Here is a 72,089-nt window from a genome sequence, read left to right as displayed (position 1 = left end):
AGTCTTTCTACTTAATATATGAGTAGTTTACATACCACACTTACAGTGTCATAATATTCCATGTTTTTCTTTGTGCTTATTATTATCAGTGAGTTTTGCACCTTTAGATGATTTTTTATTGCTTGTTAACATCCTATTCTTTCAGGCTGAAGCACATTCTTTAGCATTTTTTTTGTAGGACAAGTGTGGTGGTGTTGAAATCCATCAGTGTTTGTTTCTCCTTCAGGATTGAAGGATATTTTCTCTGGATAAACTATTCTGTGATAAAAGCTTTCCACACTGCACACCCCCTACCCCACCCCGCTTCAGCCCTTTAAATATACCATCCTACTCTCTACTAGCCTGTAAGGTTTCCACTGAGAAGTCTCCTGCCCCACATTTTGGAGCTCCAATGTGTCTTATTTGTTTTTTGGTTTGTAGTTTTTGCTGTTTTTAGAAGTCTTTATGCTTGACCTTTGGAAGTTTGATTATTAAATGTCTTAATCTTACTTGGTTTAAATCTGCTTAGTGTTCAATAACATTCTTGTACTTGAACATTGATATCTTTCTGCAGGTTTTGGGAATTCTCTGTCTTTATCCTTTTGAAGAAGCTTTCTACCCCTGTCCCTCTCTCTACCTCCTCTTTAAAGTCAATAACTTTAGATATGCCATTTGTAGGCGATTTTCTAGATCTTGTAGGCATGCTTCAATCTTTTTCTTTCTTTTTTTCTTTTGTCTATTCTGCCTGTGTATACAAATGGTCTGTCTTCAAGCTCGCTTATTCTTTATTCTGCTTTGTCAATTCTGCTGTTAAGAAACTCTTGCATGCATTTTTCAGTATGTCAATTGCAATTTTCAACTCTAGAATGGCTACTTTATTTCTTTTAATTATTTCAATCCGTTTGTTAAATTTATCCAGTAGTATTCTGAATTTTCTCTGGGGTATCATGAGTGTCTTTGAGTTTCCTTAAAACAGGTATTTTGAATTCTTTTCTGAAAGGCCACATATATCTACTTCCCCAGGGTTGGTCTCTTGTGCCTTATTTAGTTTGGTGAAGTCATGTTTCCCTGGATGCTCTTGATGCTTGCAGATGTTCTTTGGTGCCTGGGCATTGAAGAGTTATTTACTGTAGTCTTTGCATTCTGGACTTGTTTGTACCTGTCATTTTTTGAAAGGTAATCACTGCAGCATTGTGTGCATTTGGGGAACCTCAATCCTAGTAACACTGTGGCTTTTGCAGAATCATAGAAGTAGTACCTTGGTGGTCTTGTATAAGATCTGGAAAAATTCTCTGGATTGCCAGACAGCAGCTTTAGTTCTCTTCCCTTACTTTCCTCCAAACAATTGAAATGTCTCTCTGTGCTGAGCTAACTGGAGCTAGGGGAGGGGTCACACACACACTCCTATAGTCACCACCACTGGGACTACGCTGAATCAGACCTGAAACCAGCACAGCAATGGGTGTCATTCAAGTTCCATGTTCACCATTGCCTGGCTACTATGTATGTTCACTCAAGGCCCTAGAGCTCTACAATTAGTATGTGGTAAAGGAAGTCAGGCTTATATCTTTCCCTACAGGATAATGAGTTCCCTTTAGCCCTGGGCAGGTCCAGATACCATCTGGGAGCTAGGACCCAGAGTCAGAAATCTTAGGAATCTATCTGGTGCTCTTGTGCTCTATTGTACTGTGGCTGAACTGGCACCTGAGACACAAGAAAAAGTCCTTCTTACCCTACCTTCCCCTTTCGAGAAGCAGAGGAATCTCTCCTCCTGACCTCCACTGCTCCAGGCTTAGGGCAGTGGCCCAGGGCCACACTGGCATTCTTTACCATCATCAACTAAACTTCCCTTGGAAGTGATTAACTTACTTAATGTCTGCTGATTAAAAGACTCGTTGACAGAACATTTGGTGGACACATAAACACAGATACACATAAACAGCATCCTGGCCTTTAAGGAATTCTCTAAGGCACGAAGATGACAAACGAATCACCTGTGAAAGGGAAGGTAGCACATGATAATGGAAAAGACAAGAGAATGGGCTTAAGAAGTGGGAAAAGTGGAGAGCAGTGTATGGATGCCCTGATCACAGCCAATGACCGAATGGCCAGTGCCGTGTCTTGTGTCACAGGTCAGGGCTCTGTGACAAGCCCCTAAACTCTCAAAGACATGTATTTTAATTTTCTCCAGATTCAGCCCTCCCCTTTATGTGCTTTAAAGCAAAATGTGATTTAAAACACTAGTGAAAAGCAAACATTATCTTGCTACATCACAGACCTTTTTCTGTGCTAGAGAAGACAAGTGGCACATTTCCTTATATGTCTTTCTGCATGTTTCTAAATTGAGGCCTTTGAAGGCAACCAGAATATCCATTCCTCTTCAAAGAGGATTTAGTTGTTACCCTGTGGATTTGATTATTAGATGATTTTGCAAATATTGATGTTTGTTAATTAATTTTTAAAAAGTATTTCTACTTAGCTTTAGAGCTGAGAAAAAATTCATTTTGCTAAGTGTCACCTGAGAATGGGAAGAGAGATGCCAAATTTTTAAATCTCAGTGTTTTAATTATTTTTTCCCAAAGGTAAATTTCGTAGCAAAAAACCCCCAAATTTTACTCTGTATGTTTCTTTTCAGAACCATGAAACTTAAAGAATTGAAAGGAAATGTAAATTTAGACAGTGTTCATTCATCAAATACAAAATATCCAAATGAATATTTGAATTTAATTAGTGATTTTACAATAATAATATTGTTATGTATCTCTGTTAAAAGGCACTTAAAATGTGCCAGATACTTTATCAACCTCCCGTGTATTATTATCCCTTCTTTTGCAGATGAGGAAAGTTGTGGCCCAGAGAGGTAATTAACTGGTTCGATTTTATATGGCAGAACCACTACTCAAAAGAAATCATCTCACTACGTCATTAACAATGTAACATCAGTCACTCTGTGTTTATTATGAAGGGACTCAAGATATTCATATATATGAAAAATCTATTGTAAAATCTCATATCAATTTGCTCCTTCTTCTCGCTAAGAATATAGATTAAAAAGCAAAACAGAAACATGGCAAGTCTCCCCATGTCTGTTGAAGATTTTTCTTGAATCATTTATTTTGTTTAGACTCTCAATATGACCTCTAAAACTGCTAACCATAAGATCTCCTTATCCCCCACCCCCACTACCATCAACATTGAATTATTTACTAAGATTATGTTTTTCTTGGATTAAGGGGCTTATAAATGAATTTTCCATTATTCTCTCTTTTATATATATGAAGAATTTACTCAAAAGTCTTTACCCACAGATTTCTATAAACAACTTTTCTTTCAATAAGCACTTTTAATACTAATGTATTGAATTGATTTCTGCTTTGCTCTTAACACATGGTGCTGTCTCCATTCTTTTTAACTGAGCTCTCTTTATTTGATCCTTTGAATTCTCCCTCATCCAGCCCTCGATCTATTCACAGTGATAAGAATGTGCCTGATTTCAAACGTAGGAAAATTAGGATTAAAATGGAGAAGCCCAACTTATTTTCAAAAATAAAACTTTATAACCAGAACAAATTTTGCTCCACAAAATATTATGTCTTAAAGAGACATAATACCATATCCTTGAAATTTCAAATTCTGTATCATGATTTGTACATTTTCTTAAATGTAACAAAATTTTGCCATTATGTGTTTATTCTATTTTCATGATCAATAACCTCCAGCATTTTCCTCATGAACTATATTTTCCACTGGGGAGTCAGCATTGTGTTCATCCATTCATTGGTTCATGCATTTGACAATTATGAATAAATGGAATCATTCAGTAATAGCACATTGTATCCCTCCTGTGTGTCAAATATTATCCAAAACATTGGGAATAAGATGGTAAATGATATGCCACCCTTACCCTAAAGAAACTGGTCAGTTTCTTGATGACAGTGAAGTCAACTGATGATTCCATTTGTGCGTGTGTCTTCTGCTCTGTGCAATCCAAGGCTTTTGGGGAAGTGTTCCCTCACTATCGGAAGTCACAGATGACTTCACAGAGGAAGGGAATTGTAAATGAAGACAATGGCCTTGGACCTTGGAGCCACAGAGACATAAGTTTGAGTTTCAGCTAACCAAATCTCTACTCTTAGAACTCTGTGAACTTCCTCATCTGTGAAGAGTTGTTGATATCACCTATTTTAAAAGACTGTGGCTTACGTCTTGGGTCCACACTCTTGTTCTCTCCTGGCTCTATCTTTATACCTTTGGTGTCTTCTCTGTGAGATCACTCGGCCATGGGGAAAGTAAGAGGTCCCATGGAGAGCCCCAAATGACAAGGCAAGGATATGAGATCTTCCATCCAACAGTCTGTGAGGAGTGGAATCCTTCTGAAAATGACACAGGTGAGCCTGGATGCAGATTCTTTCATCCCACTTGAGTATGGAGACAACTGCAGCCCTGGATGACAGCTTAACTGCAACCTCATGACAGACCTTGAGCAAGAATCCCACAACTCAGGTGCAGTTTGATGTGTCACCTGCAGACATTGTGAGACACTAAATAAATATTTGTTGTTTTAAGCCATTCAATTCAGGATAGTTTATCATGCAGCAATAAGCAAATGAATAAGCAAGTGATGCACAAAGTTTGTAAAAGAAAAATGTTAAGAAGTGCCTACTCATTGGGGTGAATATTGCTTTCATTTAGTGAGTCAGGGAACACTGAGGGCAAACCAGGTTTGAAATGGACATGAAAAGGTTGGTAAGGACCATGGCAAACATAAAACATCGATTAAATATCCCAGGAAAATGTCAGGTGTAGTTGCTTAAATGAAGTTGAAAATCGTGGAAGACACTATGGATAAAGGTACAAATCCAGGGGCTATCAGCTGACCTTTAACTTCAAAAACTTCATAGATATCACCTAGAAAGTGAAAGCCAATCGAGAAGAGAGAACATCACACAAAAAGCCTAAGAGGGGAGAGGTAAAAAGAGGAAGGTGGAACGACATGCCAGACAAATGAAGGAACTGTTTGAAAAAAGAGTATGGTCAGTGGCATAAAATACTGACTCTGAAGTGATGGGAGGTAAGTACAGAGAGTTCACCATTACATTTGCCATTGTTGAGGCAGTTAGTGCCTCTTATCAGAGCTTGCTCAGAATAGTGGTAGAAGCCACTGTCCCAGAGGAAATGTGGGTGAGCCACTGGAGGTAGTCTATATTGACTGAGTTTTTAGATAATGTTGGCATGAGGACGTGAGCAGAGAAATGGAGCAGTAGTGATGGGGCAGTGCATCCATTTCAACAGGAAAAATAAAGAACATACAGACATGAAAGTCGGGAAAGATTCACTGAAGGGGGTGAAGAAGTTATTTTCTAATTGCTTTCATTTTTTTCAGTGAAAAAGGAACAAAGTCAGTAGCTGAAAAAGAGAAAGGGCCATAGGTGGTGGTAGTTTGAAGAGTTGTATAGAGTATAAATAGTCTTTCAGTAACCTGACAGTGCTTGGAGAAGAGATACATATATCAGGCTTGTTGGGCAATCTGAGAGCCCACTTATCACATCAAATACTTTACATGACAGCAGTTGGCATTTTTTTTTTTTTTAAGACGGAGCTTCGCTCATGTTGCCCAGACTGGCTAGGCTGGCATGCAGTGGCATGATCTCGACTCACTGCAACCTCCGCCTCCCAGGTTCAAGTGATTCTCCTGCCTCAGCCTCCTGATTTTTTTGGTTTTATGTTAGTGTTGACAGACATGATCAGCTGCCCTGATAAAGGCACATAGGAAGCACAGAGGAAGTTTAACCAAAGAGTTTTTTGTTTTGTTTTGTTTTCTAGGAAAATACATTAAAAGGAAAGGCTGTTAGGGTTTAAGGATAGATAATTATTTGGAAAGACTGTTAAAGAACCTCATAGTTCCAAGGCTAGTAAAAAAGGAGAGGCTCCAGAAAGAATGAACAGCCTCTTTTTAGTGAGTGTGGAATCTTGAGAGTCAGCTAGACTTATGTTAGAGCAAGAAGATGAAGAGGCTGAAGAAACAGGAGCTATTGCTCAAGACGGACCCTAAGCTCTGGAAAACAAAATAGAAATTTTAGGGGAATTGGGAGAGAGGCATAACGGACCCAATTAGGAGGTGTACATCCCTGTGCAGAGGTCAAAGAAGCATGGATTTGATGTGTTCTCTGAGATAACGCAGATGAAGGATATGAGTGGATTCATCCTAAGAATATGTGTGTGAGCACATGTTTGTTGGGGTGGCAAGGGGCATTGTGAGTTGAGAATCAGCCACAGTAGCTGAAAATAAGAAAATGTTTTCAGCTGTTTCACCTCCTGCTTGCAACTGTTTCTGTCGCTAGGGAGATGAGACCCTGCGGAGGAATGGCGAGTTCTCTGGAACCATTCCGTCTTGCTGGTGTTGGCTTTGGGTACCATATTTTGTAGTGCCTATCACAGTAAAATATGTACCTCAAAAATAAGGTCAAGGCTGGGTGTGGTGGCTCATGCCTGTAATCCCAGTTCTTTGGGAGGCTGAAGTGGATGGATCACCTGAGGTCAGGAGTTCCATCCAGCCTGGCCAAGATGGTGAAACCCCATCTCTACTATAACTACAAAAATTAGCAGGGCGTGGTGACAGGTGCCTATAATCCTAGCTGCTAGGGAGGGAGAAGGAGGAGAACTGCTTCAACCCGGGAGGCAGAGGTTGCAGTGAGCCGAGATCGCACCACTGCACTCTAGCCTGGGTGACAAGAGTGAGACTCTGTCTCAAAACAATAAAAATTAAAATTAAAAAGATAAGGTCAACATGAGACATTTGTACAGGGGCATACAGTAATCTTTGAAAGGTTCCTATTTAATTCTTGATGTGAGCAGAAGACAAAAACAACTCAGCCTTTTATTTTGACTTGGCTGATGAAGATCCTCAGGCACTCTTCTTCAGCAAACAGTGCTTGCGAGACATTAAGAAGGCAGACGGCACATTCAAAATGCCCTTTTCCCATATTTGGTCATCACTGAATTCAAACAAACAAACAAACCGTTTTGGAAATTTTATCAAGTTTCTATCAGCTCATTAATACTCTTTTAATCTTCCATTTTCAGCAGTTTAATTTAGTTGATGCTTCTAATTTACATAGAGACAACATTCTTAATTGATTTAATCCCAGCTCCTGTCTTTCTAGCAAGCCTACTGCTATTTATTGATGTTCATTAATACATGCAGACCCCGGATTACAGCTTTGCCTGATCTTTCGTTTTATACCAGGTTTTAATGATTTTTCCCTCTGTGCCTGATGCTGGCAGCCTAATCTGAATTCATTAATTTATTAATTCATTTATTCAAAGTGTTGATTGAGTATTTAATAAGTCCCAAGAAACATATCAGGTTTGTTTGTTGGGGAAAAATGATGATACACAAATAATAGGAAGGGAGAAGATACCCTTCCTATCATGTGGTGCAGGAAGATACCTCTGATGAATAGACTTTAGGCTGAGACCTGAAGAAGGAAAACAACGCTTCATAGAAAGTGTAGAATGTAGGGATTTCCAAGAGTTAGAAGTAATTGTGAAAATGTCTTTGTCTGGGAAGAGCTGTGCTTGTCTGGAGCCTGGTGGAGCACGGAAAGTGTGGAATGCAGTACTGGAAAGTTTGCCAGGGACTTGCACACGTGGAATTTAGAGGCAAGGATGAGGGGTGTGAATATTTTCCAGTGTGCAATGAAAATGAGTAGAAAGGCTTTCGACAGGAGAATAACGGGGCCTTATTTATATGTGACAATGAATACTTGGAATGACACTTTGCCTGTCAAACAGCCATGACCACATGTGTTTAGCACAGAAGACTCAGAGTCAGGTGGATCTGATTAGGAGCTCCAGTACCAATGCTTGCCTTTTGTGAGGCATTTAAGTGGTTTGATCTTTGGATCTCCTCTCTGTAGAACAGGAATTATAACTCATGGTGTTTAAAGGATCAGGAGTATGGTAAAGAATACAGCAAGATGCTGGCACATTTCAACATGTGCTTTTTCTTCAATTGCTGAAAATTTTATGATATGTATTTGGTAATTCAAACTTTGTAACTTGCATATAAGTAACAAATGCGTACAAAATTGCACTTTATTTAGGGAGGCAAGAAGAACATCACGTATTGAAACTTTTTTCATATTTTTTGATAAATAAATTCCATATAGTAATATTCACTGTGTTAGGGTAAACAGTTCAGTCTGGCAAATTTATAGTCATTTATCCAGTATCATAATCAAAATAAAAAACAGCCCCATATACCAAAACAATTACTTAATGTCCCTTTTTAATCAGTCCCTTGCCTCCACCAGAGGAAAGGCCCCTGGCAAAATGATTTTTTTTTGCCGTTTCTAAAATATTACATAAATGAAATCATGTAATATGCAGTGTTTTCTAATTTCTTTCACTTAATGTTTTGAAATTCTCTCTATTGATGCACGTATTAATAGTTCATCCATTTTTTATTCTTGAGAATATTGCATTATATGGGTTCCATTCACCAGTAGATGGACCTCAAAATTGTTTCCAGCTAACTGTTGTTTAGGTTGTTTTTGGCTATTTTCAATAAGATCGCTATAAACACCTATGTACAGGTCTTTTGGGAAATGTGTTTTATTTTCTATTTGATAAATTCCTAGGGATAGGTTCACTCAGTCTTGAGATGATTCTACATTTAACTTTGTAAGAAACTGTGAAACTGCACGCCAAGGTGGCTGTACCCTTTGGCCCTCACCATCACCAATGTGTGAGAGTTCCAGCTACTCTGCTTATTCACCAGCATTTAATATTGTCTTTTAAAAAATTTTTGGTAAATTTACTTGGTTTGTAATGATATCTCATTAATTCTTTTAAGATGTAAGTCAACCCAGTTTGTGACTTTACCAAATTGAATTACTATTGGAGTCAAAGCAGCTAAAATATTCTTCTTTCTTTGTATTCCTCTAACTTTCATTCATTCAGTAAATATTCACTCAGTGCCTACTAAGAGTTCTGAAGGAGTTCTGAAACCAGAACGTAACAACTCCTTAAAAAAGCCAGTCGCTTTGTGAAAATACAGTTGTTACACAAAAGAGTTTGCCTAATTTAGCCCAAAGTAAGCCTTAATAGATGAGAAGGAGTTTGCCAATGATGTAGAATGATGAAGACATTCAGTCAGAGGGGTAACATATAAATGCCCAAAGGCATTAGCTTTTTTAATCTACATACAATTAAGGTAAAAGTTGAGGATGCAGATATTGCTAACCGGTGACTTGATCCTCTTTATCTGAAATGTGGGTGTCAGAGGCAGTTGCGCATTCACTAAGAGTGGAAATAATCCTTCCAGAAACACCTTGTATTCTCTGTGTGTGTGTGTGTGTGTGTGTGTATGCGTGTGTATATACATATACATGTATTGTGTGTCTGTAATGTGTGTACATGTATAAGAAAAAGAGCATTTATGACTTTCTCTATTACAAAGTAGTTACATAGCCTTCCCAATGACGGTAGTCACCAATTCAAAAAATCTGGCATTATTCGGTCTCTCCTTACTTGTCAAGATTTGATACCTGGTGCACTTTACAGTAAAAACAGAGTCCCAGATCCCCAAAGACAGATGAGTATGTTTTCTGCTACCAGCTGACTGATTTCCTCACCATCTCACTTCAGGTTGGCTTGTACTTCATCTCACTTCAGGTTGGCTTGACAGTTCTGGTCAATGCTGATCAATTCTCTTTTTGATGATATACAACACTTATGTAGTATGATGTATTTTAGATTTACAATTTAACATAATGCATACATTATGTATATTCTTTAAATATGTGTGCAAGCCTTATTTTTGAAACAGGAATATAGAGGAAACTCATCATTGTTGCAGAACAAGCACTTGATTTGGAGTCAGAAGAAAATTGGGTTAGAATCTTAATTGTCCAGCTTACTGGTAATTTAAACTAGTGAAAGTTACTAAACCAGTTGCTTTACTATCTGTAAAGAGCCATATAGATACCAAACTGAAAGACTCTGTTATGTGTGCTGATTGGTGATTGGTAAACTTTGTGACTGGCACATAGTTAGAGGTAATTATCGGTCACATCTGAGCATAGGCATATGAGTTTCAGATTTTTCATCTCTAACAGTGCTCAAAAATGTAATAGCGAAAATACCAAGTGAAATTAGACATAAGCAGAAATCAAAAATAATCTATTTATCTCACAGTGCATGGAGTATATGTATTGACAGGCATGTGCTAAATTTAATAATGTCTTTCAATTCAATTCAATTCAATTCAATTATTAAATTAAATGTAATCATAGGGGAAAATGGTAGCATAGAGAATCTTCCTAAACTCCTGAAACAACTGAGTAACCAAAATAAACAAATGTGGAAAATTCCTATCAGTACTGATTTTGTATCAGTCAGATTAGACTGACTTAACAAGTAACACCGAAATCTCAATGGCTTACAACAAATAAGTAAGCTTTCATTCATACTAAATACTGCCTGGAGACCAGGCATGGTGGCTCACACGTATAATCCCAAAACTTTGAAAGGACAAGGTAGGAGGATCACTTGAAGCCAGTAGTTTGAGACTAGCCTGGGAAACATAGCAGGACCCCAATCTGTACAAAAAAAGAAAAAAGAAAAAAAAAAAGCCAGGAATGGTAGTGCTCACCTGTACCCTCAGTTATGCGGGCTGAGGCAGGATCTCTGGAGCCCAGGAGTTCAAAGTTACAGTGAGCTATGGTTGCATCACCATACTCCATCCTGGCTGACAGATTGAGACCCTGTCTCTAAACATAAAACACAAAACAAAACAAACAAAAACCAAATATTGTCTGCAGTTTAGGGTGGCTCTGCTTCATTTCATTTTTACTTGTAGATGCGGATTCACATCTGAGGATACAAGAGGAAAAAAGTGAGAGAAAAAAAGATCTCATCATAGCTCCTAAAACATATGCTCAGAAATGTTACTGAGAAACTTACCAAACTAATATTAATTTTATTTTTGTTTCATTAGCTAAATCAACTCAGATAGTCAACTAGAAAACAGGATTCTATTATATTGGAAAACTACAGGCCTGAAGAATATGAGACCATTTGGGGGAATAGAGAATATACCAAATGAATACTCTGATGCATGCACACATCCTCAAAATTCAAAAATTGTATTTGCCCAAATGTGGTGGAGGTGCATGAAAATTGAAAGATGATCCTAAAATTCTTTCCATTGAAATTCTCTTATTTTAAAGAAAATCCCAAGATTGTAAGACACAACTATTATCACTGAAAGGGCAATATACTGTAATGGAATGTGGAAAACTTAAGAACTCATTATCTCTAATTGGGAAGAGCAAGTACAGAACAAGACATGGAAATTACCATATATTAACATCATTTCACTTGGAACAAAAGACTAGATATTTAACGAAGCTATATATATATATATTTTTTTTCCCTAGGATTCTTTAATACATGGACAGAATGTACTAACCATAATGAGAAACATTTTCTAATCTAGTGGACCAAGAACAGACAGAACATTGGAGAGACAAGAATCCTCCTGTGCTTGGAGTCATGTTCACCTCTGTCAACTGATGATGATGCAGACAATGATCCCATATTTACCCAACAGAAAACTGGTTGGCTAATGGGCTTCTAAGGAAACCAAAGAAAAATACAGAAACAAAGTTACTTTGTATAACAACTCATGATCCAATGCCATTACCCATTTTCTTTTTTTTTTTTTTTTTTTTTTTTGAGACAGAGTCTCGCTCTGTGGCCCAGGCTGGAGTGCAGTGGCCGGATCTCAGCTCACTGCAAGCTCCGCCTCCCGGGTTTATGCCATTCTCCTGCCTCAGCCTCCTGAGTAGCTGGGACTACAGGCGCCCGCCACCTCGCCCGGCTAGTTTTTTGTATTTTTTAGTAGAGACGGGGTCTCACCGTGTTAGCCACGATGGTCTCGATCTCCTGACCTCGTGATCCGCCCGTCTCGGCCTCCCAAAGTGCTGGGATTACAGGCTTGAGCCACCGCGCCCGGCACCCATTTTCTTAATCAATAATATAGATCTAACTTATCTAGGACTCCACATTAAATTCGTAATGAAGGAGCCTCAGTGCTCAGGAAAACAGAAAGGGGATTCAAGAAGAACTCAAACATTGTTTTGAAGCAAGCAGTAGATTTTGTTATATCTGGGCAATGGGAGTTTGAGTAAATAAAACAAAAGCATGATTCCTGTAAAAAATGTTTACAGCATAAAAGAAGAAAAAATAAATATAGCATGTAAGAGACAGGTGAAAAGGACTCATGGAAATTAGCTCCATAAATCATAGTAACAGTTTACACAAACACTGCTTTGCATTTGTATCAAAGAAACATCATCTTGATGATTAATGAGATAGTACAACAAATTGAGATAAATTTGAAGCCAGCTGAGTTTTTTTTTAAGTTAGGAAAATAATACTGGTAGGAAATTGACAACTATTCGAAAAAGAAGTGCAGAATTGACATGACAAAAAATTGAGTTAGAGATGCAGAGAAGGATTGTTGTGCAAGAGGACAATTCTAGAATCCATGTCAAAGTGAAAACCAATAGATGGAGAAGATTGTGTGATGATGTCTTTGCTTGATGATATGCAAATTTGGTCAAATGTCTAGGGCGCTAGCATAGACTATGTGACTCCAGGAATAGTTGTAACTGACTGATAAACTGAAAAGAACCTATTACCTCGCGCCAGATATGTATCTGACAAATGCTTTTCACGTGACTTTCAAAGTAAATTGATACCTTGCAATATACAATTTAATTAAAAAGGAAAATGAAACAACAAATTTTATCAAATAAGATATCGAAAGTCAAAAGTTCTACAACAGTCCTCTAATATAAGCTTGTCCATGCCAACGGTATTAAAGGAGATCAAGATCCTTTGTCTATATTTAGAAGAGTAAAGTGTTATCTTCTCCCTGAGAATGACTTCCAGTAACCTGTATCTGTTATGATTTCACAAAACACTGAATCTGAAGGTTTAGAAATACTTCTAAAACTCTGAATATGCTTTAAATCTGAGGAAGGTTTAGAAACCCACAATCCCATAATATAAATGTAATTTGAGAAAGTGGTTTGTAACTAAGATTTTTTAAGAGGAATATACAATTGTTATTAAATGTTATTTAGTAACTCTTTTTTTCCAGATGTGCACTAAATGTTGTAGAGCTTTTGTTTTTGTTTTTTAATCTGTTACTAACTTTATGGGGCATTAATTGCAGGACTACAAGTGAGAAGAAAATGTCAATATCTATAGATTCTGGAGAAAAAAAGACTGTAAACCATGAATTATAGTCTGGCCAGTAAGAAAATTGACCCTGAGCTCCAGCCTTATGTATCTTGCTGTATATTTGACTGTATTCTACTTGGATATCCAATAGGCATTTCAAACAAAATATATCAATGCTGAACAAATGGTCTTTCCTAAAAACCTGCCAACTCACAGTTAATAACAACTTAATTCCTCAGTTAGTCACAAGACCCAATTTTTGGAGTTATCTTTGACTTCTCACTTTCTCACACAATTTATATCCAATGAGCCAGGAACTTCTGTCTTCTCTATCTTCAAAATGGATTTAGAATCTAACCATTTTTACGACCTCCACAGCTACCACCATGATCAAGCGAACGTTTCTCTTCCAGATTGATTGCAGGGCCTCTTACCTGGTCTCTTGCTAGCTGCTTTGTATTCTTTCTCTCTGTTCTCCATTTGATAGCCAGAGACATCCCATAAAATATAAGCCAGAGCATGCCCTTCCTCTGCTCATACCTACGCCATTGCTTCTCGTTTCATTCAAAGTGGAAGCTAAGGAACTTACCATGACCTGCATGACTCCCCATGCTCCCGCCCCAGTGCCTACCGCCCCTCATCATCACTGCCCATCACTCTTCCTCATGCTCCTGGCCTTCTAGGCCAGCAGCTTCCTTGGTATCATTCCACATACCAGGTGGTCCTCACTTGGAGCGGGGCCTTCGCACCTGCTCTTCTCCTTCAGGACATTGCATTCACAGATGTTAGTGACCCCCTCTCCTATCGCCTGAAGACACTTGCCCAACGCTCACTTCTCAGCAGCACGCCATCATGTTTGAGGCCCACCTCAACACTCCCTGAGCCCTGTAGCTGTCTGGGCTCCCTGGATTTGTCTATGTCTTCCCTGTTAAATATTACATTTGTTTAATTGTTTTCATTGACAATTCAAATGTAAATGCCAGAAGAGCAAATAATTTCATCATTTTTCTTCTTTGCTGTATCCTCAATTCCTAAAACAGTGTCTTGCACACAGTTATACCCAATAAAGTTTCATTCATTAAATAAACAAATACTGCAGGGCAAAAAAAAAAAAAAATGTTTAGACTTGCAGTGCTTCAAAAGTATACACCTTATGCTCTTATTAAAATAAAAGCAAAATTTAATTTATAGTCAGCTTTCAACCTCAATTTAATCCAAAGAGAAATCTCAAGATAAAGGAAGATGAATAAGATAGTGGGCAAAAAATTATGCCAAAACTAAAAAGATAAAAATGTCTTTAGGAATTTGCAACATAAATACCAAGTATAGATTAAATATCATGAGACATGGTATAAAGAAATATTAATGAGCTAAAAATATTTTTAAATTACTCAAGCAAATGCAAAAAGTTAGAAGATGGTAAAGTTAACAGATAAATGCTTCATAAATATTTTATCTTAAAGGGGGTGAGAGTTAGATATATAAAATGTCCTTATTTTTTAATAATAAAGTCTAAACATAGATGTGGAATTACAGTAATCATCTGGGTCAAAAACAATCAATCATTACAAAATTTCATGAGCATTGTAGAATTTCCAATTAAGGGGCGAGAATGTTCATGCATGTGTGGAGGGAGTGGGGAGAGGTTGGTACGTGAAGAGAGGTTGAAGAAGCAGAAGTTGACCAGTCAACCAAAGTCAGATAAATAAGGCAGATATTGTTAAAACATATCATAAGAATTTGCCATAAAATACGACAGGAACAAAAGAAAATAGTTCAATTGTTACATTAAATGCAAAATGATTGTATTATTCCACTAAAGAGGATTTCTGGGTTAAAAGTAATGTAAGTGTATGTAGTTAGAAAAAAATGACAAATCAAGAGAAGGGATGAACAATGACATAGAAAGCCAGAATAAACTCAATATTAACATCAGTGGGGTAGCCCTGAGTATTCAACTAGGAGAAGTAGCATAATACAAACATAAAAAACAGAATTTATGAGAAGATATAACAACTCTAAATGTAAAGAACAGCAGGACAACTTCATAAATGCAAAGAGACTTTAATAAAAACGACATTGGTAAATTTTAAAATAAATCCTTTGGAATTTGATAGTTTGGAGAGCCTCACAACAAATTTTGAAATAAATAAATATGTATTAAACTTTGAAACTTTGTATAGGATACATTCTTTTTTCTTCTTTAAGAGACACAGTCTTGCCCTGTTGTGCAGGCTGGAGTGCAATAGTGTGATCTTACCACACTGCAGTCTCAACCTTCTGGGCTCAAGAGATTCTCCCACCTCAGCCTCCTGAGTTGCTGGGACTGCAGGCACGTGCCACTATGCCAGGTTAATTTTTTTGTATTTTTAGTAGAGACAAGCTTTCACCATGTTGCTCAGGCTAGTCTCAAACTCCTCAGCTCAAGCGATCTACGCACTTTGGCCTCCCAAACTGCTAGGATTATGGGCATGAGCCACCACACCTGGCCTGGGATACACGTTTTTATCATAACAAAATCAAATGGAAATAAACAAAATAAAAACTGAATAAGTCAAAGCAAAACTGAAAAGCAAACAAAACAAGTGATTGTTTGGAAACTAAGAAACATTTTCCTTTAAAAAAAAAATGAAGGACGTGTATTATTTGGAAAGTTAGGGCATTTTACAGAAAAACCTTTAGGAATTTTCTCAGAAAATTCCTCAGCCTCAATGTATTTACTGATAATATCAAAACTAATCATGAATTAGCATAAAAGTACAATTAATCAAAATGAATTGTGAAGAGAATTTACGAAAGATACAAAAATAAATTTAAATTGGGAGGTAAATATTTCAAAGGATAAACTGAGAGATATTTCTTTGAAATGGCCAATTAATAGCTACATCCCTAAAGAATATACTTAAGGAATAAATAACAAAATAAAAACATCCCATAGGATGAATGAAAAAAGAATTAACAATGTACTTTGAAAAAAAAATTAGAATAGTTACATGAGACTTCGGAGTCCTGACAGAATGCAGAATAAGCTCTGAGTACTGCTTCTTCCTCACTCAAACCTGAGGGAAGTGCAGGAAGGGGAAGGATCAACACTGGGAGAAACCAGTGGTCTGAAAAGAAAACACAGTCTGGGGTGAGAAGAATAAACTAGGGAAGCTTTAATTTTGGCATCTTTTCTTTGCTTATTCCATCAGCTGGACATCACTTCCCAGGGGTGGCTAACAGGTAGGGAAACCGCAGCACCTACTTAGCCAGACAAAAGAAATCTCCTTGCTACAGAGAAGAGCCCTGAGCATGTCCTCCTCCTTTCTTTCCCGTCCATCTACATGGGTCTTGGGGAGCACCCTTGGAAAAGACTAGAATTAGCAAGGCAGTAAATAGGAAGTTTGGTGTCCTGTGCGGGAACAATAAATTCTGTTGGTCTTCCCGGTCTGTCTTATATGAGGGCTTTCAGAAGCCGCATGTGCCCCTCCCTTACCCTGCTTGGTGCATATTGCCAGCAGACACAGCTGAGAGACTATAGAAATATGAATTCATGTGGAAATTCATCTACCTTTTAATAAATAACGTTGAGAAACTAAACAGCTGTTATAAAACCCAACAGAATTGGTGTGACAGGTACAGAATTAAATAGAATATATGTACTAAAATAGGTATGTGAGAATATTGGTAATATGAAACAGAACATGCAGTTATACAGAGGAGGCAAGCAAATATATACATGTATACATATATACACACACACACACACAGACACATAATATATCTTTATGTAGCTATGTAGCCATATATGTATCTATGTAGACTATTGGGTAGAATTAAAGAGCTGAATGGCTAGAGCTGAAGAATAAATGAATGACTGAACATGAGACCAGATCAGAGAATTCTTCAAGAAACATCAAGGAGGGATGTATAGATAGTTTTTAAAAACTAAGATATAAAAGAATACAAGAAGAATGGAAACATCTATATAGCGGGAATGGAAAGACATGAAAATAGAGATAGATTGATTAGATAGAGAGAGAGAGAGAGAGAGAAATAGAAGAAAGAAAATAGAAGATGCTATAGAAAGAATGCATGTGACTCCCCCAAAATGTATATGTTGAAACCATAATTTCCATTGTGGCTATATCTAGAGACTAGGTCTCTATGGAAGTAGTTAAAGTTAAATAAGATCATAAGGATAGTGCCCTGACTTGATAGAAACCGTGTTCTTTTAAGAAGTCTCTGTTATGTGAAGACACAGTAAGAAGGTGTTTGTCTGCAAGCCAGGAAAAGAGACCTCCGCAGAAATCAATCCTGTCAGAACTTGATCTGTGACTTCTAGCCTCCAGAATAGTCAGAAAATAATTTTATGTTTTTGAAGCCACCCAGTTTATGTTATTTTATTATGGCAGTCGTCAAAGCTGACTAATACTGAGGAAAAGAAATACTTGAAATAAAAATGATGGGCATTTTCAAGTTTAAAAAAATCCGAAGCACCTTAGTTTGAAATGAATTTCAGAATGTCATATAGAGCGATAAGAGAAAAGATTAACCCAGATATATTATAGTGAAATCCAAGGAACTTACACACAAAGTGAAAACTCTAAAATTCACCAGGAAAGGAAAACAAAACATCTCCATGAAGTTTTAATAACCAGATTTAATTAGACATCTCATCAGCAATATTGGATGTGTGAGAAAAATGTAATATTGTCTTCAATGTTAATATAACTTTGAGCCTGGAATTGCCTATTCAGTTAGAAAATCATTTAAATAAGAAGATGGAATAAATACATCTTTTGAAATTCAACACCTTTAATTGTTCCTGATACAAAATCTCACTTTGAAAATGCATGGAGAGACTTCTACAGCAAAATGAAAATAAAGCAAAAGGATGCTGTGAGACAGTTACAAGTAATGAATTAATTAGTAAAATGTGTTAACTAAAAGAGCAAGAACCAAGAAAACGTGCATTAATAATAATGCATTGAAAGTCTAGCAGACGTTTACCAATGTACTGAGGGGATGGAGAGCATGGCAGGAGAAAGCAGTGTATACTGAGGAGGAGGAGAACATGTTAAAATGCACACTATGTTTTTTATGGAAATATAAACTTTGATAAACATAACAAATCAACAGAGAAAATAAACACTAAAGACAAAAATGAAATATACAGTTTTTAAATAATCAGAATACATTTTTTCTAGACAATGAAAGACAGGGAGGGGAAGAAAGAAACATGAAAATTCAAATGCTAGATGCAACAAACAAAATGACAGTGGTGGGTTCTGATGGTAAGAGCAACTAAGTACAAATGGGATTAATTTTTCACACAAAAGACAGTCACTATCATATTGCTTAAGAAAAATGGAATTCAGTATGCTAATGGGACATTAACTGTCTTCAAGGAATACATTATTTTAAAAAAGATATTGAAAATTTTAAAAGAAAAAAATAACTGCAAATATAAAATAATTTGAATATTTTACAAAATAGAATACAATGAAAACATTTTTTTTTTTTTTTTTTTTTTTTTTTTTTTTTTTTTTTTTTTGAGACGGAGTCTCGCTCTGTCGCCCAGGCTGGAGTGCAGTGGCCGGATCTCAGCTCACTGCAAGCTCCGCCTCCTGGGTTTACGCCATTCTCCTGCCTCAGCCTCCCAAGTAGCTGGGACTACAGGCGCCCACCACCTCACCCGGCTAGTTTTTTGTATTTTTTTTAGTAGAGACGGGGTTTCACTGTGTTAGCCAGGATGGTCTCGATCTCCTGACCTCGTGATCCGCCCTTCTCGGCCTCCCAAAGTGCTGGGATTACAGGCTTGAGCCACCGCGCCCGGCCCGAAAACATTATTTTATAATGATCAATAAATACATATTATTAAAATACCACTTATGTACTTAACAATATACCTTCAGAAAATGAGAATTAACAGACTTTATGGGCAAATGAACTATTTAAGTATAGTATTAAAGATCATAAGATAACCCTCTCAAAAAGTAGATCTGTGGATATTGTAATCCCAGCACTTTGGGAGGCCGAGGCGGGTGGATTGCCTGAGGTTAGGAGTTCAAGATCAGACAGGCCAATGTGGTGAAACCCCATCTCTACTAAAAATGCCAAAAATTAGCTGGGTATGGTGGTGGGTGCCTGTAATCCCAGCTACTCAGGAGGCTGAGGTAGGAGAATCACTTGAACCCAGGAGACAGAGGATGCAGTGAGCCGAGATTGCGCCACTGCACTCCAGCGTGGGTGACAAGAGTGAGACTCCGTCTCAAAATAGTAATAATAATATGGAGTTACACAGAAAGTTTGAATAGCAAATTTAAAGATAATAGAAACTATACTTAATATGCAACAGATAATATAGATTCTTTTTTGAGCATGTTAAACGTACCTTTAAAAGGACTATATTCTAAGACAGAAATACATACTACAAAATAACACTCATTTTAATAAGGATAATACTAAAACATTTTGTTATACATATGTTGAGTCACAACTAAAGTAGCCTTAGAAAAGTCTATTTTATAGGTAATATGCATATATAATATACACATATGTATATAATATACATATATAGTTTTAAATATGAAATGCGTTTATCAGAGAACAAAAAAAGTTTGAAAGTAGATGAGCTAAATGATTTTGGTGGAGACTGATAGTTCTCCAACCAAATATGTTCTTACCTTCTTCCATAGCAACAGGGAAGTTGTTTGAGCTTGATTACTCACTGGTACTACAATTCCTGGTTCCTCTGGCAGAATGTGAGCCATAGAATATAAATGATAAAAGACCTGAACCATCACACCTTCTATTTTCTATTTTCATTTTATTCTTCAGCGTTTTTTATTTTATTCTTCACTCCCATTTTCTCTTAAACTTTAATCATGCTTTTGAACCCACAACTACACCCAAACTGCTTTTGTTGTGATTACCTCGAGTTTGATAAACATAATGGTCAGTTTCAATTGACATTTTACCTGATCTATCAGTAGTTAGGTTTAGTTGATCACTCCTTCCTCCTGGATACTGATTCTTTATTTGCATTTCATTCTATTGCTCCTCGCTCACTGGCCAGCACTATGAGCTTTAGACTCTGCAACTTGGGGAACTTCTGAAAAGTTGTATAAAGTGCATCTAAGAACTGTTCATTTGGAAGTTGCTTGAGGGTGGCCGCTTTTGGGTTCAGCATGTGGAACTGCAAATCTGGTTCCCAAAACTATTTCAAACTATGAGAGTAGAGAAGTCTCTGGGGGCATTAAGTATAAAATACATGACAAAGTTGCACATGATCAAAGATGGTTGAAATATACATAGAAATGGACACTACAGAAGTAGCTGGAGTAAGCAGGTTGAAATGCAGACAGTGGCTCAAAGGACTTACATGTTCAAGGCTTTCTCTCCCCAATTTCCTCTAACACCTTATCTTGCCTTCCTCTCCTCCTTCCTTCTTCCCTGTATCCCTCACATGGTGGCTTCTCATGTAAAACAGCAAGCATTTCTGTGTTTTAGGTCTTTTGGAATGGCTGCTCTCTCTACCTCGAAGGTTCTTTGCCTAGATATCTACAGTTTTGGGTTTTTGCTCAAATTTATATTTTAGTGCGGCTTATCCCTAGTATGCTTTCTAAATTGCCCTATATTGTCTCATCCAACTTAATCTGTTATTATTTTTCATAGTAATTACCCCCTTCTGATTGACCCAATAAAGTACTAATTTGTTACATTTGCTGTTTACTTTATGTCTCCTTTGACAAGAATGTAAGCTCCACTGGTGTGGGATTTTGTCTACTGTGTTCACTGATGTATTTCATATGCTTTAGTATTTTCATTAATATAAATATAATGGCTAAAACAGTGATTGCCACATAATAGCTGCTCAGTAAATATCAGTTGAATTAATAAACAAGGGGTAAAATGTGAAGCATTCGGGAAACAATGTCAAGATGGTTAGTAATATGGAAAAATATATAGAAACTAGTATTCCAACTTCATACCATTGCAAAAAGTTAATTCCCATTGGATTAAAGACAGATATAAAGAGCAAAACTTTAAGATTAATTTGAAGATGATACAGGAAATTATCTTTAATACCCTAGGTTACATAAAAATATTTAAACAAGACAAAAATTGCACTAACATAGAAAGGGGACTATGAAAAATAGACTCCATTAAAATTTAAAAATTAAAATACAAACCACAAATAGGGAAAAATATTTGCCACAAATCTACCCTTAAACAGAATTAACATTCAGAGTATGAAAGGAATGGTTGTAAATCTATCAGAAAGGGAAAAAAAAGCCCAATATAAAATGCAGAAAGCTGTAAATAGGTATATCACAAAAGAAGATACAAGAAAGTGTATAAGTTCATTTAAAGATGCTAGATCAGACTCTGAGTCTTGGGAATGAAAATTAAAACCACAAATAGATATCATTTTAAATACAAGTCTTATCCACAGAAGAATAAATATGCAAAATAAAAGCCATGCTATAACCAATGTTGGCACGGATGCAGAGCAGGGGAACTCTTGTGTGGTGTTAGCGATGATGTATTATTATTATTATTATTATTATTATTCTTTAAGTTCTGGGTTACATGTGCAGAATGTGCAGTTTTGTTACAAAGGTATACATGTGCCATGGTGGTTTGCTGCACCCATCATCCCGTCACCTATATTAGGTATTTCTCCTAATGTTATCCCTCCCCCAGCCCCCCGCCCTCCCCCCAGGTCCCAGTGTATGATGTTTTCCTCCCTGTATTCATGTGTTCTTATTGTTCCACTCCCGCTTATGAGTGAGAACATGCAGTGTTTGGTTTTCTGGTCTTGGGATAGTTTGCTGAGAATGATGGTTTCCAACTTGATCAAAGGGGTTCATCCTTTTTTATGGCTGCATAGTATTCCATGGTGTATATATGGCACATTTTCTTAATCCAGTCTATCATTGATGGACATTTGGGTTGGTTCCAAGTCTTTACTATTGTGAAGAGTGCTGCAATAAACATACACGTACATGTATCTTTATCATAGAGTGATTTATAATCCTTTGGGTATATGCCCAGTAATGGGATTGCTAAGATTGACCACATAATTGGAAGTAAAACACTCCTCATCAAATGTAAAAGATATATGTTGTTACATGATATTGACTTTTAGAAATACTCAGGTTACCTCAGTAGATAAAAATGCAAGCTTCAGAGCAATAAGTATTGTGTAATAAATTTTTATTTGTAAAACAATCATGAAAAGCACGCAGAAACAATTACAAAACTCATAAACTCAAAATTTCAGAAATTTAAATTTTATTAACATACTCTAAGCAGTTAATTTAAAAAATAATTACAGTAATGTCATATAACATAAGATCTGCTACCCTAACGCTTTTAAGTGTACAGTTCTTTATTGGATTTAGTTTGAAACAGGATACAGAAGAATTAATATTTTCTTGGTATCTTTGGTTCACTAGATGTAACACATTAGTTGGTTTGTATGAAAAATAAATAATATATAATACTTATAAAATAAAATTATTCAAAACACTTCATTTGAATACTTAGACAAATTTAAATAGCAGCTTAATATATGAAGAAACAAATAGATTCCTAAAGAAAATGCTTCAAAATTTGGTATGTTAACTACACAAAATCAGCATATACACAAAAATGTTTATTACATCTATTTACATTTTGATTAATATGTAGTTATAATAAAAATATAAATAAAAGATCCAAACCACTTGAAAATTAGGATTTTTTAAAATAATTATTACATCATATCAGAAATCAAACTGGCAATTATAAAATATTGAGATAGTAATCATAATTAGAACAGCACCTTTGTGATGTGCCTCAGACTGTATTCCAAATAAATCCATACCTTAAAGCCCTTTAATGTTAAATAAGACATACTTTAAAAAAAAAATGAACATTTGTATGTATGACATTAGCAAAAGAGTAATTACATCAAAAGAAAGTGATTACTATAGGTGAAAGCAGGAATTAATATGTTAGAAAACAGAAAATAACATAAAAATTGATAAGTACATTCAATTAAACTTTGAAAATTCTTAAGAAAATAGCCAAGCAGGAGCTAATATAAATAACTGAAAGAAAAGCTACAAAAATGATGCAAAACTAGAAGCTAATAAATAATAACATGACAACAGATACAAGCAAATTAACATATTCAAAAGGAACTTATACATATATGTTAATACATTTTAGGATCTGTATAAACGTATCTACTATGTGAAAAATATAAACTATTTACATTAAGTAAAGAACAGGTGGAAATTCCAAAAGAAATATACCAATAAATATAAAGCAAAACATCAAATAATTAAACTCCAAGAAGCCTTCATAACTGAGTCTTTATAAGCTTTAAAATGAAATTATTATTTATTTAGCTTTTAGGAGTTCCCAAGCTTAGGGAACACAGGTATTTTCGTAGTATTTTTCTGAAGCTTGAAAAACTTGCCATTAGCTTACAAATATGTGAAAAAATAAGAAAAAAAATCTCAGTATTGTCTTTGTTAATGGATGTTCAACAATTCTAAATAAACTAATGAAAATAAACTAATTTACTGAATTATAATTATGCATTGCACAAGGATGTTTTGGTCAACGAGGGACTGCATATGTGTAGTGTCATAAAATTGTAGTACTGTATTTTTATTGTGCCTTCCCTAAGTTTGAATATACACATACCTACAATTGTGTTACAGTTACTTACTGTATTCGGCACAGTAACATGCTTTAAACGTTTGTAGCTTAGGAGCAGTAGGCTATACCGTATAGCCTTGCTCTGTAGTAAGCAGATTATACCACCTAGTTTTGTGTAAGCACATTCTGTGATGTTCACACAATGACAAAATCATCTAGCGACACTTTTGTCAGAATGTATTCTCACCATTAAGCAATGCATAACTGTAATATTCTCATCAGGTATTTTTCGTTTTGAAATAAACAAATGGCTCAGTATTATGACATCTATTTATAGCATTCATGGTATCTTAAGAACAACAAAAAAAGAGAACAGATGTATGATTGTCTTAAGACACATTGAAAAAAGCATACTAATATTAAATATCTAATTCTTTTTTAGGAGAATTTTCCTAGCTTCGTTGAGGTATAATTGAAAAAGTATATATATATATAATGTGTGTATATGTATACACACACATTAGTATATATATAAGTATATATATTAAAAAATATGGTAAAAAAGTATATATATAATGTAATGTTTTGATATATGTATATGTTATAAAATAATTATCATAGTCAAGCTAAATAATACGTAAATCACCTCACATACTTACCTGTTTTGAATGAGAACACTTAAAACATACTCTATTAGTAAATTCCAGGTATAAAATATATAACTGATAAATTTATACCTGATAAAAAGTATGATTAACTATAGTTGCCTTGCTGTACATTAGATTTTCAGAACTTACTTATCTGTGTAACTAAAACTTTGTGCTCTTTGACCAGCATTCCTCTATTCCCCCACCTCCCAGGGCGTGACAACCACCATTCTGCTCTCTCTATGAGATTGACTTTTTTAGATTGCATATATAAATGAGGTCATGCAGTATTCACCTTTCTGTGTCCGGCTTAGTTCATTAGTATAATGTCCTCTAGGTTCATCCATGTCATCAAAAATAACAATTATCTTCTCTATTTTTGTTGTATGTAGACACACCTTGTTTTCTTTATCCATTCATTCATTGATAGGCACTTAGACTGTTTTTATGTCTTGGTTATGAAACTGACTTTGCAAAAATCATAACTAAAGAAGTTATGACAGTGAAAGAGATCAGAACTAACCGGCTCTATCTTTCCTCTAGACTTTAAGCTGTCCTTGTTCATTCCTGGACAGAAGTCAAACTAATCTTGGGAAGGAATTTAGTTTATAGTTTGACTCTGAAACAAAATTGATAGTAGCCCTTTCCCGAAAACACTGCCTTCCTTCCTGGGGACCAGTTTGCCTTTGTAGGACTAACAAATTAACTACAAGATTTGAAATTTGGGGTCTTGCAGCCTCTGGCTGAAAGAGTCTGAACCTCCCCAAATTGTTGCTGGAGATAACATCACTATTGTCAAATCTAAGATTAATGCTTGAGGTATTTTACAGACCCTGCACTCAGTGGATCACCTGACACCACCCACCAGTAATGTGGCTCAACCAGTTCTGCCATCCCACTCAGGAACAGGAGATAGCAAGAAAATGTCCCTTCGACCCCTCTATGATTCCATCTCCAACCTGACCAATCAGCAGTCCCCACTTTCTCAGCCCAACCCGCCAAATTATCTTTGAAAACTCCAATCCCTGAATGCCGGGGGAAACTTATTTGAGTAATGATAAAACTCCGGTCTCCCACACAGCCAGCTCTGCGTGAATTACTCTTTCTTCATTGCAATTCCCCTGTCTTGACAAATGGGTTCTGTAGAGGCAGTGAGCAATGTGAACCCACTGGCTGGTTAGAGTTGTCTTGAACGATGCTGTGATGGACGTGGTAGTGCAGATGCTATTTTGATATCCTGATTTTATTTCCTTTGGGTATATACTCAGAAGTGACATTGTTGAACTGTATGATACTTGTATTTTTAATTTGTTGAGAAACGTCCATCCTATTTTCCTTAATGGTCATAACCATTTACACTCCCACCAGCAGCGTACAAGAGTTCTTTTGTCCACATCCTCACCAGCACTTGATATATTTTGCCCTTTTAACAATAGCCGTTCTAAAAATGGTATCTCATTGTGATTTCAGTTTGCAATTCCTTGATGTTTAGAGATGTTGAGCACTTTTTCATAATACCTGTTGACCACTTGTACTCTTTCTTTTGAGAAGTGTCTATTTGGATAAGATCAGAATGTTCGTGATCCCCACAAATTTATACGTTGAAATCTTCGTCCAAAATGTGATGTTATTAAGAGGTGGGCCTTTGGGAAATTAATTAGGTCGTGAGGTCAGAACCCTCAAGGATGCAATTAGTGATCTTAGAGGCCCCAGAGAGCTGCCTTGCCCTGATCACTATGTGAGAACACAGCTAAAAGGCACCACCTATGTAAAACCCAGCCCTCACCAGACACGAAATCTGCTGGCACCTTGATCTTGGATTTCCCAGACACAAGAACTGTGAGAAATAAATTTCTGTTGTTTATAAGCCACTCATTTTATGGTATTTTGTTACGGCAGCCCTAACAGACTAAGACAAAGTTTTTTGCCTATTTTAAAAATTGGATTGTTTTGCTATTGCTATTGACTTATTTGAGTTTCTCATATATTTTGGAGATTAACCCTTTATCAGATGATTTATTTTTTCTTTCTGTAGTTTGTACTTTCATTCTACTGACTATTTCCTTTGCTGCACAGAAGCTTTTTAGTTTGATGCAGTTTCATTTGTCTACTTTTTCTTTTGTTGTCTGTGCTTACAGGGTCGTATTCAAAACAAACAAAAACCATCATTGCCAAGATAAGTACCAGTAAGCTGTTTCTTTATATTTTCTTTTAGTAGTTTTACAGTTTCAGATCTTACATTTAAATTTTTAATCCATTTTGAGTTTAAGTTGATTTTTATGTGGGTTGAGGTAAAGGTCCAACTTCATTATTCTGCAGGTGGATATCCAGTTTTCCCAGCATCATGTGTTGAAGAGACTATCCTTTCCCATTGTATGTTTTTGGCAGCATTGTCAAAGATCAGTTGACTGTAAATGTATAGATTTCTTTCTGGGATCTCTATTCTACTTTATAGTTCTATGTGGTTTTTTTTTTGTTTGTTTTTTTGTTTTGTTTTGTTTTGTTTTTGTGTTTTTATACTCCCTTGTCTTGTTAACAGTATATCATAAACATAATTTTAATGGCTGAATTGTATTCTGTTGAATGAATGTACCATAACTAACTTAAAAAAGTCTTAATTGTACCTTTAGTATATTTCCAATATTTTGATACTATAAACAACATTGCAGAGAACATGTTTACAGCTAAAGTTGTAACATTCCTAATTATCTACTGAGGTTAAATTCTTAAATTTGAACTATTGGGTCAAATATAATACTCATTTTCTTTTTTTTCTTTTTTTAAAATTTTTTTTATTATTATTATACTTTAAGTTCTAGGGTACATGTGCATAACGTGTGGGTTTGTTGCATATGTATACTTGTGCCATGTTGGTGTGCTGCAGCCATCAACTCGTCAGCACCCATCAACTCGTCATTTACATCAGGTATAACTCCCAATGCAATCCCTCCCCCCTCCCCCCTTCCCATGATAGGCCCCGGTGTGTGATGTTCCCCTTCCCGAGTCCAAGTGATCTCATTGTTCAGTTCCCACCTACGAGTGAGAACATGCGGTGTTTGGTTTTCTGTTCTTGCGATAATTTGCTGAGAATGATGGTTTCCAACTGCATCCATGTCCCTACAAAGGACACAAACTCATTCCTTTTTTATGGCTGCATAGTATTCCATGGTGTGTATGTGCCACATTTTCTTAATCCAGTCTGTCACTGATGGACATTATGCCAGTACCATTCTGTCTTGATTACTAAACCTTTTAATATATTTTGAAATTAGGGAATGTGATGTCCCCAGCTTTGGTCTTCTTGTTCAAGATTGCTTTGACTATTCTGGATCTTTTGTGGTTCCATATGAATTTTAGAAATTTTTCTATTTCTGTGAAAGAAATTGGATTTCTGCTAAGAATTGAATTGAACTGGAAGATTGCTTTGGGTAACATGGACAATATAACAATATTAGTTTCTCTTTTTTTGAGACAGGGTCTCACTCTGTTGCTGAGTGCAGTACCACAATCATAGCTCACTGTAGCCTCAAACACCTGGGCACAAGCAATCCTCCCACCTCAGCCTCCCAAATAGCTGGGACTACAGGCACATGCCACCATGCCCAGCTCATTTTTATATTCTTTAATTTTTTTGAAGAGATGAGGTTTTGCTTTGTGGCCCAGGCTGGTCTTTAACTCTTGAGCTTGAGCAATCCTGCCTCTGCCTCCTAAAATGCTGGGATTATAGGCGTGAGCCACTGGGCCCAGCCTTAAATTTTATAATCCATAAACACTGGATATCTTTCCATTTATCTGTGTCTCCTCCAATTTTTTATCAATGATTTGTAGTTGTTAGTGTACAGATAGATCTTTTATCATCTTTATTAAATTTATTCATAAACTTTTATTATTTTTGATACTACTGCAAAAGGGACTATTTCTCAATTACTTTTAAGGTTTATTTATTATTACGTTTTAGAAATACAACTTATTTTAGTATAGAAAAGATAAATTAAACTAAGTGGCATTCTTTGAAAAATATCAATAAAATTGACCTGTCTGTATCAAAACTAAGAAAAAAAGAGAGAAGACCCAAGTAAATAAAATTAACACTTAAAAAGAGACATTACAACTGATACCACCAAAATACAAAGCATCATAAGAGACAATTTAATATCAAAAAACTGAAAAACCTAAATTAAATGGATAAATTCCTAGAAACATACAAGCTACCAAGACTGAATTTTGGAGAAGTAGAAAATCTGACAGACAAATAATAAATAAGAATACTGAATCAGTAATCAGAAACCTTCTCACAACAACAACAAAATTCAGGACCAGATGTCTTCTCTGGTGAATTATACGAAATATTTATTTATTTATTTATTTAATTGATTATTGTTGTTATTGTTATTTTTATTTAATTTATTATTGTTGTTATTATTATTGTTATTGTTATTATTTGAGATGGAGCCTCGCTTTATGGCCCAGGCTGGAGCGCAGTGGTGCGATCTTGACTCACTACAACATCCGTCTCCTGTGTTCAAGCAGTTCTTCTGTCTCCGCTCCCCCGAACAATTGGGATTACAGGTGTGCACCACCATACCCGGCTAATTTTTGTATTTTTAGTAGAAACAGGGTTTCATTATGTTGGCCAGGCTGGTCTTGAGCTCCTGACCTCAGGAGATCCGCCCATCTTGGTCTCCCAAAGTACTGCGATTACAGGCATGAGCCATTGCACCCGGCCTGAATTCTACCATACATTTAAAGGAGAATTAATGACAATTCTTCTCATACTCTTCCAAAAAAATTGAAGAACAGAAAACACTTCCAAATTCATTTTACAAGGACAACAATACACTAATTCTAAAGCTGGATAAAGACGCTATACAAAATGAAAATTACAGGCCTGTATCTGTAATAAACCTAGATGCAAAATCCTCAACAACATAATAGCAAACCAAATTAAACAACACATTAAATGGATCATACATCAGAACCAAGGATTTATCCCTGGGATGTTAGAATGTTTTAACATATACAAATCAATAATTGTGATATATCACATTAAGAGAAAAAAGAATAAAAATCATATAATAATCCCAATACATGAATAAAAAGCATTTTACAAAATACAGAATTCTTTCATAATGAAAACTCTCAACAAATTAGTATAAAAGCAACAGTACCTCAACATAATAAAGGTTATATATAACACACCCACTGCTAACATCATACTCAACCATGAAAAGTTAAGAATGTTTTCTCTAAGATTGTGAACAAGACAAAGACACCCACTTTTTACTTTTTCTATTCAACATAGTACTGAAAGTCCTACAAAGAGCAATTAGGCAAGAAAAAGAAATAAAAGACATCGAAGTTGGAAAGAAATAGCAAAATTTTATCTGTTTGCAGAAGACATGATCTTAAACTGTTGGCCCTCCCTCTTTACTGGCAGGTGCCGCATACTCAGGTTCAAACAACCATGAATTTAAAATATTTTGGGGTAAAGTTAATACAACAACAACAAAAAAATACAAATAAAACAATATAACAACTATTTACATAGCATTTACATTTTATTAGGTATTGTAAGTAATCCAGAGATGATTTAAATATGTGAGAGGATGTGCATAAGTTATATGCAAATACTATACCATTTTATATAAGGGATGCAAAAATCCATGGATTTTTACATTTATGGGATGATACTAAAATCAGTCCCTCACAAATACTAGGGATGACTTTATTAAAAAATCCCTAAAACTTCCATTAAAAGGCACTTAGAACTAACAAATTCAGTAAAGTTGTAGGATATAAAATCAAAATTCAATCCTATTTTTAATATTCACTCAGTAAACTGGTAAAATGTTCTATAATATGAGACTTATAATAAAATAATAAGAACTATAATTAAGAGTGAAAATAATATAAAAGTGCTAGCCAAACTGCTTATACAAAAAATAAACTAGCATATATGCACATACATATATATACACATATATATGCAAGGAAAATGCAGTAGTAATATTTGAAAAACTTACTGAAACATGCAGAAAATCAAATGGATAACTTATAAAAATTATGACTCCAAAAAGAAGGTCAGTTTCAAATCAAAAGAACACCAGTAATTCAATTTTTAATATTCTTAAGAATTAGGAGACAAAAAGATGGTATAAATATAGTATTTTTATAGCCACCAAATTATAAAATGTTTGTTTTTAAATCCTTAAAAACATGGAAGACTAACAGAGGTTTACATTTATTCGAATTTTTCTCTGAAGTTACTCACTAGAACATGTAGCAAGCCCTGATCTGGGGCTGCTAGAGAAGCTACAAATTAAGGAATGGAATTCCAGAATAGGAAGAAGACCTGAAATTTGTAAATTTGTGTATAAACTAATCTTATATCTATGCGTGATTCGTGAACTGTGCATGCATGAGAAAGACAGGAGAGAGCCAACAGAAGGATAGAAAGTAGTAGTTGATAAACTTAAACATATACACAGAGGCTTCACCTGTCATTGAACAAATGAGAAACATAACCTATAGCTTTAATCTCCCTGGGTATCCCTTTGAAACACAATAAAAACCATACTTAATGAGTAAACAATATGTCCTATGCCTAAGGATTCTTGCCAAAACAGAAGACAAAACTTAAATATAGCTGTGCTAACATATGAAACCAAGCATCCAGAAGTTCAAGTTTTTCAGCCAACAACTTATTTTTCGATTTAAACAAAAACCATTATTACTCAGACAATAACAAAAAGCAGAGACTTTATAATATATAATTATAATGTTCAGCATACAATCAAAAATTAATATACATGAGAAAACATAGAAAAATGTAAGCCATAGTTAAGAGATTTTTAAGTCTGTCATTAGAAATGGATTCAAAATTAACACAGATGTTTGAATTATCAGACATTCACGTTGAAGAACCTATTATAAATATGCTGAGTAACATTTTAAAAGATGGCATAATGAATGAACAGATGGTAAATAGCAGCATAGTAATGCAAATAATAAAAAATAGACCAACTTTGAATTCCAAAATTAAAAAGTAAAAGTATCCAAAATAAAAATGTAAGTTTTGGTGTAACAGCAAACAGAAGATGGCAGAAAAAAGCCATAGGAAACTTAAAGATGAGACATGAGCCACGATGCAATTTGTATCACAGAGAGAAATAAGATGGAAAAATAAATTAACAGAACCACAGTTACCTGTAGAACAGTCTGAAGTAGTCTAACGTACATGTAAACAAAGTTCCAAAATGAAAAAAAAGGTACAAAAGGGAGTAGAACATGTACTTGAAAAAAAAAAAATCAAAAATTGTCCAATTTTATGAATTCAGCAATGTATACATGAAGAATTTCAGCAAACCTTGAGCAGGATAAATCCCAAAACGACCAATCTTAGATATATCAGATTCAAGATACTGACAGGGAGATATAAGACAATACTTATTATTATTATTATTATTATTATTATTATACTTTAAGTTCTGAGATACATGTGCAGAGTGTGCAGGTTTGTTACATAAATATATATGTGCCATGGTGGTTTGCTGCACCCATCAACTCGTCATCTACATTAGGTATTTCTCCTAATGCAGTCCCTCCCCTAGGCCCCAACCCCCCTGACAGGCCCTGGTGTGTGATGTTCCCCTCTGTGTCCATGCAACGTCTTTGTAAAAGTTCCAGATACACTTACCCCATGACCTTAATTCAACGGCTAGCTGTTTTTCCAAGAAAAATAAAAACATATGTATGTGAAAAGATCCATTAAATATTTTTCATAGAATTTCATTTATGTAACTAAGATCTGTAAATAATCCAAGTGGCCATAACAATAGAATGAATAAACAAATTGTGGTAGATTAATAAACTGAAATTATACTAAGCAACATAGTTAATATAATTCTGATACATGCAACAACATGGAGAAAGATTTAAAAAGATTCTATTAGAGTCAATAAAATCATTTAAAAAGTATATACTAAATGATTCCATTTTCATAAGTTTCTACAGTAGGAAAAACTAATCTGTAGAGGTAGATCAGAGTAGTAGTTGCCTGCAGGGTACTGAGGTAGATTTATTTGATAATATTCTGTTATGTGTATACCACATTTAATTTGTGAATTCATCATTTAATGGGCATTTGAATAATTTTCCATAGCTTGGCTATTATAAATAATACACTGCTATAAAAATTTATGTACACATTTTTTATTTGAATGTGTGTTTTCATTTCCTTGGAACTATATATAAGCATGAAATCGGTGGGTCATATGGAACTGTCAGACTGCTTTCGAAAGTGGCTGCATCATTTTATAGTCCCACAAGCAGTGTATGAGGGTTCCAATTTTTCTGCATCTTTGTCAACACTTGCTACTATCTGTCTTTTTTTTAATAGCTAACACTTGCTTTTGTCTTTTTGATTTTAGCTTTTCTAGTGAGTATAAAGTAGTGTCTTAGTTTGGTTTTGATTCGCATTTTTCTAATGACTAATGATACTGCATATCTTTTGTGTGCTTAATGGTCATTTGTATATTTTCTGTGGAAGAATGTATGTACAGATGGTCTGGCAATTTTTAAATTGATCTTCTTGCATTTTATTATTAAGTAATATGATTATATATTTTGAGACACAAATATATCAGATGTATGATATTATAATATTATCTCTAATTAGCAGGTGATCTTATCACTTTCTTTGTGGGATCTTTTAAAGCACAAAAGCTTTTTAGTTTTTGTGAAGTCCAATTTATGCTTTTTTCATTTGGTTACCAGGTACTTTTGATTTTACATTTTAAAAACCTTTGCAAAATGAAAGTATAGAAAATTTATCTTTATACCTCTTCTAAGAGTTTTGTAATCTTTCTCTTACATTTAAAATTGTGTCTTAATTTTACAGACACAATTCTGAATGTGAGAGAAAGTATGATTTCTTACATTTACAGTTGTGTCTGTTTAATTTTGAATTCATTATTGCATAGTATTTGAGATAGGCATCTCAAACGATTATTTTATGTATGGATATCCAATTGTGCCAGCATCATTTATTGAAAAGACTACTCTTTCACTACTGAATTGTTTTGGAAGTCATGTCAAAAATATTAGTTGATCTTAAATGTGAGAAATGTGTGATCTAAATTTCTATTCCATTGTTCTATATATCTATTCTTATTCCCGTACCATATTGTCTCTATAACTGTAGCTTTGTAATATGCTTTGAAATGGGGATTTATAAAATTGCTCTTTCATTAAACTCAAGATTATTTCGGCTCTTCTATTGATATGTTGTATTCCAATAATTGATTTTCAGATACTAGACCAGCTTTGCATCCCTAGAATAAAGCTCACTTCATCATAGTTTATAATTATTTTGTATGTTGCTAGAGATGTGGGTTTCTAGTATTTTGTTGAGAAATTACTCATCTATATTGATATGAGATATAGATCTGTAGTTTTCTTGTAATGTCTGGTTTTTATATTAAAGTAATTCTGGCCTCCTAAAATGAGTTAAGAAGTGTTTCTGTTGTTTTTTGGAAGAGCTTGTAGAACATTGTTATTAATTCTTAAATATTTGGTAGAATTCACTGCACAAACCATCTAGGACTATGCATTTCTTTGTTGGTATTTTTGGTTGCTATTTTATTATTTTATTTTTATTTTTTATTTTATTATTATTTTTGAGACAGAGTCTAACTCTGTTGCCCAGCCTGGCGTGCAGTGGTGCGATTTCCACTGACTGCAACCTCTGCCTCCCATGTTCAAGCAATTCTCATGCCTCAGCCTCCCTAGTAGCTGGAATTACAGGTGCCTGCCACTATGCCTGTCTAATTGTGTGTATTTTTAGTAGAGATGGGGTTTCACTATGTTGGTCAGGCTGGTCTTGAACTCCTGACCTTGTGATCTGCCCATCTTGGCCTCTCAAAGTGCTAGGATTACAGGTGTGAGCCATCACACTCAGTCTATTTTATTTCTACTAGTTACAGGACAACTCACATTTTCTGTTTCTTCTTGAGTCAGTTCCATAAGTTTCTGTCTTTTTAGGAATTTGTCCATTTCAATTGGCATACAATTGTTTATGGTATTCCCTGTAATTCATTTTGTTTATGTAAATGTAACAGTAATTTTCCCTTTTAATTCCGATTTTGTAATTTGAGTCTTATGTCTTGTTCTCTTAGTAAATCTAGCTATTGTTTTTTTTTCAATTTTGTTGAATTTTTAAATAAGCAACTTTTGGTATTAGTTATTTTCTTTTCCTCCCTATTGTCTATGTCAATAAATTGTGCTCTGACTTTTACTATTGCCTTTCTTCTGCAAGCTTTAGATTTAGTTTGCTGTTTTATATTTGCAATTGATTATCTATCTATCTATCTATGCATCAGCAGTTAAATAGTCACATCTAAGTACTGCTTGAGTTGCATTCCATAATATTTTGTAAATTGGGTCTTTATTTACACTTACTGTAAAGCATTTTTAAAGTTTTCTGTCATATATTCTTTTACATATTGGTTACTTAAGAGTATGTTGTTTAGTTTCCACTTATTTATTAATTTCTCTAAAACCCTTTTGATATTGATTTCTAATTTAATTCCATTCTTATCAGGAATGTGTTTTGCATGAATTCAATCCTTTTAAATATACGGAGGTTTGGACTGGGCGTGGTGGCTCATGTTTGTAATCCCAGCACTTTGGGAGGCTGAGGTGGGCGGGTCACCTGAGGTCAGGAGTTCATGACCAGCCTGGCCAACATGGTGAAATTCCATCTCTATTAGAAATACAAAATATTAGCTGGGCATGGTGGCAGGTGCCTATAATCTCAGCTACTTGGGAGGCTGAGGCTGGAGAATCTCTTGAACCTGGGCGGCAGAGGCTGTAGTGAGCTGAGACTGTGCCATTGCACTCCAGCCTGGGCAACAAGAGTGAAACTCTGTCTCAAAAAAAAAAAAAAAACAAGTACTGAAATTTGCTTTATGATCTAGCATGTAGTTTATCCTTGATAATACTTTATGTGCATTTGAAAATAATTATATTCTGTTGTTGAATAAAGTGTTCTACAGATGTCCCTTAGGCCTAATTTGTTTATAAAGTTGTTTATGTCTTCTACTTTCTGGTTGGTCTTGTAAGGAGTGGAACTTTCATTGTTGAAAGTGAGGTATATGCTGGGCACAGTGGCTCACACCTGTAATCCCAGCCCTTTGGGAGGCCAAAGCGGGCAGATCAATTGAGGTCACAAGTTCTGGCCCAGCCTGGTCAACATAGTGAAAACCCATCTCTACTAACACACAAAAATTAGCTGGGTGTGGTGGCAAGTGCCTGTAATCCCAGTTACTTGGGAGGCTGAGGCAGGAGAATCACTTGAACCCAGAGGTGGAGGTTGCAGTGAAACGAGATCGCACCACTGCACTGCACTCCAGCCTGGGTGACAGAGCGATATTCCCTCAAAAAAAAAAAAAAAAAAAGAAAAAGAAAAAGTGAGGTATTGAAGTCTCCAACTGTTGTATTTAAATTGTCTATTCAGATTGAAACAATCTGTCAGTTTCTGCTTCATGTATTTGGAAGCTGTGTTTTTAGGTGCATGTACATTGATAATTGTATCTTCCTGAATGACTCACCTTTTTACTAATAAAAGTGTACCTGTTTATCTCTAGTAATTTTTTTATTATAAATTATATTATCTCTGATATTATTATAGTTTTTCCACCTTTCTGATGGTTGCTCTTTGCATAATATATATTTCCCATCCATTTACTTTCAACCTATTTGTACATTTGAATCTAAAATGCGTCTTTAGACACTATAGTTGAATCATGTCTGTTTTTTCATCCTCTCCTACAACTTCTGCCTTTTATTTGAATTGCTTTATCTACTCACATTTAATATTATTTTTGATATATTTGAATTTTTGTTTTTCATTTTAATATTTTGTTTGTTTTTGTCTTAGGTCTTTTGGTTCTTCAGTTCTTCCTTTTCTCCTGCCTTTTACCTTACATTAATATTTTTATTTTAATATTTTAATTTTTAAAATATTTTTTCTCAATTTTGAGTTGTTTCTTAGTGGTTTATCTAGAGCTTACCAGATAACTATTACCACAATCTACTTTACCTTTGTAATAAATTAATTCAAGTGAGATATAAAAATGTTAGCCCTTTCCTGCATTATTCCTTCTACCCTTTTTCTACTATAATTGTTATGCGTATTATAACACATCTGCATGTGTTAAAATTTCAACAACACATTGTTTTAATTATTACTTCTTGTAACTGTATGCATTTCAAGGCCATAGACAGAAAAAAAAAGAGAGCAAATATGTACATATAATAGGGTACTTTGTTCCTTTCTTTTTCTGACCACACCCAGCTATTACTTTCCAGTAATGGCCAGCTGATTGGTATTTCATTTTCAGCAACACCCTGTGGCATAACTTGTTCTACAGTCTATTTGGCATCCTTTACAAGGGTAGTTTTTGAGATCTGTTTTCTGCTTTTTCTGACCTCAGGAGAACTCTTCTTAGCTATTGCTGATTCTCTCTGGATAACTAGGTTGCTGATGGTTTAACTTGCTTATTTTCAAAATTTTCATTTTTGTTTTTTCTGATAGTGCCCTTATGCCTAAAATTCTCCTTACTTTGTTTAGATAAGTTTAGATTCTTAGTAAAGAACTTCTGAGCTCTCTGATTCATGGTCTACCTTTCTCTTTGGTCCAAATATCCGAGCCACAGCTCTGGTCCTTATGTTGGAGACAATTGAAAACTTTCTGATTGACACCTCTACTTTTGCAGGTTACGGATAAAGGCCCCTGTAGTCTTCTAGTTTTGTCTCTTCCTGCATGGAAACTTGCTGCATTGCACTAATTTGCACTATGATGAGGACAGTGAGGGCTCCAGGATTCTCACCCTGCCACTCTTGGGGTAAAATCTCTGCTCTGTGAGTTGGAGTTGCATGGAAGAAGGGAATTTCCAACCTTTCTGTTACACTAGACTCTGAAACTCAGAGTTAGAGATGGAAGGAATTTTGAAATTGCTGCCCCTCTGCGGAGGATACCTTAGCCCTTGACCTGAGAGTTGCCTACAGAGGGGTCCTTTGTTCATGGCCCTGCCTACTTGAAGTGAAGTTTCTGTTAGGCTGATCTGGAAGAAAGGGAGAGAACAGGCCAAGGTTAGAATGCCACAGACTCTCTCAATTTACTGAGTTTAGTAGATTCTCTTGAATAAATGTTACTTAATTTTCTGTAAGTCCTAATGACAACTTTCAAGAGACTTTGAGTGGTTGATTTTAAAATAATTTTCACCAGTTGTGCTTTTTATCACTGGAGAGTGTATCTGCAGAGCTCCTCACTTGCCGTTTCAGAACTAGAACTCTGGAACCGTCTAAAGTGAATAAAATGCTACAGATCTTAATTTGGATGGCAATTACAAAGTTTTATACATTTATAAATTCAATAAATTACAAATATAAGGTTTTTGCATTTCTCTAAGTATTAATTATACATCAATTAAAAAATCTGCAGTATCTATATGAAGACTGATAAAATTCTACTCTAAAACCAATAAAAAAAGTCTTAAATACTAAAAAGTCCACTATTATCCTGGGTGATTGATCAGTGAGGCTCCAAACAGGAAAAGAGAAGTCACCTTAAATATACAAAACAAGGGGAATTTAAAATAGAGAATTGGTCATCCAAGTGATATAAATGCTGAGAAGCCAAACAGGAAACTACAAAGCAAACAGAAGCTTGAAGTTTCTTTTGTCTCTAGACTGGAAGGATATTGTTCCAGGATGGAAGTTAGGAACACAATGGGCTTTTGAGACTGTAGTTGGAGCCAGGAGGATATACAATCTTGGCCAGACACATAATCTAAGACAGAGAGACGACAAATATATTAGTTTTTCTCTTCCTCTCACCCCCAGTTTTCCACCAGAGCCTCCCAATGGCAGATTCCAGAAAGAAGCCAGTTAAAATAGAAGCTTAGGGCGCCTAGCCTGGAGGGATTTGTTCTATAGAAAAGAGTAGGAGAAGGCGTTGATATCCAAAATGTATAAAGAACTCCTACAATTTAACAACCAAAAATCACATAACCACATTAGAAAACGGGCAAAAGACTTGAAAAGACATTTGTCCAAAGATGATATACAAAGATATACAGAACACAGATGAAGTTTATTAAGTTTTCTGTCCCTACATGGATATGACTTGTGAGCACCCCAAAATAATTACAATAGTGACATTAAAGATTACCGATCACAGATCACCATAGCAGTTATACCAGCAAGGACAAGGTTTGAAATATTGCAAGAATTAGCAAAACGTGACACAGATACACGAAGAGAGCACATGCTGTTGATAAAGTGGCACCAATAGACTTGCTCAACATGGGGTTGCCACAAACCTTAAATCTGTAAACAACACAACATTTGTGAAGTACAATAAAGTGAGGTGTAATAAAATAAGGTATGTCTATAGATTATTACCTTTCTTCAAAGAAGATGAAAGGAAAACCCATGCAATGGTAGAACTTCTGTTGCAAGTGACAAAATGTCGGCTAGATGATCAATTTTCTCTTTAAGTATTAATAAAAGTGACCTCAGTTCACTTATAAAATTTTCCCGAAGAAGCTTCCAGCTCACTTTTATGTTCTAAATAGAAGTTGGTCGGCATAAACACAATGGTCTAAATGGGTGGTGACAGACAACACATTTGATGGACAAGCACTGCGGGAGGAGATCAAACATAAATTCTACAAAGCATTGTTAGCACACCATATACATAATAAACAAGTGCAAATGAAAAGAAAGCTCATGAATAATAGATGAGGGATACATTGAACAGTATTAAAATATGCATCTCTGGATGGCAGATGGATTTCAGATGGAATAGGTCCAAAGGACAGGTGAGTGAAAGGTGAGGTCAAACTAGAGAAGCTGATTGATATGGGGAGAAGCTCCCCAAATGGAAGCTCTTGAAAGAAGATTTTAATTGTACATAGCTAAATTAGCTAGCCAGGTGAAGAGTGTACCACATGAATAGTACACTAATAAGCAAATGCATAAACAGTAGTGGAGGTGGTAGAGGAGGAGAAGGAGGAGGAAGAGAAAAGGGGAAAAAATAAAAGATAAGAAAGTTAGGGAATATAAATGTAAATAGGCAGGCATTGCAAATGCAAACCATTAAGATCCAAGTGAAATGAAAGCAGTATACTGTCCTTTAACAGGAGACAAATGGCTATGGGGGAGCTATAACTGAAGAATTTAGTTGGCTTCACTATCTTGCAGATTCTAAAGAAGTAAAATATATGTAGGTGAAAATGTAGCTAAAAATTCTTATTCAGAATTCAAGGCAGAGATATTTGTTGTTCTAGTGAGACAGAAGCAGTTCTCAAAGGCTTTTGTTATTCACCTTTTTAAGAAAATAACTGAGTATAGTAACCAACAGTTCTTTATTTTGCATAATAGAATGATAAATGATTTCTCATAAATAAATTTTCCAGATTTTGCCAATCTTTTTAATTTAAATACCACTTTTTTAAAAAATCGAAAGTGTTGATAACAAAAGTGAAAAATATGTTTATGCACATACCATTTTTCTCTTCCTCTGGGAAATATTATCAATGGATTGTTTTCCCTTCATAAAGTTTCACTATGACCTTCTTTCATTATTATAGTAAAAACAATTGTGGTAATATTTCTGTATGCAATATTATATTATACATACTATATGTTAGTTTAACCACTGTCATGGTTCTCATTTTCAAAAAGTAAATACTGTTCACGTGAGCTCACATTTTTGTAGCTCAGTTTGCTAGGGTTTGGAGTCAATACATATAGAAGAGTATTTCAGGTCTTTGTTTTCTCACATCAAAATTTTAGTGTATTTTATATTGCCTTTCTATAACCCTGTAAAAAGTGCCAAACAAATAGAGTCAGGCTCCCAAGGTTGGATAGAAGGAAGATGATGGTTTATGTATAGGAAGAGCATTAAGAAAAACCTATAGAATGGTTTTCCTGAGCGCTTTCTATTTGTCAGACATGTTGTTAAATATGGACCAGCATTATCTCCTTTAATCTGCCCAACCAAAAAATGTGATCTTTGAGTCTGCTGCTGTAATTAACCTCCATTTTATGGAAGACAGAAAATGAACCATAGTGGTTAAAAATTACATGTAAGTTCATAGAGCTGGTCAATAAAAGAGCAGGACACAGGCAGAACGTCACTTCAGAACTGCCTTCTCGACTAATGGACTTCCACCAATTAACATTTGGGTTGCTTCTACCTCTATTCTATTTTGAATAACACTGTTATTTATATTTATGGGGTACAAAGTGGTGTTGTAATTTTTAGTATGATGCAATAAGAGTACATTTAGCTAATTAACATAATACCACCTTAAATATTTTAACTTTTTTGTGATGAAAACATGAGACATTTACTCTCTTAGCAATATTGAAGTGTACGTCTCTATTCACCATGCTGTGCAATTGATATTTTTAAATATCAGATTTATTTCTCCTGTCTAATAAGGCTTTGTACCCTTTGACTATCATCTCTCCATTCCCCCTAACCCCAGTCTCTGGTACCCACCATTCTACTCTCTGCATCTATGAGTTCAATGGTTTTAGATTCATTGTGGTTTTAATTTGCATTTCACTAATTACTTTCTGATTGATGATATTGAACATCTTTTGATAACGCTCATTTATGGGGCTTAAGGAAAGAAGCCATCATTGTAATATGAAAGTGCAAGGTGAAATAGCACGTGCTGATGTGGAAGCTGCAGCAAGTTATTCAGAAGATCCAGCTAAGATAATTGGTAAAGCTGGCTACAATAAAAGACAGATTTCAATATAGATGAAATACCTTCCATTGGAAGAAGATGCCATCTAAGACTTTTGTAGCTAGAGAGGAGAAATGGATGCTTGGCTACAAAATTTGAAACAACAGGCTGACCCTCCTGTGAGAGACTAATGCAACTGGTGACTTTAAGGTGAAGGCAATACTCATTTACCATTCTGAAAATTCTAGGGCCATTAAGAATTAAGCTAAATCTACTCTCATATGTGTTTATAGTATGACTTACTGAATATTTTAAGCCCACTGTTGAGACTTGCTGCTCCGAAAAAAAGAATTCATGCTTCTCATTGTCAGTGAAACTAGTCATCCAAGAGCTCTGGTGGAGATACACAAGGAGATAAACGTTGTTTCCTTGTCTGCTAACACAACATCCATTCTACAGCCCATGGATCAAGGAGTAATTTCAACTTTCAAGTCTTACTATTTAAAAAATACATCTCCTGAGGTGATAGCTGTTATAGATAGTAATTCTTTTGATGGGTCTGCAAAGAACATTGGATTTACCATTCTAGATGCCGTTAAGAATATCTGTGATTCACAGGAGGAGGTCAAAATATAAACATTAATAGCAGTTTGGTAGAAGTCAATTCCAACCCTCACGAATAACTTTCAGGGCTTCGAGGCTTTAGTGGAAGAAGTAATCACGGATGTGATAGAAATAGCCAAAGAACTACAATGAGAAGTGAAGCCTGAAAATGTGACTGAATTGTTGCAATCTTAGGATAAAATTTAAATGGATGAGGAGATGCTTCTCATTTCTTAAAGTGGAATGCACTCTTGATTTTATGCTATGAACACTGTTGAAATAAAACCAAAAGATTTAAAATATTACACAAACTTAATTGATAAATCATTTGCAGGGTTAGAGAGGAGTGGCTCCAATTTTGAAAGAAATTTTACTATGGGTAAAACACTATCAAACAGCATCACATGCTACAGAGAAAGCTTTCATGAAAGGAATAATTAATCAATGTTGAAGGTTTCATTTTTTGTCATATTTAAGTAAACTGCCACTGCCACCCCTGCTTTCAGTAACCACCACTCTGATCAGTCAACAGCCACCCATATCAAGACAATAACTTCCACCAGCAAACAAATTATGAATATTTTAAGCCCAAAGGCTCCAATGATTGTTAGCATTTTTTAGCAATAAGGTATTTTTAAAGTACACACATTTTTAAACATAATGCTATTCTGTACTTAATGGACTATAGTATAGTGTAAATATAACTTTTATATGCATTGGCCAAAAACTTTGTGTGACTCATTTTATTGTGACATTTGCTTTATCTCAATGATCTGAATCCCTGAACCAAACCCACAGTATTTCCAAGGTATGTCTGTATATGAATCCTTAAATTTATTAAGAGAGAAACTCTTCAGTCTAAACTACAGCATGCATTATATTTAATATGATCTTGCTGTTTTCAAAAACCACATGCCTACCTCTAGAACATGAGGATTAGGAATCATTAAAGTGGAATATAAATATACATTTTTAAAAACTTGCTTTAATATCAAGTATATTGCACATAAATACAAGAAACACTGGATTTCTGGGTGTGGAGGGAACAATATTTCAGAGAAACACTCTTGCTCTTCACCAATCACCTTCATTTGCAATCACTTTTATCAGTTAGTGAGAAGGAGACATATCAAATTTTGAATAAGATGCCCCCGAATGAGAACTTGACATATCAACTGGTCTAGTCAAACTTAACAGAGAAACAAACAAAAATAATAATAATAGGTAAAGACCATATTGATCTGTTTACTGCTAAATAAGCATTAAGTTCCCCCCAAATGAATATTTTACTTTTTACAATGCTCCTTGGACCATGTCTCTGACTATAAAATAAAGAATACTAACATTCCTGGGCTGTGTTTTGTATGAAAACAGCAGGCTTAGTATTTTACATAGATTTTCACCTCAGTAATGTATTTCCGGTTTTATAAGCATTTTTATTCCTAAGGTGGTACTTATGGCTTGAAATGTCGATTTAGAACTTTGGAGTTTCCTTACCCAGTATTTCAACCCTCCCTACACTGACCCCAATGTCACAATTCCATTTCCTACTCATTATTCCTTAGTGCTCTATAGTTTGAAAAGCCTGTACACAGACCTCTCATCTGACTCTCTTGATAGCCTTGTGAGTTAAACAAGGCTTCATTTAACTTTATTTTACAACTGATGAGACTGAGGCATACTGAGAAGAGATACTATGGCCGTGAGGGCATGGTTGATAGGAGGGAGCCCAGGGCTTGAACATCCAGTTCCAGGCTTTTCACGTTTCCTCTAGTGCTTCAACCCTCACTCAACATGGTACCCTTCCCCATTCCCCTGTGAAACCTGCCCCCATTTGTTCTGTCATTCTGTTTATTGCATGCATGCCAATCAGATCAGCTCAACTAGTCTCTAGACTAATTTTGTTTTTCCTTTTTGCCCAGTACAGAACAGAGAGCAAAGTAGATTTATAAGTAGGATTTTTCAACTCTCCAAGTGAAACTAAATTAACACCCAACAGGTCGTCCATTGGCTGGCTTCATTTTCCCATCTCTGCTGCTTCCATTTGCTATATTTCCACTTTTCTCCTGAGGTAAGTTAGAAGTTTGATGGTCCAAAGTGAAGAAAGAAAAATTCATCAAAATATAAGAAAAACTTTTCAGCCGAATTTCCAAAATCAAATAAAACTTTAAAATTCCACCTTGAATCTATAAGGATTCTGGACATGACCCATTGAATCAGGTTAGATCAAATCACAGTGGTGCAAACACCAGGCTCCTGGCATGTCCACTGTGGACAGCTTAAAGATGCACAGTCCTAGTGGCAAAACCTGCCTTGCCCAGGGAACAGCCAACAACCTGAGACTGGCTGAGGCAGAAACACAAAGGCCCAGGCCATGCTCTGACTGGGAAAATCTCTGCAAGACTGTCTCAGATCCACAGCTTCCTGTAGGATTCAGAGCCCTCAGTTGCAGGCTTATTGTGGTTGAGCTTCCCCTTGCCTTCTCCTTTTCCTTGCAGGTGTCATCTCCCAAGAGTTTTCTCCAATAAACCCTCTAGAGGCAATGCCCAGTCTTAGAGTATGTTTCCAGGGAAACCAATCTAAGGCACTGTACAAAACAGTGTGAGAGTGATAAAAACAGCATGGCTACATGGATTTGAATAGTAATAAAGGCTTTTTTAACTTCCTTAAAGTTGTTATATTATTATTCAGTGTCATTTCTTATGAACTTGTGTGGATACGTAAGGTGGGGATACTCGCAACAGCTTTCTGATCCGATTCCATAATGGTGAGCTTGGATCACAAGAGTAAACCTTGTTATTTTTTCCTCCCTTTGTGTCCACTTAAGATGTCAATAAAACTCAAGTATATGCAATAACTTAGGTGAGCTAATAGCACTACTCATGAGCTCTGAGACTCAGCCTTCCTGAGTGAGGCTGCCTACTTGAGGACCTTGAGGGGGTTCCTTGGGGATTACCAGCAGTAGGTCACTCAGTGGACTTTGTCTGGGCCTTTTGTAATGTTCATACTAGGATTTCAGAGTGCAAAAAGCATAAATGCTTCTAATTTATAACAGAAGGAATGGATGATAGTTAGCTATTTGTTTTACTCCACTTATTTTGTTACAGAAGACTTTATTTTTCTTAAAAAAACATGAGTACTTTGTTTTCTTTGAATTTTGCTATGCTAGCTGACAGGTTACCTTGCTTTTGGAAGACAAGAGAAAAGAACTAATGTTTATTAAGCAAGTACTCACCATGTAAAACAAGGAAAGTAGGGCTTAAAAAAGTTAAACAATAGCACCTAGATTAACAGCTGTGCTCTTTCCTGACACAGGGATCCTCCTAGAGATACTACCCAGCCAACTGCCCACCCTCTCCTGTGTGCCCATCACACCTCCCACTGCCCTTGTTGTAGCAATGCTTGCTCCATCACGTTAAGCTGTGATCTGTTTCTAAGCCTCGATTCCAGCTTTTCAGGATGCCTAGAAATCCCTTCTCCATACTTTGCAGCATGACCTCTCTTTATTAGAGCATGAAATAGAAGTTAAAATTGCAAATATAATTTAACGTGTTATGTCATCAATGTAGTGACTCTTCCAAAAGAACTCAACTTACTTCTCTTTGAGAGTGTGACAACTTTAAAATTCAAAAATTAAAATGAAGAACGTAAGATTTACATAGATGAAGGAGAGAAAGAACATTCAATGATACCTATCATCTGACCCTTCATAGGTAGCTATTATTGACAGTTAGCTATATATACCTTTGCCTGGCTACTTTCGAAACAGAGTAAGTGGGTGTCGCTTTTACCAGGAAGCTTTCCCACAGCCTAAATTTCACATTCTCCTGGGTTCCCATTTTGAGCTGTGCACAATTCTGTCTTATTTCGTACCATAATATGTTGACAGCAAAGATTTTCCAGAATACTGACATTGAAAAATCAAGGCTGAGACCATGCACTATTCATTTTTATGTCACATGAGTTGAGCAAAGCTCTAAGCTCATAGTAGATGATTGATAAATGCCCATATAACTAAAGCGAGTTGACGCAAAAAGCTTTAATCTGTGCAATTTCAGTTGGGGAAATTTGGATTAAAAACTCATGAGAAAGATTGCCAAAGTCTCTGTGAATTCACTTGCCTCATAAGCCGGAGTCCCACCCAGTCCTGTGATCACTACTGTCATCAAAGAAAAGGTGCATGGGAAAAAACATAAGAAATCAGGGCAACAATTCAGGAATTTTTTTTTTTTTAAAAAGAAAGGTTAGAGAGGAAATGTAGAAGGACACTGGATCCTTGACAGCAATTAATTACATCTTCAACCATCTTGCTTTCCATAGTAACAACCAAGTTCGAGTAGCCTCTGCAGGTCTTCTTCACCTCCGTGATCAAGTATTGACACTCCCACTGACTATTCCAAGCTTTTGCCTATTTTTCCAACCTATTGATACTTCTTTGACATCCCCAGAGCTGGCTGGCATGGCCTTGCACACCTACTTCACTCATGCTGTTTCAGTTGCTTGAAATGCCCTATTCAATGGCTCAAATTCCTGCTTCAAAATTGAAATCAAATTTTACTTCATTTGGGAAAGCGAATATTCTCTTGTAGACTTTTCATGCTGCTGTGATAAAATACCACAGATTACATAATTTATAAACAACATAAATTTATTGCACATGGTTGTGAAGCCTAGGAAGCCCTAGATCAAGGCATCAATGGGTTCAATGTCTGGTGACGTCCTGGTTTCTATATCCAGGATGGAACCTTGAATGTTGCCTTCTCCAGAGAGGAAAAATGCTGTGTCCTCACATAGCAGAAGGGAGAGAAGGGCAAAAGGGACTAGGGGATTCCTTTCAACTTCTATTATAAAGTCATTAATCTCATTCATGAAAGCTTTGCCTCATGACTTAATCACCTGCTAAACACTGTACTTCTTAATACTATCACAGTTTCAACACATGTATTTTGGGGAACACATTCTGAGCAAAGGACTGACATTTTATATATTTATTACATATATCTTGCTAACAGTGTTAACTTTTTGCATTAATAGTAATGTTTCCTGTATGTGTGTCTATTACTCTGCACATGTGTCTTACTTCCAAATTTGGTTATAAATCTCTTGAGGGCAAGATCATTTCCTCTATTTGTGCATTTCCCAGCTGTCTGAACACAGTACCTTGAAATAGAATATATTCCCTGCTTGGTTGGCTGAGCTTACCCGAAGGGCTCATTTCAGATTAATTCATTTTCAAATCATTTTGCTGATCCTTCCTTTCCCTTTCAACCTTAAAGTTCAGGTTCTGTAGGACTCAGTCCATGCTTGGTTCTTTTCCTTTTTCTGTTTATAAGCACTCCCTTTGTGGTCTCATTTCATATCACGGTTTAATTTTCATGAAGATGCCAGTTTCTCCCAAGTTTATATTTCTACTCAGACCTCTCTCCTGGCATCTGGATTCATATTTCCTATTGCTTTCTTGACACTCCTTGTGAACATACGATAGATACTTCAACAGCATGTGTCCAAAACTGGATTCTTGATGCTCTTTCAAGGATGATTAATCTATGGCCTTTCTCATTTTAGTAAGTGGTGAATCCATGCTTACAGTTGCCCAGGCCAACATGCTCAGAGTCATTTTTGTTTCCAGTCTTTATCACCCACCCTATAATTAAGTATCCTATCAACTCTATTTTCAAATATCTGAAATCTGAATACTTCCTCCACCTTTATTGCTACCACCAGATTCTGAGCCTGTAGCACTTCCCACTTAGATGCAGCTATCGCCTCTTAAGTGTTCTTTTATCCTTGTTGCCTTACAGTCTATTCTCAACTCAGCATTCTTTTAAAGCACTAGATAAATCATGCTACTTCTATTTTCAACATTCTGCATTGGTCTCCCATTCTTTAACAACGACAGCCAAAACCTTTCCAATGGCCTATACAGCTTTACATGACCTGTGCTCTTGTCCTTGACTTCACCCCCCACTCCCTGCCGCCCACACACACATCCCTGGTACCTTCCAACCTGAGGTATCTGTAACCCTCATTCAGCTCAAATCATACTGGACTCCTCACTGTCCCTCAAAAATGCCTCACGTATCTTGCATTGGTTATTGCCTTTACTTGGAAATATCATCTCCCAGATATTATTATTACTAACTCTCCATCCCCAAAGTGTGTGCTCCAATGACCTCATCTGAATGAGGCATATCTTGACCAACTTATTTAAAATTGCAGTCAGTCCCTTCATCTAGCACTCCAAACTGTCTTTACGTTGCTCTATTTTTTTTCTTTTTTCTCCATAGCATGTATCACCCTCTAACACACTTCACAATTCCCAATTTATTGTATTCATTCTTCATTATTTGTTTCACTCCTAGACTGTAAGTCACTGACATTTTGTTCAATGAAATATCCTAAGAATCTGTAACCATGGCTAGCACCTAGTACATACTTAAGATATATTTTTGAATGAATAAAATAATAAAATAAGTTGTATGAGCATTGTATCCACTACCATTTCTGTTGAATATGTTCCTGCTACCCCTGAAACAGAATTTGGTTTAATTATGTTCAAGTGTGTTCAGTAAATCTCTTTGCAAGCTCACTATGGTAGTTATAATAGAGCTCTGCTCCTAGTGAGGAGAAAGACATGCAAATAAGGAACAGAGCATAAGGGGTGTGCAAGTAAATAGGTGTGAGCAATGACATATAGAAAATGATGGTTAATTTAAATCATGAATACTGACAGGAGAGCATGTAGCATCTAGGATAAACCAATTTTGACAGTATAGAAGAGGGAGGATGGAATTTCTACGGAAGGAGATGGCATGATTGAAGAACTCACATGAAGAACACCTAATGTGGTTATGTGGGAGTTTTTAGTTAAAAACTCAACAGAATGGAGCAGATATAATAAGCCCTCTATTCCATGCTAAGGCACTTGAGGATGTGGTAAATCCTTTATTTTATGCTAAGGCACTTGAGGATGTGGTAAGTCCTCTATTCCACGCTAACACACTTGACTGTAGACATTTAAGGAAAACTGAATGTTTTCAGAATTAGGGCTGAAAGCAGAAGTTTTTTATTCAAGAAAATACAGGACTTGAGCTCACTCACCTGACGCCAGGAGTGAAATCTATGCTCACGGCACCCTCATGCTGCGTTAGCAAGTTTGTCCTGTTAGATTGGATTTACATCCTTTGACTTTATGTTCTTCATTTGAATCTGGGAATAGTCCATGATTATGTGGTCTTAATATAAACAGCAGTCTTAGGTTTGTTAATTAAAGAAACAAATTTATTATGAGAAGACATGAAAATATTATCACATATAAGCACCCTATCGTATGGGTCAGAGGTATTGCAGAATTTTTTTCCTCACCTCACAGCTGCCCACTAATTAGTTTTCATCTTGATAAGAAATTACTATCCCTTAGGCCCCTAGAAATAATTCCAATTAAGCATCACATAATGCCAATTTAAAAACTTGGAAACCAGACTAGGTACCCTTTGACTCAGACTGGGTTTCCCTCACTGCCACAGGGATACACAGAGCTTGAGGGGAACTCGTGCACCCTGACAGTCTGTCTCCTGGTTTCAAGGCCCTTGAAGAAGGGCCTTCAAGGCAAAAAGAAGAGCAGTGTTTGAGAAGACGGTAGATTAGGCCAGCTGTCAGGCCCCTGTGAAAAGCTGTACAAAAGAGTTGCGGGCTGTGGAAAACTAAACAGGCAGATTCAAATTAGCTTATGCATATTTATTTACATCAAAAATGGTGCACTTCTCTGCAGGCAGTGTAGAATGCTGAGGGAATCTCTGGCACAGGCCTGTCACTCCTTCACTCCTTGGAAGTTGAGCTTGTAGCATGACAGGCAGTATCGCCATGTACATAAGAACAGAGTTCAGTGTGTCATAGGTAGGCTGATTGATTATTTATTTGGTATCATGTTTTATTATCTTCACAGTTGCCATTGAAATCATCCTAAAGCAAGTCATTCACTGTCAAATAACGTTTCTCCCCTCAGGACAGATTTTAATTTTCAACTCTCATAGAAGGGGAAAAAGAAGATTTTATAATCACAAGTTGAATAAACAAGACTGAGTAAATCATAGTCTGAGATCCTTCTCACGTACATTTTAATCAAAAAGCAAGCATTAACGACATCTCAAAAGGATAAAGAGAGACATGAAAGTACATATGGGCTGTGAAACCTGTTTTGGGTGGAAAGCCAGTCTCATGGGGGCAACCAGTGAGTGTTGGGCTGGGGAGGGAGTTGGTGGCTTGTAGGCATGTGAGCAGCAGGTATCAGTCTAATCTTCTCTCTGCCTGGGAACCTTTGCCTCATGAGTCATCAACATTTGTTATTACTAAAATAGTGCCCGAGGTAGAAATGTGAAGATCTCCATCTCACTTCTTTTTCCTTTCAATTTCATACTTTCTCTTGGACGATCTGATTCTCTTCCGTTGCGCCTTTGGGAGGTGATTAGGTCATGAGGGTAGAGTCCTCATGGATGAGATTAGTGCCTTCGTGAAAGAGACCTCAGAGAGCTGCCTTGTCCTTTCCACCATGTGCGGCCACTGCAAGAGGATGCCGTCTATGAATCAGAAAGCAGTCCTTCACCAGATACCAAATTTGCTGGCCACTTGATCATGAACTTCTCATCCTCCAGAAGTGTAAGAAATAAATTTTTCTGGTTTATAAAGTATCCAATCTATGGTATTTTGTTATAGCAGCCTGCACAAACTAAGACCCTAATCTAATCACAGCTAATGATTAACCACAAAATCCATAAGCATAATTCACATAATGGCTACAATTCTGTACTAAAGTCTGGACTTGTAAATCCCATCATCTACTGTAACAGTTTCCTAATCACAGGCATTTCCAAACTACTGTGAACATAGGTGGACTCATCACGAATGCCTTTTCTGGCATTCCTAAGTTTCTCTGTGATCAATAACTATGGGATCATGTAGGTACCATCATATTTGATTATCATCATAAAAAGTTGGGATTATAAAGAGGTATTTGATTCAGATTTATTGTTTATATTTCAATGGTTAATTTTAAGCAGAAGAAAGCACCATAGGCATAACTTTAAATGAAATATCATCATATGATTTATATGGAGAAACAATATCAGTCTGATGAATTACATATTATTGGAAAAGTAAAATACCTCAGCTGTTTTACCATAATTATTTATTTACTAGTAATTTTATACACTCCGAAGTAGTTAAATGGGGGAAAAGATTGACAGTTAAATCAACGATTGTGAGTGTATGTTAGCTAGATAACTTTATTAAAAAAAATTTTATTCCTTTTGAACCAAAATTTTTTAACAAATTAAAAATAATATAGCATAGAATAATAAATAATCTTAAAATTTAATGTGTATAGAATTAAATCGTGAACCAGTAAGATTCATAACTTTAATGAAAATAGCATTGAGAAAATATTTTTCAATTATACTTGATACCATAAACACCAAGAATCAATTTTCAAAAACTATTTGACAATTATTGTTATGAGCACAATGTCCACTGTATTACTCCCAATATTCACTATGCATAATAGCACCAACCTCATTTATGCCAACACTAACAGTAAGCCATACTCATAGCTTCGAGTCATAATATTTAATCAAAAGTTTGATGAAATGATTCTTAAAAGAATTGTCAACCATTTTCAATAAAGACGAAGAATTTTTTTAAGTTTTTCTTAATGTATAAATCCTTGTTAAAGTCTTATTTCTAGAAAACATGCTTATGAAAATGTGTCTTTAATAATAATATGTCGTGGGCAAAAAAAAAAGAAAGGAATTTATTCAGTGTGCCACTTTTGTCACGTTGGATATTTGGGAGAGAAACAATGAAAAACATTTTTTACAAAAACTTTGGTGTGAATATAGATTTGTTTGTTTGTTTTGTTTTGTTTTTGTTTTGAGATGGAGTCTCGCTTTGTCGCCCAGGCTGGAGTGCAGTGGCCTGATCTCAGCTCACTGCAACCTCCGCCTCCCAAATTCAAGTGATTCACCTGCCTCAGCCTCCTGAGTAGCTGGGATTACAGGTGCCCACCACCACGCCCGGCTAATTTTTGCATTTTTAGTAGAGACAGGGTTTCGCCATGTTGGCCAGGCTCCTCTTGAATTCCCGACCTCAGGTGATCCGCCCGCCTCGGCCTCCCAAAGTGCTGGGATTACAGGCATGAGCCACCACGCCCAGCAAGAAGTATTTTTAGAATGGCAAAATGTACTATGTAATGATTATGACAATGGAAGAAGGCTTTGAGTAGTTTAGGAATCTCAAGGAAGAAATACATATATTGCTTATGACTGTAAGCAATATATATATTGAGTGTGTGTGTCTTATTATTGCTATCTGGTCAAAGACAACCTATATGATGTAATCCAAAAGTTTGTAACCTTTTTTGTCATATAGAAAATGTTTAACCAATAGGGAATGGCAACTATTAGATTTTTGACAGGCTGCTTAAACAAAAGAAAGCTTTTATATTATACTATGCAGATAACAATAATGCAGAGCTTGCAAAGGAAAAAAGCTCATTTGCTGAAACCTGCTGAATAAGTAATCAAACTGCTTTATTTCAAGAGTGCAAGAATTCCTTACAAAAAAATCTCCTGTAAAGATATACAAATCATTCCACTCCAGGAAAGAAGCTGAAATTGGTGTCATGCAACGAAAGCTGAGTTGCAGATGGAAACGCGGAGCAGCATTTTGTGTGCCAATTACATTACCCCATCCTCATCTCTACATGAACAGATTAAGGACAAATTTGTTCCAAGTAGTTGTGAAGTTACAATTGCATTCACAAATATTATAAATAAAAAGATAGGAGACTAAAAATCTCAACTTTGTTTTTGAAAATATTCAGACAAAAAAAAAAGTGAATAAAACTTCAATATGTGGAATGGTTTCAATGAAATCACATAAATACCATCAATCAAATTTCTATTTCTAAATGAAGGTAAATTTGGCATCACCTTAGTCAGCTATAGAGAGGAAAGAAGGTTTCATGAGCTGGTTAGAAGCATTATTTTCTGCATTATTCTATACTTGCAGAGCTAAGCCACAATACTCAGATCCCCCACTGATCTTATTGGAAATTCTAAGATCTAAATTATAATTCTAAATTGCTTGGTTTTGCAAATATGCTGTATAGAGAATGTAGGAGCTATCTAGCCACTGACAGTGCTGAGAAATGCTGGCAAATTTAATAATGACTTTTGCACTTGTAATAAGAGCATTCTAATTATTATTATTAGATAAAAATTGAAATGTTCTCGTATTCCAGAAGCTTAGCATATAATGGTGATATGCGGCTTCAGCCTGGTCTTGGTTTTGGTCTTGAATTTGACTAAATATTGACTTCCACACTTGAACATTAAGCATTTGGTCAAAAAATACATATTAATATATTCTTTCTCTCAGCAGTTTCCTGGTGTATGTAGATGTAGAAGTCAACGAGTTAAGGCATTATCCTTTTAGTTCGACTAAACAGCACCATGTCTGCACTTTCCTGACAGTACCAGATCTTGTAAGAGACACAGAATATGGAGTTCAGTTAACCAAGTGAGCGCGAGGCCATCTTGGTCTCTTTTTCCTCTCCCACTCCATTCCATTTGTACCTCTTTGCCTCTTCTTTTCCTAACTTACTCCTTAACATCCTTCATATTTTTCTTATTTTCAATTAAATTATGTTAATATTTGAACTATAAAATATTGCATGTTGATTTAAAATAATTTGAAAAAGAGAAAATTATAATTAAAAACAAACACATAATATTCTCACAGAGAAACAGGTGTTTAGTGCCTTGGGGGTGCTTAACATCATGTAACCAGATATCCAGACCCAAAGATTTGTATTCTGAGTGTATGTAGACTGTGCCTTTCTTATTTTCACTTAATACTAAATCAATATTATTTTTCTAAAATTATATTTATATTTCTAAAATTAATATTTCTAAAATTATTTTTTAATATCTGTAAACTATTCCAGTATTCAGGTATACCATAATTTTTAAAACAATCACTTATTTATGGACATTTGGTTTACTTTTTATCACTTTTTTCAAAAAGATCATGCTCTCAAGAACTTTTTCTCCCAAATACAAATAATAAGTAGAAATGTATGTATATATTTCTATGTTTTTCTCTTAAATAAATTTAAAGAAATGAAACAGTGAAATCAAGATGAATGAACTTTTAAAATTATGCTTACTACCTTTTATTTTCCATTTTATACGCCACCAATATATCAGAACACTTGGATCCCATATGCCAACATTTTAAAAATCACATTTCCTATTAATACTTGTTTTCTGCTGTCTCTACCTTATGTCAAACAGAAATGAATTCAGACCTTACAAATTCCTCCCATGCTATTCAGGGTTGTAACAGGCATTGGGACTTTCATGTAGTGAAAAAATATGTATCATATGTTTCATTAGTCATGGTTCTCCAAAAACAAAACTAATAAGAAGTCTCATACGTGTGTGTGTGTGCATGTGTGTGTGTATATAGAAAGTAATTATTGATATGGTCTGGCTCTGTATCGCTACCCAAATCTTATCTTGAATTGTAATCTGATTTGTAATCCCCACATGTTGGGAGAGGGACCTTGTGGGAGGTGATTAGATCATGATGTCTTTGTGATACCGAGGCAGTTGTCATAAGATCTGATGGTTTTGTAAGGGGCTTCTTATAAAACCTTCTTCGCTCTGCACTTCTTTCCTGCCACCTTGCCACCTTGTGAAGAAGTATGTGTTTGCTTCCCCTTCCACCATAATTGTAAGTTTCCTGAGGCCTCCACCGTCATCATGCAGAACTGTGAATCAATTAATAAACCTCTTTCCTTTATAAATTACCCAGTCTTGGGTATTTATAATAGTGTGAAAATGGACTAATACAACTATATATAATGTTACAACTTTTATATAGTTATATACATCATGTACACACATACACACACATATATATGTAATATTAGGAAGAAAAGTTTCATGACTTGGTTAGAAACATTATCATCTGCAGTGTCCTATTCTAGCAGAGCTAAGTCATGATACTCAGATGCTCCACTGATCTTAGTGGAAATTGTTTAGTTTGTGGATATATACATGTACACACACACACACACACACACACACACACACACAGAGATAAAAAGAGAGATAAAAAACAGATGAGAGAGAATTATTTTCAAAACTTGACTAATGCTCGTGTGACAGCTAGCAAGTCCAAAATCTGCAGAGAAGGTCGGGAGGCTAGAGACCTAAGGAAGAATTGATGCTGCATGTTGAGTTGGAAGGCAGTCTGGAGACAGAACGATTTTTCTTTGGAGGAACCTCCGTCTGCTTTCTCTTAAGGCTTCAACTGTTTGGGTAAGGCTCACCCACATCGTAGAGGTTCATCTGCTTTACCCAAAGTTTGTCTATTTAAGTATAACCCCATTTAAAAAAATAACTACACAGCTACATCCAGACTGGCATTTGACCAAATATCCAGGTAATGTGGCCTAGCCAAGTTGATACATAACATTAATCATACAAGTATTTCAAGAAATCAGACACAGCACTAGCAAATAAACACTATCATCAATTCATTCTAGCTACTAAGAAATATATCCCTGGTAATCTTTGAGATAATTTGCACACTTGGCTATTTGAGACATGACAAATAGTAGCAGCCACCTAAGGGATAAAGATACCCTATTTCAAAGTGTCCTCAGGGAAAAAGGTGTTCCATGGGTAAGCTGAGGTCTTCAGCTAATGTTTGTCTTAAACCATCAGGCAGCCAAGCCATATCCCAGTGACACAGCTGTGCAGCCCTGGACTTCTTCCTGCTGGTCCCCTCTGGGACAAGAATGTAACTTTTAGTTCCAGAATCCTCATGATAAATTGAGGATTCTCACATCAGTTCTGAGTTTTCATGAAGATGATGGAATCCAAGTAAAGTGTTACAATAGTACCTGGCACATAGGATGCATTCAACAAACCGTATTTCCCTTCCCCTCGATGCCATCATTCTTAAAACGTCGTTCCTTATTACTGAGTTGGAGGAAGCAATGTGATTATTCATTAAAACTTTGCCTTAACATTTTTCTCCTGCTCTTCATCTTCCTATGCTTGAGCCAAATGATTAGAGGAATATAGTCACAAGAAATAAAAATTTGTTAAAAGAATGGGATGTCTTTATTCATTCCTTCCAAAAGTAGAATAGACAGGAGACTAAATATTTTAATTAGAGATTTTAAAATATGGTAACACATAGTTTCTTTTTTGTAATAAAGCTAATATTTGGTGACAAGCTGACTCTCTAGCCATATACCATTGATATATAAATTATATATATACTTAGTAAATATATATACCTTACTTTTACATGTATATGCTGTATATGCTGAATACATATATATTTAAATTCATATAATACATATCTTGATTATTTTGTAGCCAGACTAATCACATGGTAATTGTTTTAAATCTATCTCCAATTTGGAAGTTTATCCCAGATACACTCTTCTCATCCTCCTTAGAGGCAGAATGCCGTCCCCAGAGGACCAGCTCCCAGTTTAGTAACTACCATTTGAGTAGGGTAAATGGAAGTTATTGACATGAGAACTTTTTCACTGAAGAGAGAGTTCAATAAAGAATCAAAGGCATGCTCTATTTATATCCTCTAGATTTACGGGACAGTTTCACTGTTTGCCTCATGAAGCAGCTTATGTGAGCTACTGATTAACAGAATTTTGGGGCCATCCTGACATTGTCCAAATATATCTATTATAGAACATATTTCATTTATAAAAATCACTTGCCTTCAAGTTAGTAAGGGGATGAGGAACGCTCATATGTCCCTTAGATGCTCAAGCTTAGGTTACTTATCTATCAAATGAGGACTCTAATACGAAGTGAATTTGCTGAAGCTTAAGACAGTGCTCATAAAAATTTACGTCTTACTGTAGACCTATTCCTCTAAAAAGTAAAAAATATAATTAGGTTGTACTCTGGTTAGGAGGACAGAAGGAAGAAAAAAATTCTAGTTTAGTTGTTGCTGGTACTGACTTTTTAAAAAAGGAGATAAATAGGTAACAAGAGAGATAGCAAAATACATGTTTTTGGACAGAAACCAAGGAAGTTTGCAGGTTGTAGAAGTGGTATATGTCAGAAATGTGTCACTGGTAGTTCAGGAAGTTCCAAGAGCAACAGAATGCAGCAAGCAAGCTACAGAAGCATCAGGACTTCCGCCGAGTTAAAAAGGAGCACAGATTAGGCCCCACAAAGCAAAGCTTGCAAGGAAGCAAAGAAACAGATGGTACTTTTGGCCAGAGGACAAGTTAAATGTAAATTGATCTAAAGATCAAGGCAGTTTGTGTGAATTACAAGACAACATGTGTGCTAAATGCCAGGCCCCATGCCAGTGTATAGTGAGTACCTGTTTTAGGTTGAATGCCTCACCTGTTTTCCTGATGCTTGGTCACTTCTCTAAGCCACTGCTGTGGTAAGTGACCCTATCATCCTTAAGTTTCCACTATGTGAAAATAAAGACCTTAAATTTCTAACTTCTCCCATTACTTACTGATACCGAAGCCCACAACACAAAGATAAAGTGTGGGTTCCTACTCACTGCCTGAGAGACTTTATGGCAGTCCATCTGGAAAGGCGCATATGTGTGTGGGTAGGAGGGCACCGTATTCAGGAGACAGGAGGAAATCAACAGATAAATTGCCTCGCCAGGGTTGCCTCCACTGGGTGGTCCTGAAGATTTCTGAACATCTTTAGAAGGCACGCTCCATGGCTATGTCTCAGTGACACAATGGCCAGCTTCATAACACACCACTCTGTATGTGTCTCCGACCCTTTCCTGTCTTACTTCCCTTTCTTCTTTCTACTCAAAGATTCCCCTTTTCAATAATGCATTAGCACATGTTTTGCCTTGAGCTATGTTTTCAAGACAAATTGGACTAACACAATTGTTCTAAGAGCAGTATGCAGTGGCATCAAAGTTATAAAGCTTTTGTTCGTGGTTAATTGGGATGAGATGTTAAGTGAAGGGCAGGTCATTAAGAGTTCAAGTAGTTGTGATGTTTCATGAGTATGGGAGAAAATGTTATTTATCAACCTCCTTTTGCCAGCATTGGAGTCTTGCAGAAAGAAATTAGCAGACTTAGGGGAATTACTTGCCAATTTAATCAAAACCCCATGATGACAATCTTAAGGCAGGGCCTATCTCCTGCACCTTCAGGGAAAACTGAAGCTAAAAACCAAGTTCAGGTTCTTGTTTTAAGGATAACAGAAGTGTAAAGCTTGCAAAATGTGTATTCCTAACTTATTTCCCATTCAAAGGCAGAGGTCTGATGGGAAAGAACAGGATCATTACACCTGGAATTGGTGACATTTTGGTGGATGAACCCAAGGCTCCAGAAGTTCTAAATTCCCTTGAAGGTCTTGCACAATGAAATCAGCTTTTTCTCTTTGAGATCCAATGACCTTACTCAAAGAAGGTGCACAAAAAGATGACACATGTTCCTGTCAAGGCCTACTCAGATGATCCATAATTAATACCAGACTAATCACTGAGTCAGATGCCTACTCAGTTTAAGAAGAAAATTACAAGTCTTGCTTCTTAAGAGCCTACAGGTCAAAGGACTTGAAGAATCTGTGTGTAGGTACTACAAGAACCTGTCGAGTATATGTGGAAAGGCATACTAGATTTTTATGATTGGAGGATAGAATCGAATATAAGATTAGATAAGGAAGAGATCACTAAATCATTAACCTAGGAATTGAGATAATGTTTCTACAAGGATCCCTGAATCTGGTCCTAACAGTTTGCTGGGGTAGCTCCTTGAAGTTATCAATTCAACAATGATTCACAGAAATTGAAGGAGAGTTGCCAGAACCATGTTGGCACAATATTGAGATAACAGTCAAAGTCTCAGGAGGGAACAATATCAAAATGCATTTATTATATAACATCTGATAAGTTACCATGGGACTGTGTTCTTTGGGGAGGCCAAGGTTAGCCCCTTTATTGAGGCATTCAACAATGTAATAACGAAGTGGGTACCAGCATGCTTCATTTAACAGTAATGACTGTTCCCCAAAGGCCAATACTGATGGAGGGAGAGGCTTGTCAGACGCTAAGCTACCTAATGTAAGTGATAATAATAGAATTAAAGAAAACCAGAGGATAGGTAATAGCATTAAACAGAGACAAGATGAATGTGGCAATAACAGAGGCTGGACAGCAATGATCTAGGCCAATGGCATCATTAAAGAGATGTGGACAGCCAAAGATAGTGTTGCATACTTTTCTATTGGATAAACATACTCCCAATATTTCAACGTAGGTTTTATTTTCCATAAGTGTCAGCCGGCTAAGAAATAAAGAGAGACAGTACAAAGAGAGGAATTTTACAGCTAGGCCGCCAGGGGTGACATCACATATCGGTAGGACCATGATGCCCTCTGAGTCTCAGACCAGCAAGTTTTTATTAAGGGTTTCAAAAGGGGAGGAAGTATAAGAACAGGGAGTAGGTACAAAGATCACAGGCTTCAAGGAGCACAAAGTAGAACCACTGATAAGGGTCTAACAAACATCACATGCTTCTGAGGGAACAGGGCAAAGGGCAAAAGCAGAACCACTGATAAGGGTCCAACAAAGATCACAGGGCAAACGGCAAAAGCAGAACCGCTGATAAGGGTCTGTGTTCAGCGGTGCACATATTGTCTTGATAGACATCTTAAACAACAGAAAACAGAGTTTGAGAGCAGAGAACTGGTCTGACCACAAGTTTACCAGGGCTGAGTTTTCCCAATCCTAGTAAGCCTGAGGGTTCTGCAGGAGACCAAGGCTTATCTCAGTCCTTACCTCAACTGCACAAGACAGACATTCCCAGAGCGGCCATTCATAGACCTCCCCCCAGGGATGCGTTCTTTTCCCAGGGTATTAATATTAATATTCCTTGTTAGGAAAAGGATTTAGTGATATGTTTCCTACTTGCACGTCCGTTTATAGGCCCTCTGCAAGAAAAAAAATATGGCTCTTATTGCCTGACCCCACAAGCAGTCAGATCTTATGGTTGTCTTCCCTTGTTCCATAAAAATCGCTATTATTATGTTCTTTTTCAAGGTGCACTGATTTCATATTGTTCAAACACACGTTTCACAATCAATTTGTAGCATTAACACAATGATCACGTCCTGAGGTGATGTACATCCTCAGCTTATGAAGATAACAGGATTAAGAGATTAAAGACAGGCATAAGAAATTATAAAAGTATTATTTGAGAAATGATAAATGTCCATATTAAGATAAAATCTTCACAATGTATGTTCCTTTGCCACGGCTGCAGCTGGTCCTTCCATTTGGGGTCCCTGACTTCTCGTAACACTTTTCGTATACAGAAAAAAGTTGGGAGTTAGCATGCAACTGTGTAAGGGACCATGGGAAATCATGCTCCCTCAATATTCTCACATTTCTGGCTCAAAACCTCAAGAGGTATTGATTTCTGTAAAGAAGGGCTGTATACCATAACATGTGTATCCCATACATATTCATCTAACTCTTTCCCAAAATGATTTGCATTATTTTGCAATATTAACTATGAGAAAAGGAAAATACCCAGACCCTTTAAAACCTGCTAGGCACAGCTCTGAGCTGACATGGACAGCAGGGGCCAAAAACCTGTTTTTTTTGTTTGTTTGTTTTTGGTTTTTTTGTTTTTTTTTTGTTTTTGTTTTTTTTGTTTTTTTTAGGAAAAAAAAAGGAAGTAGAATAAATCTAGAAGCATCATATTACTCAATTTCAAACTATACTACAAGGCTATAGTCACCAAAACAGCATGGTACCCAATGTGTAGTGTTTTATTTCTCACTCCCATCCCACCCTTCCCCCCAACTCCCCACCATCCATTATGCCATTCTTATGCCTTTGTACCCTCATAGCTTAGTCCCTACTGATAAACGGAAACATATGATGTTTGGTTTTCCATTCCTGAGTTACTTCACTTAGAATAATGGTGTCCAACTCCATCCAGGTTGCTGAGAATGTCATTATTTCATTCCTTTTTATAGCTGAGTAGTAGTATTTTTGAAACTTCAAATTGTGCTGCTATAAACATGCATGTGCAAGTATCTTTTTAATATAATGACTTCTTTTCCTCTAGGTAGACACCCAGTAATGGAATTGCTGGATCAAATGGTAGATCTACTTTTAGATTTTTAGGGAATCTCCATACTCTTTTCCATAGTGGTTGTACTAGTTTATATTCCCTCCAGCAGTGTAAAAATGTTCTTTTTCAACATAGCCACATCAACATCTATTTTTTTTTTACTTTTTAATTGTGGTCATTCTTGCAGAAGTAAGGTGATATTTCATTGTGGTTTTGATTTTTATTTCCCTGATAATTAGTACTGTTGAGCATTTCTTATATGTTTGTTGGCCATTTGTATATCTTTTTTTGGAAATTGTCTATTCATGTCCTTAGCTCACTTCTTGATGAGATGATTCATTTATTATTGTTAGTTTGTTTAATTTCCTTGTAGATTCTGGATATTAGTTCTTTGTTGAATATGTAGTTTGCAAAACTATTTTCTCCCACTCTGTAGGTTGTCTGTTTACTATGCTGATTATTTCTTTTGCTGTACAGAAGCATTTTAGTTTAATTAAGTCCCATCTATTTATTTTGTTTTTGTTCCATTTGCTTCTGGGCTATTGGTCATGAAATATTTGCTTAAGCCAATGTCTAGAGGAGCTTTTCCAATATTATCTTCTAGAATTTTTATGGTTTCAGGTCTTAGATTGAAATCTTTGATCCATCCATCTTGAGTTGATTTTTGCATAAGGTGAGAGATGAGGATCCAGCTTCATTCTTCTACATGTGGCTGGGCAATTAACCCACATCATTTGTTGAATAGGGTGTCTTTCCCCTTTTTATGTTTTTTTATGTGTTGTCAAAGGTCAGTTGGCTGAAAATATTTGGCTTTATTTCTGGGTTCTCTATTTGGCTCCATTGGTCTATGTGTTTATTTTTATGGCAGTACCATGCTGTTTGGTGACTATAGCCTTGTAGTATAGTTTGAAATTGAGTAATGTAATGCCTCTAGATTTGTTCTTTTTGCTTAGTCTTTCTTTGGCTGTATGGACTATTTTTTGGTTCCTTATATATCTTAGGATTTTTTTTTTCTAGTTCTATGAAGAGTGATGATGGCATTTTGATGGGAATTGCATTTAATTTGTGGATTGTTTTTGGTATTATAATTATTTTCACAATATTGATTCTACCCATCCATGAGCATGGGATGTGTTTCCATTTGTTTGCATCAACTATAATTTTTTCAGCAATGTTTTGTAATCTTCCATGTAGAGGTCTTTCACATCTTTGGTTAGGTATAATCTTAAGTATTTTATTTCAGTTTTTTGCAGCTATTATGAAAGGGGTTGAGTTCTTGATTTGATTCTCAGCTTGGTTGCTGTTGGTGTATAGCAGAGCTACTGATTTGTGTACATTAATTTTGTATCCTGAAACTTCGCTGAATTCATTTACCAGTTCCAGGAGCTTTTTGAATGAGTCTTTAGGGTCTTCTAGGTATATGATTACATCATCAGCAAAGAGTGACTGTTTGACTTTCTCTTTACCAATATGAATGCCCTCTATTTCTTTCTCTAATCTGATTCCTCTGGCTAGGACTTCCAGTACTGTGTTAAATAGACGTGGTAAAAGTGGGCATCCTTGTCTTAGTCAAGTTCTCAGGGGAATGCTTTCATCTTTTCCCCATTCAGTATAATGTTGGCTGTGAGTTTGTCATAGATGTCTTTATTGTCTTAGGTAATGTCCCTTCTATGATGATTTTGCTGAGGGTTTTAATCATAAAGGGAAGCTGAATTTTGTCAAATGCTTTTTCTGTATCTATTGAGATAATCATGTGGTTTTTGTTTTTAATTCTGTTTACGTGGCATATCACATTCGTTGACACGCATATGTTAAACCATCCCTGCATTCGTGGTATGAAACTCACTTGATCATGGTGGATTATCTTTTTGTTATGCTGTTATATTTGGTTAGCTAATATTTTGTTGACAATTTTTGCATCTATGTTCATCAAGGATATCGGTCTGTATTTTGTTGTTGTTGTTGTTGTTGTTACATTCTTTCCTGGTTTTGGTATTAGGGTGAAACTGGCTTCATAGAACAATTTAGGGATGATTCCCTTTCTCTGTATTTTGTAAGTGTGAACAAGATTGGTACAATGTCTGATAGAATTCAGCTGTAAATCCGTCCAGTCCTGGACTTTGTTGTTGTTGTTGACAGGTTTTTAAAAAAATTACCATTTCAAACTTGCTGCTTGTTATTGGTCTGTTCAAAGTTTTTGTTTCTTCCTTTCTTCCTTGTTTAATCTAGGAGGGTTGAGTTTCAGGAATTTAACCATCTCCTCTAGGTTTTCCAGTTTGTATATGTAAAGGTGTTCCTAGTAGCCTTGAATGATCTGTATTTCTGTGGTATTAGTTGAAATATCTCCTGTTTCATTTCTAGTTGAGCTTATTTGAATTTTCTTTCTTCTCTTATTGGTTAATCTCATTAATGGTCTATCACTTTTATTTACCCTTTCAAAGAACGGGTAAATAAAAATTTTGTTTTATTTATCTTTTGTTTTTTTTGTTATTTAATTTCATTTAGTTCTGTTCTGATCTTTGTTATTTCTCTTCTGCTGGGTTTGGGTTTGGTTTGTTCTTGTTTCTCTGGTTCCTTGAAATGTGACCTTAGATTGCCTATTTGTGTTCTTTCAGACTTTTGGATGTAGGCATTTAAGGCTATGAACTTTTCTCTTTGCACTGCCTTTGCTGTGTTTCAGAGATTTTGATTAGTTGTGTCACTATTATTGTTCAGTTCAAATATGTTTTCAATTTCCATTTTGATTTCATTATTGACCCAATGATCATTCAGGAACAGTTTATTTAATTTTCACGTATTTGCAGGTTTTTAAGGGTTCCTTGCGGAATTCATTTCCAATTTTATTCCATTGTGGTCTGAGAGTACTTGATATAATTTAGATTTTCTTAAATTTATTAAGACTTGTTTTGTGGCCTATCATGTGGTCTATCTTGGAGAATATTCCATGTGATGGTAAATAGAAGGTACATTCTGCTTGTTGGGTAGAATATTCTGTAAATATCTGTTAAGTCCATTTTGATACAGGAGTTAAGAAGAAATTATTTAGGCAGATACAGTATGAAAGTCCTCAGTAAGGTTTTCCTTTTAATGAAAATCAGCCCCAAATCATTTTCCTTTCTAACAAAGAATCATTTTCCTTTTTAACAAAGAATCATTTTCCTTTCTAACGAAGAGCCTGTTAAATCGAGCTGAAGACATAGATGCTGGCAGTTGTGACAATCATGTTTAAAATGGCAGCCCTATCTTCCCTTCTATTTATCAGCCACATATACAGTAAGGAGCAGACAAGATGGCCTTGGTCAACTGGATAATTCATTGGCATAATAAGATAGGGGTGGAGTGGTCATCCTTCCCCATGTGCTATGTAAATGTCATACCTATTTGAACCAATCTGTGAGTCCTATGTAAATCAGACACTGCCTTCTCAAACATGACTATAAAATCCAGCACACCCACTGCCCACAGGTCTTTTGCTCTGGCAAGTCCTCTCTCTCTCAATAGAAAGAAAGCTGCTTTTCTTTCTCTTTATTCTGCCTTTTAAACCTCTGCTACCTAAACTCTTCATGTGTGTCCATGTCCTGCATTTTCCTGGCATGAGATGACAAACCCCAGGTTTCTACCCAAGACAACATAGCTGCTTCAATTTGTTGTAGGGTGTAGGTTAAGTCCACTGTTTTCTTGTCAAATTTGTCTTGATGACCTGTCTAGTGCTGTCAGTGGAGTATGGAAGTCCCCCCATTATTATTGTCTTGCCAGCTATCTCATTTCTTAGGTCTCGTAGTAATTGCTTTATAAATTTGGGAGCTCCAGTGTTAGGTGTGCATATATTTAGGACTGTGATATTTTCCTTTTGTACTAGTCCTTTTATCATTATATAATGTCCTGCTTTGTATTTACCTGTTGTTGCTTTAAAGTCTGTTTTGTCCAATGTAAAAATAGCTACTCCTACTTGATTTGGGGTCCATTTGCACAGAATATCTTTTTGCACCCCTTTACCCTAAGTTTCTGTGAGTCATAATTTGTTAAGTGAGTCTCTTGAAGACAGCAGATACTTGGTTAGTGAGTTTTTATCCATCTGTCATTCTATATGTTTTAAGTGGAGCATTTAGGTTATTTACATTTAGCATTAGTATTAAGGTGTGAGATACTATTCTATTAATCATGCTAGGTGTTGCCTGAATGTCTTGGGGTGTTTTTTTGTTGTTGTTATTGTGTTATTATTTTATAGATCCTGTGAGATTTATGCCCTAAACAGGTTCTATTTTGGTGTATTTTGAGGTTATGTTTCAAGACTTAGAGCTCTGTTTAGCAGTTTTCATAGTGCTGACTTTGTAGTGGCTCATTCTCATAACATTTGTGTGTCTGAGAAAGACTGTATCTTTCCTTCATTTATGAAGCTTGGTTTCACTGAATACAAAATTCTTGACTGATAATTGTTTTGTTTAAGGAGGCTAAAAATAGGACCCCAATTCATTCTAGCTTGTTAGGTTTCTGCTGAGAAATCTACTGTTAATCTAATAGGTTTTCCTTTATAAATTACCTGATGTTTTTGCCTCACATCTCTTAAGATTCTTCCCTTTGTTTTGAATTTAGATAACTAGATGACTATGTGCCCAGGTAATAACCTTTTTGCAATGAATTTCCTGGGTGTTCTTTGAGCTTCTTGTATTTGGATGTCTAGATCTCTAGCAAGGCTAAGGTGGTTTTCCTCAATTATTACCTCAAATATGTTTTTCAAACTTTAAGATTTCTCTTATTCCTTGATAATAATTATTTTTAGGTTTGGTCATTTAACATAATCCCAAACTTCTTGGAGGCTTTGTTTATATTGCTTGCATTTTTTTTTCTTTGCCATTGTTTGATTGAGTTAATTCAAAAGCCTTGTCTTTGGGCTCTGATTTTTTTGTTGTTGTTTTTTATTTTTATTGTTTTTTTTACTTATTCGGTTCTATTGTTTAGACTCTCCAGTGTAGTTTGCATTTCTCTAAGTGTGTTCTTTATTTCCAGAAGTCATGATCGTTTTTTATTTTTGCTATGTATTTCTTGGGAGATTTTTCTGTCTATCTCCTATAACTTTTTTACATTTCTTTAAATGGTATTCACCTTTCTCTGGTGCCTCTTTGAGTAGCTTAATAATGGAACTTCTGAGTTCTTTTTCTAGCAATTCAGAAATTACTTCTTGATTTGGATCCATGGCTAGTGAGCTAGTGTGATTTTTTTGCGGTGTTACAAAACTTGTTTTGTCGTATTACCAGAATTTTTTTCTGGTTCCTTCTCATTTGTGTGGACTATGTCAGAGGAAAGATCTCAGGCTCAGGGGCTGCTGTTCACATTCTTTTGTCTCATGTGATTTTCCCTTGATGTGGTACACTTCCCCTTCCCCTAGGGATGGGGCTTCCTGGGATGTGGACTGCAGTGATTGTTATTTCTCTTCTGGGCATAACCACCCAGTGGAGCTACTGGGCTCCAGGCTGGTACTGAAGAGTGTCTACAAGAGTCCTGTGAAGTAATCCATCCTCAGATCTCTCAGCCATGGATACCAGCCTCTGCTCTGCTGGAGGTAGCAAGGAAGTGAAGTGAACTCTATGTGGGACCTCGATTGTAGTTTTGTTTAGTGCACTGGTATTCTTGAATGGTGGTTGTGCTGGCATTAAGTTGTAATGTGGACAAACTCAGGATGCCTGCTTAGCCAGGTTATTACAGGTGGCGCAGTTAGCTGTTTTCTGCTTTCTTGTGGTTGGGTTGTTCTTTTATGAGTTGTGTTAATAGAGGAGTTGGCTCTTTCAAGAGAGCATCAGCTATGTTAGTACAGGGAGGATACAAGCTTGCCCTAGGTTTGCCTGAATAAATTTCCCAGGCAGTGGCCTGGGCCATGGAGCTCCCAAGAGCTTGTGTGCTTTGTCTTAGGCTACTGGGGTGGGTAGAGAAAGACCATCAGGTGGGGGTAGAGTTAGGTGTGTCTGAGCTCAGACTCCTTGGGTGGGCCTTGCTACAGTCACTGTGGGGAATGGAGGTGTGGTTCTCAGGTCAATAAAGTTATGTTCCCAGGGTAATTATGGCTACCTCTATTGTGTCATACAGATTGCCAGGGAAGTGAGGGGAAGCCAGCAATGACAGGCCTCACCAAGCTCCCAGGCAGCCAGAAAGGCCAGTCTCAGTTCCGTTTCTCTGTGCTGCCCCAACAGCACTGAGTTTATATCCAGGCAGCCAATGAGCAGAGCTGGAAACTTGCTCTAGGCTCCAGGCCTCTCTGCTGAGAAAACCATCAGGGCTTTCAGACTTTGCCCTCCTCACCACAGCTTCTGTCCTCCTATCTGCACTTTCTGTTCACCTCCCTCCCCGAGATTCTACCCTGGAAAATGCACGCTTGGTTGAAATTATTACAAAGTTCAGCTAGAAATTTCCTTCAGTCAGAAATTGTTTCCCTGGGCTTCCTTGGGAACTAGGAGTGCCTCAAGGCTCTTCTCGCTGCTTCTTCTACTTTTGTATTTTGCTTGGGCTCTCTAAATTTGTTTCAGCTCTAGGTAAGACTAAATCCTTGTCCCACGATTTGGATTTTCAGGCTCCCATGCGAAGATGTGTGTTTGGGGCAGACTTTCCTCCCCTCACACTTTGGACACTCACGATTTTGTGGCTGTCTCTAGAAGTTTGCAGTGGTAAGCCATGTTTTTCAAAAGTTCTGTGAATTCTTTCAGTGTTCCGGGTATGTTCCTGTGGTAGTTCTTGGAGCAATAATTCACAATATGAATCTCCACATGCTGTGTCCATCGAAGTGGGACCTGCAAGTTAGTCCTGCCTCCTTATCTGCCATTTTACCAAGCCACTTACTCAAGCTGGATCAGTGGTGTGCAGAACTTCTAAAAAAGATTTATAGGAGTCTTGGGTTTGTAACAAGATCTGTCTGAGAAGCTGATGTATCTGTTTACTTATGTGCTCTACTCATGAGCACAGGAGGTTTGAGCTTACCACTAGACTACTGAAAACAACGCACAGAAGCCAGTCTTTTTCTGGATCTTACATGCTCTGTTCAGTGTGGTCCAGGTAGTATTATCTAAGAAAAGAAAAACATTGGCATTTTAGCAGGTCTCTGAGCAAATTCACCTCAAATTGCAGCCTTGACTACACTTGTCTTTGCAACTCTTACACCTTCTTGCACAATGCCCTTTTCTAAATTTCTACAGCTCCTTCCACCAGGAAATCTGTGTCTTGCAGTGCCTTTGTCTCTACCTATTTCAATAAAATAAAATGAGGAAGAATATGCATTTAATTTGGATTTAATCTCTAGCTTCCCTCTAGCCACTCCTCTCACAATGCTCTTTCCTGGACATGTCACCCCTATTTTCTTATCTAATCCACTCCCTTTCTGAAAGATCTTTTGTTGTTTTTGATTAGCCTTCTTCCTTCTTGCCTCAACCAATGCTTCTTCTCCTTGAACAGAACCAACCCTGTACTTAACTTGGTCCCTACTACCCTGTATTTTAATTTTATACTTTGCTCTCTGTCGCCTTTATAGGACCTTGATACCTTAATAACATAACCAATGCCTTACACTATTCATGCTTCTGATAATAGCACATAGACTCTCCAAACAAAGCTGAGATGGTGGGGTGCAATCTGAAGTTGTTGACTAAACAGAAGAGGTGACTGAGCAGCACAATACTTAAGCAGATGATGGAAAGGATATTGGTCACTAACCATTAGCTGAGAGATGCCTAATTCCCAGAGACCCTCAGAACACATCTGTGTAGATAATATGTCACGCAGGGGGCCAGTATGTTTTCATTTGTATGAGAACACAAACTATAAGGTTAATGAGAAGATATATTTTCCTCGTTCAAAAATTCATTTGTCCATTTACTGTGCAAGTATTTCTTTAGGAAACAGTTGTTTATTACCTACCTTGTGTAAATACTATAGTCACAAAAAATCTCCAGAATGGAAGGCTCTTCTGAGGAAGCCCAACACCAATAAGAGAGGCAATATGCCCTATAGTGAATTAAAACAATATAGATTTGTAGATTGCCATATATAATTCAACGCTATTGAGATATAAATTACCTATAAAACACTAGATGCTAGATGAAGTGCATATTTTTAGAAGTTTTAATATATGAATAGGCCTGTGAAACCATCACCATAGTCAAGAAAATGCAGATACTTAACCTCTAAAATTTTCCTTCTTTTGTGGTCACTACCACCAGGAAGTCACTGATCTGCTTTCTGTCACTGTAGGTAAGATTGTATTGCCTACAATCTTATAAAAATATAAATATAACATGTACTCATTTTACAAGTTCCCTTTACACAATGTGGTTAGGTTGATATTTGTCTATATTGTGATGCATATCAATAACCCAGTTGCATTTATTGCTAAATAGTACTTTATGGTATGAATATATCACAATTTGTTTTTCTCATTCACTTCTTGATATTTGAGCTTTTTCAAATCCAATGTTATTATAAATAAAGTATTGTGAATGCTTGTATGCAAGTCATTGTATGGACATATGTTTTCATTTCTCTTAAGTAAAGGTGAAGGAATAAAAATAATTGGTTATACAGTAATATTATATTCAATCTTTGATGAGGCTGGCAGTCTTCTTTCAAAAATTGTTAAATCATGTTATATTCTCACCAGAAGTGGGTGAGAGTTCCAGGTGCTCTATGTGCTTGTCAAAACTTGGTATAGTCAATTTTAACTTTGGGTGTTCTAATACGTATATAATGAATTTCATTGTTATAATTTCCATTTTCTTAATAACAATGATGTTGAACATTTTCTTAATGTGATTTTTGACATAAGTATATCTTATTTGACAAAAAATTGTTCTAATCTTTTGTTCATTTTGGGTTATGTTCTTACTACTACGTTTTCAGAGTTCTTCATATATTCTGGATACAAGTTGTTTATTGGATATGTGACTTATAAACTTTTTCACTCAGTCTGTTCTTTGTCTTTACAATGTATTCTGAAAGCAAAGTTTTCTGTTTTGATACTGCCAAATTTGCTATTTTTGTCCTTTTATAGACAGTACTTTTGATATTGTAAATAAGAAGTCTTTGCCTAAGCCAAGATTACAAAGATTTATGCTTATATTTTGTTATGGAAGTATAATAATTCTAGGTTTGCATTTAGTATTATACTCTATTTTGAATTACTTTTGCTATGTGAAAATAATATTTTCATTTCCCATGGGATAGTCATTTATGCCAAATCTGTGGAACAACTGATTTTCCATTGACTAATGGAATGTCTTTTTTACTTTATCAAAAATTGATACCACAGATCTATTTCTGGGTTCTCTATTCTGTTCCAGTGCCTTTTTTTTTTTTTTTTTTTTTTTTTTTGGACAGGATTTCACTCTGCTACCCAGAGTGAAGTGCAGCTGTGCAAACACAGCTCACTGCAGCCTTGACCTCCCAGGCTCAAGTGATTCTCCTGCCTCAGCCTCCCAAGTAGCTGGGTCCGTAGGTGCATACCACCACATTAAGCTAATTTTGGTATTCCTTTTTATAAAAATGGGATTTCATTATGTTGCCCAAGCTGTTTTTAAACCTCTGGGCTCAAGCAATCCACCCAACTCAGCCTCCTAAATTGTGGAGATTACAGGTGTGAGGCAGCACACCTGGCCAGTGTTCTATTTTTCTATTGTAACAACAATACCTCACTATCTTGAATATTATTTCAGCTTTGTAAGTGTTGAAGTCAGTGTAATTCCTCCAATTTGGTATTTCTTTCTCAAAATACGTTAGTTATTTTACTTCCCTTACATTTTTATACAAATTTTTTAATTAGTTTTTCAATTTCTGTAACAAAATCTTTGCTGGGATTATAATTGATATTCACCCTATGGACATATTTGAGGAGGTTAGATATCATACAAATATCATGTCTTTCAATTCATAAAAACAGCATATCTCTTCATTTATTTATTTTTAAATTTCTCTCAAAAAGGTGTTTCCATTTTCGGTGTACAGATCTTACACATATTTTATCAGATTCATCTCTAATTTTTCCACAGTTTTGATGCTATTATAAATTTAACTCAGTTTCTGATGGTGTGTTGTATTACATACAAATATAGTTGTTTTTATTTAATGATCTCGTGTATTTGTCTGCTTTCACACTGCCAGAGACTAGGTTAATTTATCTGAAAAAGAGGTTTAATTGACTCACAGTTCCACATAGCTGGGGAAGCCTCAGTAAACTTACGTTCATGGCAAAAGTGGAAGCAGGCACATCTTACATGGCATTAGGAGAGAGCAAGAACACCAAGGGGAAAGAGCCCCACACTTATCAAACAACTAGATCTCATGAGAATTCACTCACTGTCATGAGAACAACATGGGGGAAAACATCCCCATGTTCAGGTTACCTCCTGCCAGGTCCCTCCCTCAACACCTGGGGATGACAGTTCAAGATGAGATTTGGGTGGGGACACAGAGCCAAACTATATCATCTGTTATGCCATAAACATGCTAACCCCAAATATTAATTCTAGTATGTTTTTAAAAATAGATTCCATAGACATTTTTGCATAAATATTCATGCCATTTTGAGAGCAACACAGTTTTGCATCTTTCTGTCTGATTTGAATGCCTTTTATTTATTTTTCTTGCTTTATTTCCATGGCTAGATCCCCCAGCTGTAGATTATTTTAGTGAAGAGCAGATATTCTTGCACTTTTTTGTAGTATAAGAAAGATAACATTAACTTTTTCACCACTAAGTGTGTTAGACTACAGAATTTTGCATAGAAGCCCTTTATCATGTTGAGAAATTTTCCTATTTATCATTTTCTGAAATATTTTGTCAAGGACGAATGCTGAATTTTAGCAAATGATTTTTATAGATCTATTATGTTTTTTGAATTAGAACGATAGATTTTTGAATGCTACCTCAACCTTGCAACTCCAGGATTAACCTCAGTTGATGACAGTGCATTATCATTTTACATATAATTATATTCAGTTGAATTAATTTTAAATATTTTTGGACATGCATTTATTTTTCCTT

The sequence above is a fragment of the Theropithecus gelada genome, chromosome 12, assembly GCF_003255815.1.
Source record: "Theropithecus gelada isolate Dixy chromosome 12, Tgel_1.0, whole genome shotgun sequence".
Lineage (NCBI taxonomy): Eukaryota > Metazoa > Chordata > Mammalia > Primates > Cercopithecidae > Theropithecus > Theropithecus gelada.
The sequence above is the reverse complement of the archived record's forward strand: the minus strand, read 5'-3'. Positions refer to the sequence as shown.